The sequence below is a fragment of the Meriones unguiculatus genome, chromosome 2, assembly GCF_030254825.1.
Source record: "Meriones unguiculatus strain TT.TT164.6M chromosome 2, Bangor_MerUng_6.1, whole genome shotgun sequence".
In the NCBI taxonomy this organism is placed as follows: Eukaryota; Metazoa; Chordata; class Mammalia; order Rodentia; family Muridae; genus Meriones; species Meriones unguiculatus.
Genome location: NC_083350.1, coordinates 159,714,217 through 159,783,955, shown reverse-complemented (window position 1 = coordinate 159,783,955; position 69,739 = coordinate 159,714,217). Strand labels below are relative to the sequence as shown.

The 69,739-nt window shown below is 43.3% G+C and overlaps 2 long non-coding RNA genes across 2 annotated transcripts; both read left to right on the top strand.

The window, feature by feature from the left end:
* Nucleotides 1–9,063: 9,063 nt before the first annotated feature.
* Nucleotides 9,064–38,227, top strand: LOC132652471 (uncharacterized). Its single transcript, XR_009590105.1, has 8 exons — nt 9,064–9,161; nt 11,702–11,797; nt 12,055–12,332; nt 12,872–12,979; nt 25,839–26,021; nt 30,017–32,409; nt 33,247–35,443; nt 35,803–38,227. It is a non-coding gene; the product is annotated as an uncharacterized LOC132652471 (long non-coding RNA).
* A 10,911-nt stretch (nt 38,228–49,138) lies between these two features.
* On the top strand, nt 49,139–52,599 carry LOC132652215 (uncharacterized). Its single transcript, XR_009589695.1, has 3 exons — nt 49,139–49,263; nt 51,532–51,613; nt 51,904–52,599. It is a non-coding gene; the product is annotated as an uncharacterized LOC132652215 (long non-coding RNA).
* Nucleotides 52,600–69,739: the final 17,140 nt, after the last annotated feature.

The following is a 69,739-nucleotide window of genomic DNA, read 5'->3' as shown; positions in this document are numbered from 1 at the left end:
AGTGAACGCAGGATAGCAATTACACACGTGAAGAGCTCTCTCACCAGCTGAGCCCCCTACAAGTCATGTTAAGGTGTTCCAGGAGTGCAGCTCAAGAGGCCACCATACTGGGTTGGGCTTTCCCCTGCTGCAGCTGCCTCTGAGTCACTCCCCCTCCTGGAAGTAACCCTAACATGCTTCTTCTCGCTTCACCAAGCTAGACTTGAACGGATTAATTTCTTTGGGCTATCTTCAGTGCCTTATCTTGGGTGGACAGGCATTTGTTCATATTTTCCCGTGAAAAGTCACACAGCACAGAGATCAATCATCATACGGTATAAATATATTCTGGTTTGTTATGATAGGTGGCAGCAGGGTGATTTACTTAAGTGGCATCAACCACTGCCCCTGCTGTCTTCAGCATATTAGTTGGGTTTCCCTTGGGGCTGTCAGGTAGCATCATACCCTTCAGCTCCCACAAGGCAGCCCGTGTTACACTAAGGCTCTGTGATGGCACGGGGCTGTCCTGCTGGAGCGCCAAGAGCAGCACCCTTTTCTCTGGGCCTTTGGGAGGCAGCCACATGGAGCCTTTTCTTAGCTTTTTCACTGAGGTCCTTAAAGTTATGTGTTACTTCTACTCTTTTACACATAACGAGCGAGCGTGAAGAGGCCTTGTCTGAGGGGATAAGCCTGGGGAAGCAGGGTGTTTTATCACTGGGTCAGTGATTTCTCTGCCTTTTCTCACTGCTTTTCTCTGCTTTTACCTTCCTGCTCCTTAGCATTTGTTTATTCTTTTATTTAGCTTAACCCATCTTACCATATTAAAAAGGGAAGGAAATCCATCTGAGTCTCCAGTTGGCACAGTCATTAGTCAATCACTGAACAAAGTTCACTGTCAAATTTGCTTAAGAGGAAAGGCTCAAGATTTAACCCCGAGAAGCTCCTTTGTCAGGCATCACAATCAAGTTTTAATTACTGAAGTTTGGTAACAACTGGCTGTACTAGGCTCTTTATTGCTGAGGAGCAGTCCTATGTCATTAGTGCCCTGCATAGCAGTAGATTGGAGCCCTGAAAACAGCAGCTATGACACCACTGTGCACCACCCCACCACGGCCCGGTCCTCTCGAGGCTGACAGGACAGCTATCCCATGCCCAGCAACTCAGGACCAGCCTCCTGGGCAGCACTCAGCAGGTCACAGTTTCAGCCACCCTCTGCCCTGCCTCCCGCAGGGATTTAGCTCTACTCTGAGACTTCTGAGCCTTGCTTCGCACACAAGCTTCATATCGGAGCAGGGCTACCCGAGGTACTCAGGCAGAGTTAAAGTGTGGGCTGACCAGGACCGGAGCCCCTTGCCCTACCCTGGCCTGTCATATAGTGACCCCAGTGAGCTTGGTGAAGCCCCAGGACAGTCCTGGGAATGCCTGGATCCAGAGTACAGTCTTAGGAAGGTCATTCCTATGAGAGTCACCTTATGAAGTCACCTTATGAGAGCCACCCCACAGCAGCTCCTAACTTGGAAAAGTACGGGTAATCCTGCTGCTCCCTTACTTACATGTCTGAGGAGGACACTATAGCCGTCCTTCACTTCAAGTGGTTTTAGGCTTTGAAAATAATGGTCTGAAGCTGAGTTGTGGAAAGCAAGTGGAGCATGTGTTTTAGTTTTGGGGGGCTTTTGTTTGTTTTGGTTTGTTTTCGGTTATTAAAGATAGTCAAGGGTCCTTTTCTCCTGCTTGCAAAGCTGGCTTGCTCTCTTATTTATCCTAGTGGCACAGTTTCAATGCCCACCAGATCCTGCTACAGTGGTCAGTGTGGAGGAAGATGGAATCAGACAAGAACAGGGTGAAGGAGGCTACAGGCTAGAATATGGGAGATACTAAAATTTTTGCTTTCCTATGTTAATGCTGCCTCCAAAATGAAGTCCCACAGACCACCTTTCTCCCCAGGTGTTACTGGCGCAACCCTCCCCATATCATCCCTCATCACATACTGCTTCTCACAGCAAGCTTGGCGTGACCAGACCCTTTTGTGTAGGTCTGAAGACACTTGGTCTCTCCACCTGTACCAAGACGCCTCTCCGCTGTCTGGTGGGATATCTTGCCTTGCCCTAATTTGCTTAAAATCACAAGGCATTTTATTTGATTTCCCCTGTGAACCTGTTGGTTGGCCCTTCCACCTGTGAGACTTCAGAGTATATTTCATACCCACTTTACCTTACAATTAGGTAGGTATCTGGCATTGCACCAAGCATTCTATTCTAACCAAAACAGACATGGCTCATGTCATGAGGGAGCTTCAGACTGGGACTGGGGTTAGGGTTAGGTCTGGGGTCTACTTGGCTGTGTGTTCTGGGTAGGGAAAACAGTCCTGAACTGTCAGTGAGCTGCCATCATCACCAAAGGTCACTGGAGTTCTCAATAAATACCCGAAATGCATTTCCCCAAGGTTAGCCCCTGGCACCACACTGTCACCTCCTGGCTCAAGAGTTCTGCTCAAATTTCCGTGCCTGGTCTGAGAGCCCCAGTCTTCACTCTTAAGCATGGTTCAAGTGACGAGTGCTTTGTTCAGCATAGCTCTTCAGAAGACAGGCATCCCTCTTCCAACTTCAGCCCTTCGGCTCCAGTTGAGGAACCAAAGAATTTACAAAGGATTCTGTGTCACTTCTAATCTAAGAGCAATGCAATTGTCTAAGACCCTTTGCTGCATGGTCCCAGGAACTGTCTTTGCACACCTTCCATTTTGGATTGCCAGTTGAATCCAGGTCCTTTGTATTTTTGATGGCTGTTCTCACACTAACTCGATAAGGCAGATACATGTCTTGGCAGGAGCCAGAAGGATCCGAGGGGTGGAAGGACTTGTGAGCAGTGGTACAACAGGCATCAAAGCTATGTCAATACTCTTCTTTTCCTCTCTACCCTCCATCCATCCCAATGCTAGGGGAAAAAAAAAGGAACATATCTGTTTCTAAAACCATCAGAGAGCTGCCTTTAAAGGAACAAATTGCTTGCTTCTTCCAAGGAAGGAGTCTTGGACTAAGATGGAAGCAGTATTGTCTTTCCAAATTGACTTCCTGGCAGTTTGGGGAGAGGACCTCATATGATTTAAGCTTCCATCACAGTGAGTTCATCAAGCACAGGAAATTGTCTGTTTCTGGAGCTTCTGATAGACAAAGGAAAACAAAACTTATTCCCTGGACTGCAGTGACGTTTTGGGAGGCTTTGAAGGTGACACCTGCCTCTAGTTCTGGCCTCTCTGCCTCCGGGTTCATCATGACGAATATCAGCCTTCACATGGCAGTCCTGCACACGAGAGCTGCACACCATACCTGCCCACTGAGATCAATTGACTTAAAGTCTCTAAATTCATGTGCAAAAGTTGATTTCTCCCACCATCCCCCCTTCAGTTGTCTGTGCCAGATAATTTGCACGTGGTGATATTTACTATTTACTAATATACCAAGTGACAACAGAGAAGCCAGGCTACCAAGACAGTCGACTTCCAGGAGGTGATTACGTGTTTCTACCTCTGCTTCTATTAGAATACGAGGAAAACAAAGTAAAGACTGAGTTGAAGGTTGTGTGGGGCTAGATTGACGATGCCCAGTAAGTTAGAGATACGGGCCCCTTTCATCTACCGTTTGTCCACTCAAGGCTGCCTCCCATCACATTCCGTAGAGCCTGCTGCCCTGTGTGTGCGCATTAACAATTCTTTTCTATGACTTCAGTCCACCCACCTCGCAATTAGTTTCTCGCTGCTTAAAAGTTTAAAGAGTTAGAAATGCTGAGCTTGACCTGTTTAAACGCTGTCACCCTAAACTCTTACTAGTCCAGATGGAAATGGGAATTGTACATTTCTTGATTCCTTTTTTTTTGCATCCTCACCTTTTACCCCATAGGGTCTAGATATTAATGACTTAAACATTTATCACACAAGGAAACATGAACATTGTCACAAGTGTGTACAATCACACAAGTGTGTGGCCCCTGTGCCAGCTCAAAGCTACTCAGCGGCGCACGAGGCAGGGTGCTGAACTATAGGAACAGGTTGAAGCCACTTTTAATACTTTCAAGGTTAAGTGAGAGCAAGTGAGAGCGTGTGGTGATAGATTCCTCATTAGTAGCCTCAAGTTTATGTCTTCAGGAAGAAACCTTAGTCATGGCTTTCATTGTCTTCCACAGCAGCTCTTGTTTCCTAAACTGCATGTGATCTTCAGGCTTTATGAAGCCTTCTCTCTGCCACTGGAAAGATGCGGCTATAAATTGTCAGGCCAATTGTTTCTGTTGTTTAGAACAGAATATCAGATACCCATTACATTGTGTCTTGGGGGGAAAAAGAGAACTATATTTAGGTTTGATACAATTTATATAATGCCCCACAGGTATGGTCAGTGAGTTGGGATATTATAAAATTTCTTTTCACTCCCATGTATTTTTATACAGTGTGGCAGCTGGTCTTGTTTATAATTATCACTAGTTTGAGGCAAACTTTTAATAGTTTTTTAATATATCAAGATAGTCTGCAAAATAGTAAAATAGTGGCAATGTTCATATCTGTACATCATTATGAAAGTAATGTTATTGTATGGAGATAATTCCACGGGAGGGGGCTTGGAAATCCATTATTAATGAGATATCCTGATGATGCAAAGCTGTGACAATAATTTCAGAATATTAGCTCTCAGGCTTGGGGACTCTCATGACCCAGGAGAGAAGCCCGATTTATAGAGAGGCCATTTGTTATACTGCGTGGGTATCTGGGCTCTGGAGTCCCATGCCTGTCACCTGCCACTTCTTTTAGATTAGCTTGGCAGGGTAGCACAGCTCTCTGTTGGTGAGGCAGAGATAATGATGTTGTGACTCCAATTGATTAAGACATAAAAATTATTGAACAGCTCGGTTCACAAAACGAGGGCTCCCTGGATGTTCGTTGTTCACATTTTTTACTGTTACGTTGCTTGGATTGGATTAGAGGAAATAAAATACAAGAGCTCTATTGTCTCTACTGGACTCTAGGAACGGTGGGAAAGGTTCTCTGTGGAGAACGAGCACATCTGGAGTAGACTTCTGACTGACTCCACACCCGGGACTTGGTTTCCTCATCAATAACAGGAGTCTTTCCTCAGGACGCCTCTTTCCTTTGTCTTCTCCCATCCTGCATGCCTGCTCATGTGGTGTGCCAAACCCTAACCACTTACTCATTATTTTGCCATTACAGTATTTAGGACAACAGTAAGGCAATCTAAAGCACCCAGCAGGCAACTAAAGCGAGCAATACCAATATTCTAAAATCATCTTTCGAGAGGTATCTCTGAAGGATGTTTTCTAGGCAAAACTCAGAGCAACAGAATTGGAGGAAATGGCTGTATTTTTAAACCCTTTAAAAAAATCAACTACAGGAGAGCAGTAATATCAGCTCTTTTAGTGTTTGGCTTCAATTCTAGGAACTGTTAGTTGAACATAGGCAGAGGAGGGAGGAGGAAGAGGAGGCAGCAGGAGGCAAGGGGAACAAAGTACAGCTTGTATTTTGCGTGTGGCCGTTCTTTCAAGAAAATTTATCCCGACCAATTTTGTTCAAAGGACAAATCAACGCATAGCTGGAAGCATTCTGCCCCGTTTTCAAAATAGACCCAATAAAAACCATGAAGACATGTCAAAAAGATGAGTTTCCAATAAAATGGCCTCCTCGGTCCTCCCAGTGTTGTTGGATACAAACCGCTCTGCTTTTGCAAAGTCACTGGCTTAGTAATTTTAGAACTGTAAAACGGATGCCATACACTTTGCCCTTGGTGGGGAGGGGCCGAAGAGAGCAAAGGGGAAGAGATGTAAGGGGTGTTTCGTGGATCTGCTATAATACTTGACGAAGCAGTCTGAGAAACCGAAGACTCAAGCCCCCAACCCAGCCAGGTCTGCCGGCTGGCCTTGCATCTGTCTAGTGGCCTGTCTGGCCTGGTCTTTAGTGACGGATTCGAGGGACTTTGCCACTTTCTTAGCAAGGACTCCCTGGCTGCTGGGAAGGCTTGCCATATTTGCCTTGCTTTATTCAACTACAGACTAACAGCAGCAAAAGTGGTAGATAGAAGACGCTGAAACATGATTATATATATATATATATATATGTTTATATATATGTGTGTGTGTGTGTTTATTAGCTCCTTGAGAGTTTCACGATGCATATGGTGTGTTTTGACTATACTCACTGTTACTCCTCCCCTAGCTCCTCCCAGATCCTCCCCCACCTCCACACTACTTCCCAACTTCATGCCCCTCCTCTGTTAAATCGCCCACCGAGTCCATCCTGTACGGCTCGTACGGAGTATGGGTGTATGGCCATCCACGGAAACAACCCACACTGTCAGAGAGAACGCGGTCTCCCTCCCTCAGAAGCCATCAGCTAGCCGCAGCCCCTCACCTGAGAGTTGAGGTTCATGAGCCTCTCCTCGCCTGTGCCGGAATGTTGACTGGATTGTGCAGGCATTGTGCAGCCAACGTCAGTTGTGATGTTGTGAGTTCACTAGTGCAGCAGTCCTGGCCTGTCTAGAAGACACCATTTCATTGTCACTGTCCCCAGCCTCTGGCCCTTACAAGCTGTCCATCCATCCTCCACAGTGGTCCTGAGCCTTGGAGGGAGGGGTGTCACACAGGTGTCCCATTTGAGGCTGATCGTCCTTACACCTTTCCTCTCTACTCTGACCAGTTATGAGCGCCTGCATTGACTGCGGTCTATGGCACAGAGAAATGTGTCTGACGAGATCTATGGGTTTATGGCCTACAGGGTAAGGAAGCATTCAAATGAGGCTGCCGGACCAGCGTGGACAGAGCATGTGCTGTCTGTAGAACAATACGAGGGCATGCAGTGACAAGGTCCAAGAGCAGAGAGGTGAGGTTAGGTATGAGGGATACACCACATTGGGTGGCCGCTTAGCTGAATCCTTAAAGAGTAAGACTGAGCAATGTAGAAGGGTTTGTGAAGCTGGAAGGGGTGTTTGTCAGGTGTTATCACAGTGGACACCATGGAAGCTGTTGGGAGATGAGCGAGGCCAGGGTGAGGGGTGAAAAGCGCTGTGTTACTTAGGGGATGCTAACTCTGCTCAGGGTGGAGGAGGAGCCACGCGGCTGGGAGGGAGAGGTGACAAGCGAAGACTTGGCGTGATCTGCCCTTCAGAAGATGAAATACGTTGAAATGTTAGCACCAAGTTAACACTTCCTCACTCTCTTTTGCATATCGTTAAGGTCAGTGGCCCCAGTTTAAATATGGAATTTCCCTGCTGGCTTGCGTGCTAAAGTTTTGCTCTACAGTTGGTGGCACTGTCTGAGGATGTGCCACAAACAGGAGGCCAGACCTAGCTGAGACTGTGCCCCTGAGGCTGTCCTTGCCTTGGCCTGAGCCTGGCCCTCTGTTCCCCGGCCACCCTGGAGTGAGGAGCTTCACTTCTCAACACATTTCAGCCACGTTGTTCTTTTTCCTTTACCACCCAGAAACAACACAACCATCCAAACGTGGCCGATGCCCACTGAAAACAAGACTCACGTCGATCCCTCCTGCTTTAAAATGTTCGTCTTGGGTATTTGCCCCTGTGATGAAAATCTCAACATGCTCCCATTCTCCTTTGGCTCTAAGTACCGAGGAAGTATTTTACCATGGACTTTCTGAATCCCTGAATAGAATATGTATTAGGTATCCTGGAACCCAAGAAGTAGGTAATGAGGAAAACATAGTTTCTATCGTCTTTGGGATTGGGTCAAATAACGGTTACTTGTTGAAAAATTGTTTAACACTTTCTAAGGAAGACTAAACACACTCTAAACTGCATGTGTAGGGGAGTGTCAAGTGCTAGCATTGATTCAGCCCAGTGTTGGCATAAAATTTAATCATATTAATAAGATGGCGGCAATAAATAAATAAATAAATAACATGGCCACAGAGTCAACATTCTGAAAGCTGAGTCCCGCCAATTCTCCAGGGGAATAGCCACTTGCCAGAGAAGTTCAGCCAAGGAGGTGAATTGTTTATATCTTACTCCTAGCTCAAAAGTGAGCGATGATGTAAGGTAGTTAATATTTGCAGCCTGTAGGTTGACATTATATCCAATGTCTTTAAGGCATCTGTGGTGCATCCTCAGGTCAGAACTGGCCCAGAAGAGAAGCTGTAAGCTGATTAATGATATAACAGCCCTGCTTGGAGTAATGTGCTGGTAGATAATGGTAACCTTGTCTGGAGCCTTGAAAGGAAGGCTTCGGCTAAAGGTCTCAGCCAGCATTAATTCAACATCCGAGGAAAGGAGTGGTCCTGGCCAGCTGCTGTGGATGTTGCCGTCAGTGGACTGCTGGGGCTCCAGAGATAGATCATACTTTTCTGAAGCTTAGATGAAATATTTATCGAGTGTGCACTGACTGTCAGAGCTGCAGATCCTAAGAGGATCTCCTCTGCTACCGGGAAGGGCAGGATGGTAGAAGGTAACGGTCTGCCTTCAAACCGTGTGTACTGGTGACTTGGATGCAGCACCGAAAAAGCTGTGTGCATCCCTGAAAGGGAGAAATCCATGACAGAGCCAATTAACATGGGGGAAATGTCTTGAACTTCACCATCACTCAGGTCGTCCTCTACTCTTTAGGATTTGGTCTCTAGCACTAGCTCAAAGACAGTAGAATTATACTTCAAGTTTAGAAGGTGTTTCCAAGCATTGGCACACATATGAATCATCATGTTATTTGACCATTGTGATTCATTTTAATCTCGGAGCCATAGTTTTTCCACTTGTAAGACAGAAATGGCACTAACACCTGCCTTATAAAGAACAAAAAGAATTTACTGTCAGGACCTTAACATGATACAGGGCATATGTCTAAGTGATTAATAAATATTATCAGTTTTGCTGGTTATTAATTCTGTTCTAGACCTCTTATGTTGCCCTCTTTGACATGGAGGCATAGACTGCTCACCCCTATTACACAAGCAAGCTAATCTCCATGTGGTCCTTTTGGAGTTCCATGAACCAGAGCACTGTTCTTGCCTGGTCTGGGGAGTCGGGCCAGATAGCACACATTCTTCTTTGTAAATCTTGTTATTTTTCTTGCCCACTAGAGGAAGTAGACTGGCAAGGTGCCTCCAGGCTGTGACTTCTCAGATTCGACAGCGCGGAGGTGAGGGGCACGGATGGTGCCCAGGGGTCCTGCAGAAATCAGAGGTATGAATGTTAGCTGATGCCTCCAGGAGACTCCAGGAGCCCTGAATGGACTCTTTCAGATGCTTCCTGTGATTTCATCGGAACAGAGCCTCTCTGGAAGTCTGACCAGAAGTCACCTTATAAGTGTGTCTCTGATGTCATTAAAAAAGGGAGGGGGAGGCATTTTGGTTTAACTTCTAATAACTGAACTATCATGAATAAATATAGTAAGAATGTTCAAGAATCTAGTATGCAAATTATCTATATAGATCTCATCCTCCATTGAGTCAAATTAACAACCATTTACTCAGCAGGAACCACGAAAAGTCTCATTATTTCCTGATTTGGAGTAAACCTTCAGGTGGCCGAGGAACATATAAGTTTATAACTGTGTCAGATCTTGGAGACACTGACCAGTTCATCTCCTGTCGTAAAAATGCATGCAATATTCCAGGAATATCTCAGTAAGCTGAATGATGAGAGCTTCTAACTTTGGACTTACAAAGGCAGCAAGTTCACACCAGAAATCCAAATGAGGACTTGTTTCTACCAGATATAACCCTCGCATCAGCAAGTGGTCCCGCAAACACAAGACATTCAGGGATTTCGGATACCCCACTCCACGTATCTAATCAAAATAAATGTAAAAGAACATTGATTCGAGAGGCATAACAAGGAAGGAAAGCCAGGACCACGAGGGACCGTAAATGTCACCCGCTAGCACAGTGGTGCCGTCATGTCACCACTGACGGCAACATCCACAGCAGCTGGCCAGGACCACTCCTGGACATACCACATGTGTCCCGGAAGGTATGTTTCTTCCTGAAGGAAACATACCTTTTGTCTGAAATGAAGTAATTTACAGAAAGTAACATGGCACGTGGAAATTACTATTACTCATCAGGCATCTGTATTCACACAGGAGAAACAAAAGAGACTTTGCAGTTTCTTAGGGCATTAGACTTTCAGCCAGCTTTGAGATAAATGTTTGGGTGTTTCATGTTGTGTTCTGTTATTTGGGGAAACCTAAGAACATTTGCACATGAAAGATTATACCAAGTTATGGCACACATATTATTTATTTTCCAGGCAAACTTTACCTTTTCCAAATGGGTGGCAAAGCATCCAACTTTTCCCCATTTGCTCGTACAAAAGAATGCCATGCAAGGAAGCAGGTTGGGAGACAAAGAGAGGAGTTTGTACATGCCCAGCACAAAGGTCTAGCAGAAAAGGCAGAGGCCGTCTGCACTGTGTGAGATGATGCTGAGAACCACATGGCTTTCTTTTCTTCTTGGAAAATGGTCTCAAATGAGTGGAGGACAGGAGGTGAACTGCTGCCGGCTAAGTAAAAAGTTCATTGCTGTCTGCAACAGTGAATGCCATTGAGTTAGATCACTCGTTGAATTCCTTTTCCTCCAAGGGCTCCGTTTGGCCTCTAACTCTTCCTCAGCCCTCCCCCTTTTCTTGAAAATGTTGCCTATTCATTGTGAGGCTCTTATCCAAGCAAAGTAGACAGAGGTGAAGGGGAGGGTGGGGTGGGGACAGGAACCCAAAGGGGACCTGTTTTAGAGAAGGGAAGGAAGGGGGGACTCTCTCATAGAATAAATGAACACTTAAGAGCAGGCTGGCTGGAGAACTTTTTTTTATTATTATTAATCAAATTAGGTCTGAGAATTCATCTCTGTTCATTGGACTGTGCAAAATCAGTTGACAAGTTAGAGAAAGTTTTTAAAAAAATTATGTTTCCCTGAGAATATGAAATGACTGTGGGCCATAGGACAATGAACCACAGTAGTTAACGAAAAGGGCTTTTTTGGTCGTCTAAGAAACTGGCTGGCTAGAGGAGGGCAGTTTTGTACTTTTGGTGCAGTTCGTGATGCTGAATAGCATTTACTGCTTCACACAATGTGGGCTTTCAACCCACGAAGAGCCGTAGCGAAGAGTCTGGGGCCATTTTGTCTTTTTTATTCATTCTCTGAGCCCCATCCCTCCCCTCCCCACTCCTCGATTTCCTCCATCTGGTTTTGAATAGCTAAAGCGTGCCCACAATATGTGAGCACTAGAGGAGCTATTATGTCCCTGATACCAAGAGCACCTGGCAGCCTCCCCGTGGAGATGGGCTGAACCCTGGCTGAAAAGCATCCACTTGTATTTTTTTTTCTGATAACTTTAACAAGAACCGTCTGATATTAGGGATGTCTAACGAGTGATTTTAGTCAGACATTTTCAAGTGTGTGTGTGTGGGGGCAACAACCCTGTAGTGATTTGCCGAGTTTTGCATTGTCTTTCTCCTCCTACTCGCTTGTGTCCCTTTTCCTGAGTTTGCAGCATCAACAGGTGAAGTTGTTTTTTCTCCGAATGGACCAGGGGGTGGAGATGGAATCTTCAACTGATTCTAGATAGTCCTGGAAAGAGACTTTGTGATTAGAAAACCAACAACCACAGATGTCAGTTAAGGGGGGTTATTGGCTATTCTCTACAGAAAAGTGTAAGCGCTGACACTCTGTCGGTCTTGAGTCGTGGTTAAAGAAGAGCTCTGTCGATTTCTCTTTCCAAACCAGGAAAGGGTCCGACTGCAGTCCTTTGTCTGAAACAAAAGAAACCTGAGAAGCTCCCTGAAACAATAGTCACAAGCTGCTTTGCCTCAGAGGCTTCAGGTAACCTAACAACAGCTGCAGAACTATTTTGGTTCGCAGTTACATTTGGGGCCGTATACAGAGCATTCCGACCGCTTGTTTGATGTGGGTGCAAAATGTTAGCTTCTGCCCAGAAGATGGAGGGAACCTGTGGGTACCTCACTCTCGTCTCAGTCAGACAAGACTCCTCCCTAAATACTGTGAGCTGTGGTTCCTCGAGAAATCCTTAGGTTATGCATCCAGGGAGGAAAAGCTCAGGTGCTGTTCGGTTTTTGTAGGGACGAGTCCTACGGAACACCTCATGTAATCGAAGATGAAGTTAGACCCAGACTGGAACAAAAGCCCAAGCTGAGAGCCTGAAGCCGCAGCAGGGAGCCATAGAAGGCTGACACTAACCCAAACCTGAAGCAGGTTTTTCAGGGGCAGCTCCTGGACCATGGTGCTGAGGGGACAAAAATCACGTCCTACAGCCTCTCACCTACCTCTCACTGTCCTTTCTCCTGAGATATGACTGATGGTTTGCTAAAGAATTAACGGTTTGGGTCTTCATTCAAAGGTAAGCGCAGACCAAGAGTTTCCCGAATGGTTTCATAGTCTAGCTGTGGGTGACAGTTACACAGCTGTGGCCATTTGTGGTCATTCATCAAGCTGTGCATTGATAGCTGGACATTTCTGTATGTACAATAGACTTCAATTAAAGAGTTAAAAATAAGGAGCTGGAGAAATGGCTGGGTACTTACTACTTTTGCAGAGGACTAGGGTTCAGGTCCCAGCTTTCACAAAGCTGCTAACAACTATCTACAAATCCGTTCCAGAAGATCCAGCGCCCTCTTCTGGGCTCCACTGGTACTACATGCACTTGTGCACAGCCATGCAGGAAAATTCCCACACACAATTTTTTTTAAGTTATAAATGAAGCGCAATGGTTGACACCAATTAGATATTGCTTTTGACTAACCCTCCATTGATCCAATAATTACTTTATTATAGGAAAATGAATGAGTAAATTATGAGTTACTGATTATACTTCATTTATAACGAGTCTTTGAGGCTTTATGTATTACAACTAAGAAATAATTCTTTTCCTTCCTGCAGGTGGAGACAAAGCTGTATCATTCAGTAGCAGGCCCTTTGTTAAGAAATGCCTACTTCTTAAATGGAAGTACATATCCAATCTTTGACAAAAATCCTGGTTACCACAAGGTCAGTATAATGGCATTACCTAGAAATGTAATAAGTGAAAACGGTATTCTTAAATTCTTTCACTTTCTTCTTTGCTTCACGTTAAGTTCTTGGAGTGAGAACCTGTGACTATTTTTGAAAGGTGCTGCAGTTGGCAGTTTTCACGTGTGTGACTCTGAACAGGACAAAACCCCGACTACATGCCAGTTCAAACTAAGCTTCCTTGGCCAGACATTCCTCCTTGTACGAAACAGTCTTCAGCGGAGACAGGTGACTCCGTACCAGCTGAGAGCCTAGACTCTGTTGCATTTTAATCGCAGGACACCTGAATACCGCTTGTCTGTTGGCCTGCTTCGTTTGTAAGCTGGGAGTCACCATATCCAATTGTAAAACAAATGTCACAGACAAACCTGACTTCCGGCTTTACTGGGGGGATTTTCCGTTGCTTTGGGTGAAGCCGTTTTGAAAACACTGTACTTACAAAGGTGGCGTTACAGTCAGACTTACAGGAAGCAGAAAGCTGGGCTGGACGTGGCCCCAAACTGTATGGGCTCAAGAATGCGTGGGCAGGGCGGCAAGCTTGGGGTAGCTGGCTGGACCTGGGGTCAGCTCAATCTAGACGTGGTGTGGCTCGCTCGGGGTGGGGGAGGACAAGAGTGATGAAGAGTCCTCACTGCTGGCGGAGCTGTCACCGCCTGCGCGGTCAGCTGAGTGCCTCCCTCTGTTCACGTGACTCGGGAGCGTCCTGGAAGCAGGGCCCTGGCAGAATCCGCCTGCACGGAGCCTCAGGTGCAGGAGTCACTTGTGTCACTCGCAGGGCTGGGTTTTGAGTGCTCCCTAAAGGCCTTCGTGGTGAGGGGGCGCTTACATGGTAGGCCTTGTAAATTGGGCCTAGCGGAAAGCCAGGCCCCCCCCCCCCCCGAGGATACTGGGGAGACACTGACCCCGGCCCCTTCCTGTTTCTTGTCGTCACTACCATGCAGTGGTGAGCTTTGCTGCCCTGTGTGTGTCTCCGCCATACTGCGTCACTTTATCCCGTGACTAAAAGCAAGCCACGATCAAACACCGACTGAAAACCTCTGAAGCCGTGAGCCGTATGAGAACCAGACTCCTTCTGGAGTTGACCCATTCCACTGTTGCCCGCGGACGGAAGCGTGACTAACAGCCCATTCCAGTTACCGCCGTGACTACGGCTCACAATGTGGGCCCGAAGCCTTTGGGAATCTTCTGCAGACCTAGGCAGGGCCAAGCCTGGGATGACTGGAAGGCATTGATTCGCGAGCATTCCAGGGGAGTCCAGGATACTGATGGTGAACTGCTAGGAGGTCCCTCTGCTCCCGGTCCGAGCCAGTCACCTGGAGTCCTCCGCTGCCACCGCCACGGGAGTGCTGATGGAGACCGTCAGCCCCAGCGATGGGCTCACCTGTCTGGGCTCACAGACCTGCGTGGTGCACAACACGGGCGTACCTGAAGATGGGAAGAACTCCGGTTCCTTCTGGGGATAGAAGCAGGCCCTTTTCGTTTATGTCAGGCCAGCAGGAGGCCATCTGAGGCTAGGAAGGATGGGTGGCCCCAGATGAAATATGGGTCAGAGATCCAAGCTGCTCATCTCTCTAGAGTATGCCTATCGAGCCCCGGCGCACCCAGGCCTCATCCTAACACGTCACTACTGTCTTCAGTGCAGAGGTCTAAACCTAGAATGCCCAAAGCGGCCTCTTCCCTTAGCTCTCTGCGCACAGCACTGCCATGGAAAGAGCTGGTGCCACCACACTCAGGGACACGAATCCATTTGGAGCTTTTTCCAAGGTCTCACTGTGTCCCATGTACACTATCTACCCTACTGAATACATACCTTCATTCCAGCCGCTTTGAACACCTCCGTCTTCTCTTCCCCTTTCTCGAGCGCTTGATCTGGACCAGATGTCATGAACTTCAAGGTACTCATTTTGTCTTGGAGTGAAATTTCAGCTCCAGCCTTTTGGATCTAGGTTTTCAAGTAAGTGTTTTCTCGAGTGTTAATGTACACATGAAGGTTTTGTTTTAGAATGTTGGATTTAGGGTTAGTTGTAAGAATTTTTACTTTTGGGTGAATTTTATCTCTTTTATACAGTTAAGACATTTTGGCTGTGGTGTTGCGGGACTGTAATAGGTCCTGCAGTGTTGAGGGCTGTGTTTGCTATTCTCCAGTAGGAGCTATGTCCTTCTTTTAAATTTAAAGCCCTACCCAGACTGAACTGGAAAAACTCCAAGAGAGCCTTTGTCGGCCAGCACCTCTCACAGTCTGAAACCCTCTGACCTCTAAAACAGGCCCCTTCACTCCTGTGTTATACAGTACAGGGGTCTGTCATGAGACCAGCAGGGTGCTCTGAAGCCATCTTTGTGACCTGGCTTAATTTTCCCTGTCCTATGCTTTCTCTGGTGGATTTTCAGGACTTCACAATCTTCTAGGCATGTTAGGATTAAGTTTGGAGGTACTGTTTGTTATGAGCCAGTAAAAGCCAGGCTGTCAAGACAACCCCTGTGTGCTCTCTGAGAGGTGATGACAGCAGCCATCTCGGGGGTTCTGATCTCGGCGGCTGATCTCAGCTTCCCGGCTTTTCCTCCTTCTAGCTCCTCCTCTCCCTTTGCTTTCCTGTGAAGAGATGTGGTGAGAGAAATCATGCTTTTGTTTCCCGTTCCCTGAACCACATATAAGTTTCCAGTTTTATTATCGCAGTAAAAGTGTTTTATGCTGGCTTTCCTAAAATAAATAGATAATACTGATAAAAATGTGAGCAGAAATGGTTAGACTCAGTCAGAACCATAAGAGGATGGGAATAAGAACTGTTGGAAACTGCATGAGTGCCCTTCCTTGGTACTCAGTGGCAAAGAACTTGACTATATTGTGTCTCTGCTGTGTAAGGCTGAATGCCATGGTGGAAGAAATATCAAGGCAGCAGGAAATCCAGGCTGCACACACACATTGATGCTAGCTGCTTTTAGTTAAGTAGATAGTAAAAGTGAAGAGGAAAAAGGCAAGTGGAGAGATCTGAAAACACTGCAGCTTAAATTAAACTTACTTAAAATATTTTAGTTTTGAGAGTCTCGGGTGCTTGGCATGCACCTGTAGAACCGTTTCCTGGAGATTCATTTCTCTTGTGGTTAGCAGTTGAGGAATGTAGACCCTAACGTAGCCGTGGTGCAGTGGCTCTGGTATGACTCTTAGCACTGGCAGGCCTTAGGGTGTCCAGGTAACGCTGATTTTACTAGCACAAGCCACAGAGGCTTCTTCTGCAGTCCCAAGACTCACCTCTGGCAGTCGTCAGGATGTTACACTGGTCCAACAGAACAAAAGATCAGAGTGTCTGCTCTTAGGTGTTTCTACCATCATTTATTCATTTATTTATTTTACTTATGCTCTGTTTTTAATAGGGTACTGGAGGAGATTTTAGTGGGATTAAACTTCATGCAACACTTTCTTTCTGAATTATTTATTTTAAAGAAATCCTTCCAATTAAAGTTGGAAACATGCAAACATGAAAAGCTTATGAAATAAAAACAGGATTAAGGGTAGGTAGATGGCGGAGGACCTTGCAGTTTGTTCAGCCTAGGAGAACAAAGGAAATAATATATCAAAGTGAAGACAGAGGGACAGAGCTCATCACCCCGGGACATAAACATGATGTATTGCACAGCGAGGAGAAGGACACCCGTGAGGTGAGGTCAGGATAGAGCCCAGCCGCCAGCCGTGCCTCCACCATATACATCTCCAGGCAGGAAATCCTGCATTGTGACAGCAGGAAATTCAAGAGCATGGGGAGGTCCCGGGCTCTGAAAAACTTCTCAGTGGTGCAAGGGAGCGACCACACCGAGCAAAGGAAGCTCTGTGCACTCCAGTGAGAAGAGGGAGGAAATTAGCTACCCAAAACAAGCAGGCTCGGAGGCCATGCTAGAGGGAGAAAAGCCCCCATATCCCACGAGATTTCAGGAAGCCGGTCCAGCCCTGGGCAGCAGCATGAATAGGCAGAGGAAGGAATGCGAAGGCAGATAAAGAGGGCTGCTGCAAGCCCAGCCCAGCCTGTTTAAATATATCTGGTGTAGAGTGGAAGAATAGGGAGGGCTGGAAAAGGCTTTGCACAATAGTGGGATCCTGCAGCTTTTCGGCCGAGTGGGTGGGGAGTAAGGAGTAGGTACGGGGGTTACACCATCCCACCCCACCGGGAAAATGATAGTGGAAGGTCCATTCACAATGGAGCTGGGAACGTTCAGCTTTGTGACAGTGACATACATTTTAAACAGTGAAAGTGAGAGTGGTTTCTTAACGCGCTCTCAGGAAGATCTACTCTGAGAGGTCACTGTCAAAAGTGTTACTGTCGAAGCCTGCTGACTTCAGGCTCCGCGTTCTGGAGGTGACGCTGTTATTTACCCACAGCAACGCTGTCCGTTTGCTGTTGTTGGCTAATTTCTACCATGCCTCTGAGATTCTACTATACGTACAAACAGAAGATTGGTGAAAACCACCTCCCATTCATAATTTGCCAACTGTATGGTTCTCAAGAAGCCATTTTATTTGGAAGGCACACAGCGACTGAGACATTTCACATCATCCATCACGATAGGAATCCTAAGAGATCGTTTACTGGAAAGTATTTTGAGAAATTTACAGATGGGAAGTGGCAGGCACCACGAGTCTGCTGGGTCTCTGCCCACTCTTTTCAAAGGTAGGAAATGTTCCTTTTCTTTGTGATATTGGCTCGCCACACTGTGAACCAAAGTGAGTAGACCGGGTCAAAGGTGAAGGGAGTGGAGCAAGCCAAAGTGTGTGGGTAATTACTGCACACAGGCCTAGTTCCAGGCAAGGTGGTTTGGTTGACCTAAGCAAAGTCCTCCCTTTGTCTGCCAAGAGGATGAGGTTAATTGGGCTGGAGGATGTGGGAGGGAACTGATGTTAGCAGACCATCTAACCAAATGCTTGACTGTTCAGCTGGCTTCTCTATCAAGTAGTGTGTGTCTATGCGTGCATGTGATTCTCACAACAAGCTTGTAAGGATTAGCCCATTTTACAAAAGAGAAGCCTCCAAGTAATTTTGCTTTAGGGCACGGGGTTATTAAGAACCATAGGAAGATTGATAGCAAATGGCTGATTTACCGCCCCACTCTCGGTTTTAAAATATATTTATTTAAGGTTAATCACACATGTGCATGCATTCATTTGAAAGATGGGATTGGCAGTCAGTAGCTAAGCTTCCTGTGTAAGTTCTGGTATGTAGGAGAGAGCTGTGGAGAGAAGGCACGTTGCTGTGGACTCTTCTTAAAGTGCTCCATCCAGCATTTTCTCCTGTCACAACCACTATTCTAAAAACAACAAGCACTGGAAACTTTTTTGCCCCTTTAGCCCCTATTTTTTCCCTTAAGATGTTCTTGAGTAAATCTGTGTGTCATCTCTCACTGCGAATTCTCAGGAATGTGAACCCTTCAGAGCGGGAATCTCACCATCAGGAACATTAGCTTTGAATGTTAATGTTTGGGCCACCTCATGGCTGCTGCCTCCTCTGCCATTGTTGTCATCATCCTTGTCATCGTCATCATCTTGTGACCTGTGCAGATCTTGTGCTTCTGGAGACATTCTAGAGATGGAGGGTGATGATGATGATGATGATGATGATGATGATGATGTCTTTGAAAACTCTGGTCAGAAGCCTGGCTTATATAGAGTGTGGCCAGATGGCTCTGTCATTTGCCTTATCCACAAGTCTTCATTTGATGGAAATGCTGTGAAGTATAAGCCAAAGGAGAATTCAGATTAGCCCTTCAGATAAACACACACACACACACACACACACACACACACACACAGAGACAGAGAGACAGAGACAGAGACAAGAGAGACACAGAGAGAGAGAGAGAGAGACAGAGAGAGTAGGGATGCTGTGAAGGTTAAGTAGATAAATATACACACACCACTGAAATGGTGTCTGGCAGAATTGCATGCTAGCTCCTGTTATCACTGATGTTTTTGTGTGTTGCTTTCTGAAGATTTGTCTGTAAATAATTAAAGGATAGGAGGTGATCTAAAATTTTTTTCTAAAGTTCCATTTACTGAACAATTTTTTTTCTGTCATTCTTTTCTTTTCTGTTACACTTCCCTATTCCCTCTGTCCTTACAAATTTAGTTATTTCAGTCAGTGAAGGTACTCTCATACAGAGAACAATTAAAGTGTCCATATTTGTGGTCACTGATTTTAAAATGTGTAATTATGAACAGGTAATGACATGTACACTATCAAATATTCAAAGATACCAGCAAATAAATAGCAAAAGCAAGCCATTTGAAAGCGGTGTAGTCTAGAGGGACAAAGATGAAATACTTTAAAGAAGTAAACAGAATGAAAGAGACCTGGGAAATATCATAGTGCCGTTGCATCATATGAACTGAAATGATGAGAGGACACTGGGGTGTTTTTGAGAATGATGGAGCCTTTCTTGGCTCCTGGTGAGCTTAACTTGGGGTGTGGTGGGACTAAGGTCCCAGAAATCAGACTAAACCAAAACCACCCTGAGCAAGCATCTTTGGGGTTCTTGTCTCACAAATTTGAAGAATGGAATTCACAGGCCACTGTGGGTGAGTTTCAGAAAGGAGTATCTTATCATAAGGATCTTAAAAGAGAGAAGAAAGGCAGAGCTCCAGTATATAAGAGGGGTCTCTGGGAGTGGGTACCACGAAAGGGCCACTGTCTTGCTGTTAGCAAGGCATTACCTGATGGAATGGAGACTCTGATGAGCTGGTCTGTCCAGTTTCCACTCCAGGTGTTCAGGTCTTCAGGATGGCTTCCAGGAATGAGATGCCCAGTTAAGAAAGAAAGACAAGGAAAAGCCGAACCCTCCTCCTGGCATCTCCGGCCTCCAGCAAGTACGAAGCTACCAACACAGGTCCAAGAACTTCTCTTGATTTCAGTTAACAGAAAAAAAACTATTGACTTTGGGGTCTTTCCCCTACAGCTACCTGGCCAATTTTCATCTCTTCTTCTCAGTAAGAAGAGGGGTCAAAGAAACAGTGGAAAGTCCTCTCAAATTGAAGTTGCTACACGTTTTCTCTCCTATTGCTCTACCACAACTTCTTTTAGCCCTTTTGTTTCTACTTAGTGCTCCTGATGCAGAGAAGTGTTTGACTTGAAGATTTAAAATTAAGCTAAAATGTTCATTTGTTTGCCTATCTCTTCAAATTTACATTACAATTCTCTACCTCCTTGGTGGTATCCTTAAAGGAGTTGATCCTGTGTGGGGGTGTGGAGGGAACAGCACCTTGTAAGAGAGTTGTGTGAAAGAGAGATCAATGCCATGTTTCAGACTAGAAACTTTTCAATATTCAGGTTTGTGTGTATTGAGGAAGACTGTGTGATATTTATTTTAGATTTATAACCACCCTCTCTTGGAATCTTTAGTTTTGCCACAGATGGGGCTTATACAATTGTCCCTTCCCTCTGGTATCTGCCATTTTTCCTATAATACAATATTAGCAACATTCTACATAGTTGTTTTAAAAATCTTTTCTTAAATATATTTGCAACTAAAAATGGAGGTTTTGTTTGTTTGTTTGTTGCTGTAGTTTTTAATCATAAAGAGAGGTCAAAGTTTTAAATTAAAGATTTGGAAGAGTCCATTTTAAGGAGAGTGGTTAAAAAAAACAGAGAGCTAGGAGATAAGAGGAGCAGAGGGGATGGGAGGGGAGGAAAGAAGAGGAAAAGAAAAGACAAAAGGGGAGGGGAGGGGAGGGGAGGGGAGGGGAGGGGAGGGGAGGGGAGAGGAGAGGAGAGGAGAGGAGAGGAGAGGAGAGGAGAGGAGAGGAGAGAAGAGAAGAGAAGAGAAGAGAAGAGAAGAGAAGAGAAGAGAAGAGAAGAGAAGAGAAGAGAAGAGAAGAGAAGAGAAGAGAGGGAGTTTGGTCATCAGTGAGTCTAAGAACAGTTGGACCACGTGTGACAGCTGACACTGGGTCTGATTGGTAGTTTCTGTATTGTACTAGTTTTACTAGATTCTGCTATTTTGAAACATATTTTGGACATTACTCATCTACCCATCATTTGCATAACTTGGTAATTGTGGCTAACCAAGATGGAAGACCTCTTGAATTTTCCACACAGCCAGCTGGCCAACTTATTTTCAGATATCCAAATTACTCTTGATGCCGATGTTGCCCTTTAAATGCATGCCTTTTTTTTTTTTCTAATTTGACTTTGTAGACAAACTGGCTTTGCAGTGGCATTTCTTCTTACCCAAATAGTTTACTTATGAGTGAAGCCCTCTTGCTCTTACGTTCTCTATTATTGCTAAGCCAGTGCTTATATACTAAGAGTAAATGGAGCTGTTGTACAGCCTAGCCAGACTGGTTTGCCATGATTTCAAGAGAGCTGAGATCTTTTCTTAAGACATGAACCCCTCTAGTGTAAGGACTCAACAAACCATTTCAGAACTCAACAACGGCATACGAGAACCTCATCCACCCTCCCACCCACTTCCCTGGCCAAATCTACTGGTTTAGGTATTTTTTCCCCATCAAGTATCAAGGAAATAAATACAAAATCAAAAGACACCCTTTTAATCTACCCTGAAGACTGTTGAGGCAATTTGTGCTAGGGCTGACACTTAGAGTTGCAATTGCCTTCACATTCATTTTATCTTCCTTCAAGGCCCATACTCAATACATCCACCCTACATCCCACCCCACAAGGCTTGCTTAATTCACATTTTTCCTACAGTGTTTAAGGTCAATATTAATGGAGTAGCTGATGAAGACTTAACATGTATGTTCCAAAACTGACCTCGCATAGTCCTTGTGTAACTCCATTAATATGTACCATTATTACCCCAACTTAGAGCTACAGAAACTGAAGGGAAGTGAAGCTAGGTATACTGTACCTAGCTTTCAGACCACACAGCAAGTTAGTGTTATATCCAGGTTGCTAACGTGAGTCATGAGACCCAGGATGCACATCTGTACTTCCTTCTGCATGGCTTCTGTGGCCTTTATCTGGCTTCTTTCACCCAGCGATTTCCAATCACCTGCATAAACAAGCTTTAGACACAATATTAACTTCCAGAGACACTGACACTCTAGGTTTTGCTGCTGTTTATTTTCTGTTATTAATCATTAATTAATTGATTAATTTCCTTTCACTTAGTTTTTTGGTTTTTGAGACAATGCCTTTTATCAGGATGGCTATGTATTTCTTGGTCTGCTATCATCTGAAAAGGGCTGGTTTTCCATGTTTTGGTCTATTGGAGCACTGATCAGTTTGTACTGAAATGTTTGGTTATGCATCAGTTGTCCAAGCTAGACTGTGATTCCCCAAAACAAACACTATACCTTTTTTTTTTCTTGCACCCTCAGCATCTACACCAGTGGCGGGCACATAGAAACTGCTCAGTAAATTCTGCCTCAGCCAACTCCAGCTGCTCTGGCATTCCATACGATGCCTGTGGTGACTTTAACACCAGAACCTTATCTTCTCACAGAGTTGGAGGTTTGAAGGCTCAGTTAAACATGTTAGCAAATCTTGTGTCTAACAGGGGTCACTCCCTGGAGGTAGGGAACTTATCCTGCAGAGTACATGAGGGCCAGTCAGGAGGAAATGAAAACAGAACGAGAGCTCTGTAGTTTTTTGTTTTTGTTTTTTTCTTGTAAGGACATTAATTCAGACTTTGGCACCCTACCCTCATGACTCCAACTAACCTACAGATAGAACATAACTTGGTGATGGATAGAAGATTGATGGTAGATAGATAGATAGATAGATAGATAGATGATAGATAGATGATAGACCATAAACAAATTTAAAATTATTTATTGTATGTGTAAGAATGGAGGCTCACAATCATCCATAACTCCTGTTCCAGGGGATCCCACGCCTTTGTTTGGCCTCCACAGGCACAAGGTGTACTTACGGGCAAAACACACACATAAAATTAATCTAACAACAACAACACACACAAACACACACACACACACACACACACACACACACACACACTCCAGGAAAATGTGTAGAAGAGTGACAGAAAAGGACAAGAATATAACATTTACGTCTCAAAATTATTTGTATTTTCGGGTGGCCCACCAGTGCCCCTTTTCCTGGTGCCCTCCCACCCATGCCCCCCCTTCCTTTGATCTGGATTGGTTAATCTCCAGGGATTTCCCCTCTCAGAGCTATTGTTGGAGCTCCTGCTTCCTTAATCTAGCCCTTGATTTATTCCCTTGTTTTTGCGGATAGCGTTCTCTAAGAAAAGGATGCCTGGGCCTTAAATCTTGAGAACTTTGAATGTTTAGACTGTCTATCCGGCCTTTCTTGCTATGGCACGGTTCTCCTGTGACCACGCGAAGCTCTCCTTTTCCTTCTGGCTTCCAAGTTAGCACCTCAGCTCTCTCCTCATGCTTGCTTGCATACACTGGCATCACAGGCGGCTTTTATCTTTTAGTTTTTACTGACGACGATTTCTAACTTGAAGACCGTTTTCTCCGTATGTTCCCATCACGGTAGCAGGGTAGCTGAGGGCTACTGTGCACTGATACTTTCTGCTTACCTCCCGTCTTTTCCTTCTTGTGTTCAGGGAACAATAAGTTGTCAATGGTCTAATGCCGTCTCTTGTGTTAGATTTGCTATTTACTCTCCTTTAAAACAGAAATAAATGCTAGCCCACATCTGTGATTCCAGTTACTTTAGGAGAATGAAGAGTATAGAGCCAGTTCTGGACATCACAGACAGAGCTATGCTCTGCAACCCTATCTTGAAAACAAAACAAAACAAAATAAAATAAAACAAAACAAACAAGATCAGTACATCTTCAGAAAAGCAAACCAACTAAACTGATGGTTCTTAACCTGTGGGTCACAACTCCTTTGGCAAGCCTCTGTCTCCAAACATATTTACATTATGATTTATACCAGTAGCAAAATTACAGTTGAGAAGTAGCAATGAAATAATTTTAAGGTTGGGGCTCACCACAACATGAGGCACTGTAATAAAGGGTCTCAGCCTCAGGAAGGTTGGGAACCAGTGAGCCATGATCTTGAAATTGAAATGGCAATTGTTAGCTACTATATATCGACTTTCTATTTTCATTCTAGACTCTTCTAACTAACCCCAAACGGCCGTGGGTCAGGTCATGGATCTCACAGAAGGAACACTGGGAATTAAGAAGACACCGTTCATATTTCATTTGGCTTCTTTCTTTCCTTTCATTTTCTCTTGTTGACTTTGCACGGCTTCATGTTCCCATGTCAGCGATTTCCGTTTTAAAATGAGTATTTAAGACCCAGATCTATATTTGGCTGTGTGCATGATCAACGTCACCTGCAGTTAAATCTTCTGCATTTTCAAACTAATGGCAGAAATTGACCTTGATGTTTCCCAGGGGGACAGATTCATAAATATAAAAACAGGGGGAAAAATTCCTCACCAAGGTAGCAAATGACTCAGTGCAGCTTCTGCAGCAAATGGGAGACAATTCACAAGGCTGGCTCATCACAAACGGTACAACAAATTACCCAGGAGCAGGAAGGAGCACGGTGCTCAGATTGCTGCTGCTGCTGCTCATGTCTATAATATCCTTCTGGAGAAACTAAAGACAAGTCTACCACTTAAAATCACGCTTTGTGATCAAAACAACACAGATATATAGCTTTCATGTAAAGATGGTGTCCAGAACATTAATAAAGGAAATCTACAGATAACTTCTCAAAACTGGGCAATCGCTGCCCTGACTCTGTAAAACTTTTCAGTGATGAGCTATTAGACCAATGGGTCAGTTTGAAATTCAAAGCACCTTACTTACACTTTGACACGGACAGAAAGGCCACCTTGATAAGGCAGAGGGAGGAGCAGGGAAGCAACCTGCTCTTCCTCGAGTGCTAACAGACAGGCGCAGTGCAGCACTTCTCTTGGGAGCTTGAACTGTGCCCTGGCTGTCAGCTTCAGCCTCTTCTGCCTTCTGTCCTTGAAGATGCTTCAGCATACTGGGCTCATAGTCACCTCTTTGTAGCTGCTCCCATCTGCATCCCAGGATAATTGTTTCTGTTGCTGGAGATTTTTAGGTAAAAGTCTGGGCTCCAGGCAAGGCTTAAACACTCATCTGCTTGTGCCCACTAAAAAGACAAATAATCAGAGAATGAGGATCTAACATGCACGTGGCTATGTTAGGAAGAGAAACAAAGGGAGCCAGTGATCTTCAAGCCTGTGTTTGAGTTACTGACAGGAAGCTCAGAATTATGCCTGCCATAACGAAGCCTTCCTGATCCAGGTGTAATCCATCCCACCCATCTTCACTTAGATCCAGTCTGTCCTGCAAGGTGGTATAGCAGGTGGTCGAGCTTCCTGGGAAGCAGGCTCCCCTCTGGATAACAGCAGGCCCTTTGCCTTCTCCTCTCCCTGCACGGGATCCCTGCAGAGATTTTAGTTATTTAGGCCCATTGTTTCAACCATATGTTACACAAAGGGAGGTGCACATGTGTCTTTTGGGGAAGCTGATGTTCAGGCAGGGCAGGTGCACTGCCTGCAACCCTCCTCAAGCTTCAACCTGCCCTATCTACCAGCTGTGCTAATGGTATTTGGAGTATAGGTGCTTTTGAAACAGGCTTGGAGCAAACAGGAAGGAGACTGTGTAGGACAGGGGAGCTTTTGTATGGAAGAGGACTGGGCTCTAGGTTCACTCTCCATCTGCATTCATTATACTGGAGTCACAATAGTCCCAACACTTTATAGTTTTTATAGATTGGCTGTGAGCCTTAAGTAATATCAATATGAAGAGCTCGGGCTTGTGGCTGACATTAGAGACAAATTCAGTGAAAGCCACCTACTGTTTGTGTACTGAAGCGATTCCTAATTGCTGGCCTCATCATTTTATTTGACAGACATGATAATGACACACAGCCGTTCTTCTCAGTTCATAGCCGTGGGTACCACCCTGCAATAATCAAGGGCTCATCCGGTGGTTGCTTTCTTCATCTCCAGATGGTGATTGGTTGGCTTGGAGTCTAGGGAGAGGACACACATTCTAGGGAGAAGAGCACACATTCTCAGGAGCTCACCACAAGGTAAGTGATGAGGCTGGGTAGCCATCTTCTGGATCCGTGATGCCATCCTTGCAACATGCCATTTCCAGACCCGGAAGACTTCCTTCAAGCAGCTGTGACATCAAGTGTTACCTCTGGTTGTTTGTCCTGTTTTCCCTGTGAGGGATTAAGTTCAGGAAATAACTTACTCTACTTCCTCCCTAGGTAAAAAGAAAGCAGAAGCAGAAAACAAGCAATTCAAGCGCTATGGTAGAAATTAACGTCGTTTTATGTTGTCTTTTTCTTTAATATCACATACTAATGGGCAGCATTGCTTTCTCACAGCTCTTTCTTTTCATCTGATCTTTTTCTTCTGAGCAAAATCTACTCACTTATTATTGATACCAACTGTGGAAGATTTTTTAGTAATTTCGGATGTGGTTGCTTACATTACCTTACTTTTGTTTTTGAGTGACAGAAAATGTATTCTTTTTGTTTTTTGTTTTTGTTTTGTTTTGTTTCTCGAAACAGGGTTTCTCTGTGTAGCCCTGGCTATCCTGGTACTCACTTTGTAGACTAGGCTAGCCTCAAATTCAGAGATCCTCCTGCCTCTGCCTCTGGAGTGCTGGGAATTAAAGGAGGGCACTACCACAGCCCAGTGAAAAATATCTTCTTTAAAGAATACTTCAGTGTGGAAATACACCACATACCCTGGAAAAGGACTTGTCCTGCTTTGATAGGAGGTGAGAGCAAGCCTGGAGTAGAAGATTACCAACTTCTACAGTCCCTGACCATACTTACACGATAACTCATTTTTACAAGGCCAACTAATTCACATTTTTAACTGATGACAACAAGTATGTAAACATTGACCAATAACTAGAAAATTGTATTATAAAGAACATACATATGTGTGTATGTGTATGGAATCTTCTCCATATAAGTGCATTTATGGACAAGCATAGATTCTCAAACTATAATAATACAAACAGCTCCAATACACTGATGCAATTATGAAATAGCTCTTTATGTTTAAGGCAAATGTTCATGTTTTTTTGCTCCTTTTTTTTGAGACAGGGTTTCTCTGTGTAGCCTTGGTTGTCCTGCATTCACTTTGTAGAACAGGCTGGCCTCAAACTCACAGAGATCCACCTGCCTCTGCCTTTCCATGTGCTGGGATTACAGGTGTGCGCTACTGCGCCCAGCATTTTGTGATTGATTTCTTTCCTGTATTAGAGCACAGCGCTGTGCTTTCATGCATAGCATAGAAATTTTTATCTGTACATAGTCATTTTGATTGCTCTCTGCACCGCTCATAATTTTAAATGGTTTAAACTCATGGTACCATTCAGATATTGTTCAAAAATGCAAATATCCACCAAAGGAAGGTCCGCCAAAATGATTTTTCTATATCAGATTGAAGAACAAAACCTGAAGCACAAGTAGGATAAAATAAATTAGCATAAGAACCAGAACACCTGTGGGTGATGGCCAAAAGTGAAAATGGGGCAGGAGAGACAGGAAAGATGGGGTTCTTATTGAAGGGCCCTACAAATTAATAGTCTAACCTCGAATGCTTCAAGCTGATTCTCATGTAAGCACAAACTGAGAGAAGACATTCAGTTAGATTCCCGGGTTCTGCTTGAACACTTTTAGAATATCCCCTGATGCTTCTGATTAGGGAGTCTTCCTCTTGACATACTTTGAGGCGGGCTATTTTTAAGCATCTGTACAGCATTTTGCTTCCCAGAGTTTCAAGACTCCTGATTTCTGCTCGTCAAAGTCAAGATTCTAGCTGATTAAACCATAGGCAGGGGGCAGAGATGGTCCAATTACTGGAGGCAACTGAGCCTGCAGGAGTTACAGGAGTAAAACTGCAGAGAAAGTGAAGAAAACAGCAGAGGGCAGGCAGCACGCTTCATGTCTGTCTACACGAGGTGAGGCGCCATGCAGGGGACTTTCCCAAAGTTGACATGACCCATTTTAGAGATTGTGAGAGTGATTCCTAAAGAGATTAGTCAGTCGCCCCCATCTCTCATTCTCTCTTTCTTTCTGTCTCTATCTTCTCTGTCTTTGTCTCTCTCTCTCTCTCTCCTTCTATGAATAAAAGAGAACAGGATTTCTCAGCTTCAGTACTATTGACACTTGGGAACAGATACTTTTTTTCCTGCATATTTTAGGATGTTTAGCATTTCTGGCTCCTATGTAGTTGATGTTAGTAGTTCCCTCTCAGTGTGGCAAACAAGTGTCTGTAGTCAGTGTCTGTTGCCTACTGGTAGAAAAACTGCTGCTGGGAAAACATTGAAATATAATGCTGTTTGATGTGCATACTCCATAGGACACAGTTTTTCCCCTCACTTGTTCAGTTCTGTTGTCTGCTCCTTTGTTGTTGTTTGGTTGGTTGATTGGTTGGTTGGTAGGTTTGGCTTGGTTTTTTGAGACAGGGTTTCTCTGTGTAGCCCTGGCTGTCCTGGAACTCCCTGTGTAGACCAGTCTAGCCTGGAACTCTGAGATCCATGTGCCTCTGCCTCTCCGCCTCCTGAGTGTTGGGATTAGACATGCACCACCACACCCAGCTTGTCCGCTGCTTTAAAAGGTAAAGTGAGAGAGGATAGGAGATGGCAGATTACAGGCTGCCTCCTCCACTTCTCCAAGTGAGGAAGTCAGGCTAACAAAGATAGATTATTCCAAAGAGAAGATGAAGGTCAGCAATTCACAAGGGGAGGGAAGAAATTACAGAAACAAAACAAAACAAAACAAAAAACAACTAGGAAAATGAGCAATATGCTTTAGGTTTTTTTTTTTTCATATTTCGTGTGTGTGTGTGTGTGTGTGTGTGTGTGTGTGTGTGCTTGAGTGCATGCGCACAACAGTGTGTGTGAGGAGGTAATAGGACAACCTTGTGTGTCCTCTTTGAAAACATGAAGACATCCTTGCCTTCTATTTTATTTTGACAGAGTCTCGCAAAGGAAGTCTGGGACTATTGTACCAGCTGCCTTATTCCACCAGACCTTTAAGGAAGCACTATCACCAGTGCTGTTCCATGCAATATAAAGGAAGGAACACTACCAAACTCACTTTATGGAGCTGGCATCAGTTACCATGATACCAAAACCACAACAGGAACAGCCAGCGAAGAAAGCTACAGACCAGTTTCCCTGAGGAACATTGACATAAAAATGCCCAGTAAAACAAACTGAATTCAAACGCGCATTAAGAAGATTAGATATAACCAGGTTGAATTTCATCTCAGGGACGCAAAAATGGTTCAACACACACAAATCAGTGAATGGAACACAGCACATAAGTAGAATTAAGAACAGAAATTATATGATCATCTTAGTAGATGAAGAAGAAACATCTAGGAAGTTTAACATCTCTTTATTGTAAAAGCTCAGAAGAAACTAAAATATAAATAACATTTCAACACAATAACAGTATATATTATATATTATTATATATTACATAGTGTATACTTTATATAGCCAACATTATACTTTATGGGACAGGGGTCCCATAAACATTGCCTTTAAAACCTGAAATGAGTCAGGAGGTGCCCCTCTCTCTGCTCTTATTCAGTGTAGGGCTTGAAGTCTTAGCTAGAGCAAAAGAGTAAGAGAAAAATAAACAGATTCAGCTCGGAAAGGAAGAAATCAGACTGTTCCTATTTGCCTATTGCATGATCCTTCACCTAAAAGATGCCAAAATCTACACCAGAAACTATAATTAAAATAAATAATAAACCAAATTAAATTCTAACTAAAAGAATAAACAACTTAGATACAATAAACACCTTCATCAAAGTAGCAGTTTGAAAAGTCGATACACAAAAATCAGTAGTTTTCCAATATGCCAGCAATAAACTTGCCTGGGAAAAAAAATTAAGACAATAATCTCATTTCAAATGACCTGAAAAAACAAACAAACAAGCAACCAAACAAAAAAAAATTCTAGGAATAAGCCTAACCAAGGAGATTAAAACTCAGAGATATTTATACATCAATGTTTTTTTGTTTTGTTTTGTTTTGTTTTTGCAGCAGAAATTTCATTTGCTGTTGTGGAAGCAACCTCAGTGTCCAAAAGCAGGAAGATGAAAACACGAAACATAGTACATGTCTCTACAACAGAAAAAAATCTAGGCATCAAGAAGAAAACTTCATTTGTGGGAAAATGTCTGTAACCAAAGAGACACCTATTAAATTAAGCCAGTCTCAGAGAGACAAATACTGTAGGTTTTCTTTCATTTATGGTTCCTAGATTTCACGTAGAAACAAAAATATACATATACATGACATAAAAGTAGACATGAAATTGTCTGGGGGAAAACAAAAGATTAATCAGAGGGGAAAGGAGGTGAAAACATCAAAACACTGAAGGAGAAACTGAAGAAGACACGAGAAGGCAGAAGGGTCCACTTATGGATCAGAATAATTAATATGGTTTTAAAATGGCTGTACTGCTGAAAGCAATCTATAGAGTCAATGCACTCTCCATCAAAATTACAATTACATTTTCTATAGAACTAGGAAAACATCCTAGAATCTATAGGGCTATAGGGAAGACAAACAATCAAAGCAATACTAAACAGAAATAGGAATGCTGGAAGTATCATGCTAAATGAAATAAGCTACACAGAGGGAGACAAACATGGTATGTTTTCTCTCATGTGGAGATAATGTATCTGATAAAAAATGGAGGAAAGGAACCAGCCAGTGTTGGGAAGAGGGATGGAGGAGAGTATAGAGTAATAGGGTTAGAAGCAGAACACCAGCCCAGTCTCTGACCCCCACAAAGACAGTGTCACCCGACCTGTTGGAATCAGTGGCGTCTGATGATGCTACAGAGCCACACTAATACAAAAGCACAATTTAGGTCCCCCAACAGAAACAGAAACCAGTGGAATAGAAGAGTGGACCAAGAAATAAATACACACAGTTCTATCAGTTCTCTCCACCAACTCTTTGGCAAAGACATCAAAACCATACATTGGGGAAGAGCCTCTTCAAGGAGTGGTGATGGGAAGCTAGGTACCCACACTTAAAAGGGTGAAACCAGAGTCTGTTTCTTCCCTCATTCCACACAAAGATCAATTCAAAATGGATAGAAGACCTTAATGTAAGACCTGAAACTTTGAAATTGCTAGAAGAAAACATAAGGAAACCACTTTATGGTACAAGCATTGGCACGGGCTTTCTGCAAAGAACTCCAGCGGCCTGAGAAATAGTAGGAGGAATAAGCAAATTGAATGGAAAGGCTCTGCAGCAAGGGAAATGGCATGGACACAGCCTGCTGAAAGGAGAAGGTCCTTGCCAACTTTACGATCTGATAAGGAACTAACGCCTGAAGTCAGTAAAGGACACAAAAGGCAAGCACTCCAAGAAGTGATCCAATCGGCAAGGAGGCAGCTCTCAAAAGCAGAAATACAAATGGTCAAGAAATACCTGGAGATAGGTTTACAGTCCTTAGCGTACGCTACTCCTATTCCTGTGACCACATACTCTAAGACAGTCAGCTTAGTGGAGGGAACTGTTTGAAGTGGGATGCTCCCAGTTCTTTATTTTGAAGACAAGGTCTTGATCAGTAGCCCGTGCTGTCTTCGAGTCCACACTGCAACCATGCTCTGTCATCCTCCTCGCTGCTTGGATCGGAGCCTGCGCTACCATGCACGCTCACAAAGTTATTTTATGTGTGAACATTCTTTTGGTAAGACATCCAAATTCTTGTACATCCAAAATTAGTGGAGGAAAACATTCTTTTCACACCAGTTGGTTGTTATCTTTCAAAAATACAGTATCAAAAATTAAAGCATTTCCTTTCATGCTCCACCCACGGGGAGGTATTTTGAGGAGGCACAGCGTGATGTTGAGGGCATGGTGGCCGGAGCAGGTCCCACTTGCGGCAGCACGAAGCCTGCTTGCACCTTGGTGTTCGCTCAGGCCTTTCTCCGTTCTGTCTCTCCTGCCAGTCTTGACTTTATGAGATATGCTGCCATCCACGTTCATTTTGAGTCTTTCCCCATCTGATAACCTTCTCCGTAAGTACCTTGGGCACGTGCTCAGAAGTGTGTCTCCTATGGGATTATGAATCCTGTCAACCATCATGGCAATACAAATGAAAAAACAAACAAACAAAACAAAACAAAACAAACAACAACAACAACAACAAAAAACAGACCGAGTGTACAGTCAAAGGACTCTAAGTCAGCACAAGAGAAAACTGAGTATCCCTGTTCGGTGTTGCGCTACTGACAATAGCCAAGATGTGGCACCATGCTATGTGCCCAGCAACAAATGAACAGATGAAGGAAATTACACACACACACACACGAGATTTCTTCATCTGTAACAGAACAAAATGTCATTTACAGGAAAATGGATGGACCTGGAAATCATGCTAAATGAAATAAGCTACACAGAGGGAGACAAACAAGGTATGTTTTCTCTCATGTGGGGATAATGTATCTGATAAAAAATGGAGGAAAGGAACCAGCCAGCGTTGGGAAGAGGGATGGAGGAGAGTATAGAGTAACAGGGTTGGTTAGAAGCAGAACACCAGCCCAGTCTCTGACCTCCACAAACACAATGTCACCCGACCTGTTGGAATCAGTGGCGCCTCCAAAGGCTGCTGTGTGAGCCCTCTCTGAGAAGACACTGACTCTGCAAACAGTGCTGGGTGCTTGAAAATTCTCGTTCAAGAATTTCCAAAGTTCAAGATTCTTTATTAGAGGCTCAGGGCCTTTCCTGCCTGTGGTCAGGAGGTGAAGCAGAACCAGTATACTGTAATTTTTATTCAAGTAAGTTTTCACCAAGATGTTCAGTGAACACACAGGGCCCTCATGCAAAAGCAAGAGCTGGTCATGGGGAGGGGTCTTTTAAGCAAAGGAATGGCATTCTTTCCCACTTCTCTAGTCCCTCCTTCAAGTTCTCCAGGACTTGGTGAATTTCTTTACTTATTCAGAGCGAGTCATTCCATGTTCCATCCTGTACTGATAAAAAAAAAAAAAGACTCTGAAATGACATCACATACAAGATAAACATTTTCAATCCCAACTATGTTTTACTAAGTCTAGAGATCAACTGTAAGGAGTGCCACTGTCTAACTCACTATTAAGAAAAGCAATGTGATGCCAGGACAACACTGTCATCTGTCATAGGACAATGCAGATTCCGAGACATTGAAACGTGGAGACGTTTTAGAACCGACAGGGTTATAAATCTTGATTGGGTTAATGACACAGAGAGGCAGTTACATTATCTTTTGAATACAGTTTCCAATAGGCTCCTTTCTTCGTGGGATCAAAGCACACGAAGTTGAAGAGATGAGGACATTGATGTACTGGAATAAGGCGGGAGGACTTGAACTCAGGAGCTCCGGGCATTTCTTCCACAGTGAGGCTGCCTCCATCTCCAGCTGTCATTGGGAAAATGACCACCAATTGCAGAGAAAGGACAAAATAACAGAAAACTCTGTGAGAAAGGAAAATGCATCCATACAATAGGGATACATGTGTGCACACGTATGCTAATATATAATCACATTTAAAGAGTAATGTTTTCATGCAAGTTTAATCAACTTATGCCTCATTTTTAATTACTTTCAGACTGTTGATCAATCAATATATGTGTATGCATATATCGCATTTCAAGCTGCTGATTTATGCATGCGTACACACAGGCATTTCATATTTTCTGAGTGGCATTGTAATCTCCATGCAATAAAAATGGCCATTGAAAGCAGACCCTCATATACTGTTGCTCATTATGATGAAAGGCGTCTCAGGAAACAAGCCACAGGGTCCACTGAGATTCACCGAGTGTTGTCACGCATGCCATAAAGTGTTCGAGTGTCAGCCGTCCGGATTTGCAAACATACTGTTTGAGATACACTCCAGAAATGATTTCTTCTGAATTCACACCCATGTCACCAACCCGGGCCATCACAAACCCATGTACATACACAATGTGTCCACAGTCCATATTGCAAAGCCTCGTTTTCATCTTGTAAAATCTCACAGCTGAAGCTCACTGGATGGCTGAAAAGGAAAAGGCACTAAGATTTGCATGGACACCGCTCTCGTGAGAGATGAGCTGTGGAGTCAAAGAATGAAGTGCCCGGGTGGCCTTTCTCTGTTCACACAGCTTCACCCTGTTGGAGAACAGAGGGCAGGAGCTGTGCCAGCCTGCTGAGCTGTGGGGGATGTTAGCCAAGTCCAGTTTGGTTTTTTTCCTCTTCCTTTTCCTTCTCTTTCTCTTAATGGAGAGACAAAAAAAAAATTATTTAAAAGATATCTGTTCCATTATTTCTTAATTTTCATATAGCAGCTCATTATCTCAATCAGCACACCGCAGCTGAATGCACTGATTTCTGAGGAAAATTCCAGCAGGTTCCTGAAGCTGTTGATGAGCTGTGGCTAATCGCCACAGTTAGAATTTTCTGTCATTACCCGAAATGGATTATATGAGTTTGATTGGCAGGAGGGTTAAAGAAAGAAATGGCATACAGACGAGGTGTGATGAGGGAGGGAGGGAGGAGGCAGATATCAGCACACACTAATCACCCAGGAACAATTAAAGAACAATTTTATTTAAACCGAGTGGAATTCTAAAATATTAGTACATATTGAAGAAAGTGTGGGAGTGTGGGGCTTTGGAAAACCAGTATCTTCTAGTTGAAGAGGAGGACATGTCTGGCCTACAAAGGAAGGTCCGCTTTAGAAACACACATTTAAGTGTTGTTAGCAGTGTGGTGTGTGTCTATCCACAGATGCCCAGTGGAGATCTTAGAAAGGATGAAAATGGGGAGAAAGAGCCACAAGTGAGGACAAGACGTTGAATCACTACTCACCCCTAGCTCACTGCTCTACAACGATCTCTCTCTCTATGCCTTCAGCTTCTCCATCTGAGAAACGAAAGAAGCAGAAACCAATTTGACTCCTAGGGTGTGTCCATTGCACAACAGATTTAAAAGAGGAGTTTAGAAGTGTAAAAAAAATTGTTGTGTTTCATTTTCAGTTTGAGGGCACTTGTTGTTCCTCAGAGCTGTAGCTAAGCAGGAGGCACAAGTTCTGCCCTCCCCTGCCTGGTGGCCAGTACCTCCCATCTGTGAACACTGAGTCGAAAACGTAGACACAATCAGCTGCGTGACTGGGCCTGCATCAGAACAGGGGACAGTCTCTAGCCCTGGGATATCTGTGAGATGAGGCTTTGCATCCTAAACCAATAGGATGGGGAACTGTGAAAGTTGTGGCCTATGGGAGAAAGAGTGCAGGCAGTTCTCATGGTCAGGGATTTGAGAAACCACAGTCACATTCCTAATCAGTATGCCAGCCATTTTTAACTTTTTTTGTATGCTTGCATCCCTTTCTATACAACTGTGCTGACTAGTTTTATGTCAACTTAACACAAGCTGAAGTTATCTGAAGGGAAGAACGCTCAGATAAGAAAATACCTCCATAATATCTGCAGGTAAGGCATTTTCTTAATTAGTGATTTATGGGGAGGGCCCAGCCCACTGTGCGTGGTGTCATCTCCTGGGCTGGTGGTGCTGAGTTCTATAAGAAGGAAGGCTGAGCAAGCCAAGGGAAGCAAGCCAGTAAGCAGCAGCCCTCTATGGCCTCTGCATCGGCTGCTGCCTCTAGGGTCCTGCCCTGTCCTGACTTCCTTCAATGATGAACAGCAATATGGAAGTATAATCCAAATAAACGCTTTTCTCCTGGCTTGCTTTTTGGTCTTGGCATTTCACCACAGCAGCAGTAGGAACCCAAACTAAGACACCATAAACATATGGCTTCAGTTTCACTAGTCTCTTGAATTTGTTCTTACAGAGTGAGAATCGTACTTGCCAGGGAAGCGGCATGAAGCGGTCTGAGGACATTCTGGGGCGGAGTGAAGATCAGACTGCGTGATTTGAGCATTTGACGCTTCGAAGTGAGAAAATGCAAACTCCAAAACTGTAGTGACCCATACCAAAAAAAGGAAAGAAAATGAGAAAAAGGGTAGGGAGGGAGGAAGAAGAAAGGAGGGGGGGGAGAGAGAGAATCTGAGAACATCTCTAGACCTACAAATCAGGGTAAAGGATGTGGGGTATATAGACTAGATGCCAATTTGGTTTCTTGAAAAATGCTAAAACAACCTAAACCAAAACACACGAAGAACCCTGTCGGTCAGAACAGCAGTGAGGCGGCTTGTCGCAGACGTCATCTCAATTAGCTTTGGAGTACATAGGATGAGCCTCTAGGGAAGACCTGGTACAGCTCAGGGAGTCATGGCTGAAGAGCATCCAACTTGGCTGAAGTGGGTTCCGGAGCCATGGGCCTGAGAGACGGTACTGGTCTCTGGGAAACAACCAGAGAGCTGGGGAGGAGCCAGCTCTGGTCTTCCTTTCCCCAGCTCCTTGGCAGTAAGTGTGTGTGTGTGTGTGTGTCTGTGTGTGTGTATCATGTATATGTGTGTGTGTGTCGTGTGTGTGTGTGTGTGTGTGTGTGTGTAGTGTGTGGTTTTGTTGTCTCTAAACAAAGCAATAGGACTGAGAGTGCCTCCTTCCACCTGTGACAGCCCCCCACCTCCACCCCAGAGCGGAGAGAGGGCTCATAGGAGCAAATCACAATCGCTTGCTGATTTGGAAACTGACCAACCCAAAACCTTCTTTTCAAGGTACCATGAATGAAAAGTAAGCATTCAGCGTGGAGGCTGACGTTGTGATGGATTGATGATTCTTGTTGCAGCACAAGATTACGTAGTGAAGGCAAAGGGAAGCGATAACCGAGTCAAGCTCCTGACCTGGTCAGACTTCCTTCGGGCTAGCACCTTGCCTGGCTTTCAGCCACACAAGAATGATTTCTTTATTCCCTAGGAAGGGAACAAGGTTGTTGAAAACACGCATGCACTAATTATTGAGTATTTTATTTGAAATGAGAAAGAGAGAGAGAACAGAAAGGAAAGTAACCCCCTACCCTTCCTTCCTGTCACCTATCATTTTCTACCTGGATAATTCCATATCCTGAAGCCAGCAGAGGTCTGCACTGTGCAGACAGGCAGATAGACCCAGTTCACCACTGCCCAGCTTGACCCTCTGCCGTCCCTTATGTCAGAAAGAAGAAAGCTTTGTTAGCAGTCAGCCTTGGATTGAGAGAATCAGAAATGGGAAACTGTCCTGATTTACCGTTCTATCTCAGCAGAGAGGAAGCAGAAGTGGGAGGAGTGGGCGCGAAGGCAGAGCCTGTCTAAGGGGCCAGTGCTCACAGCTCTGTCTCCCAGGATGCATCACCCTTCCGTCAACAAGCCAAATCTTGAGCTCTGGAAAGTGGTTTCAGGACACAGGCTCATCTCTTCCATGACCTACGGATATTAAGTTCTGTCGATAAATCTGCTAGGCAATGAAAGGGCTGTCTGTAAATCCAGGGACAAGTGGAAAGTTGTGGGGACTTTCAGAGTCCTCGCACTGAGAGAGACCGGGATGTGTCTCCATTCTCTTGTGATTTAGGAGACCCAGTACAGCACCGACTCCCAGGAAAACAGCACTGACTGCCCGGTGAGCTACAGCCCATGTCCCAGAGGTCTATACCCGGCTTTTTCTCTTATCCTGCACGCAAGCTCTAAGACTTTGGTGCTGCATAAGATGACTTAGAAAAATAATAATTTTTATGAACTTTGAATCCTTGACTTGTTAAAAATCTGCTTACAAACAGACACACAGATGGTGGCATATATGACTCAAAGAACAAGCCTTTCTTCAGCATAGTCCCTGAAACAACATTTGTAAATGACGAAATCCTGTATAAGGGAACAATTTCCTGTAAATCAATGTACCTTACTTTAGATTTCACCTTAATGCCAGCCCCAACCCCTGTCCTTGAAAATCAAATAGCAGACAAATTGCTTATGGTCTTCACTGGAAAGGGGCAATGTGCTGTTTTGGGGTGAGTTATTTAGACTCTCGTCCGCTGTTTATTGGAAACCTGTATTTCTCAATAATGTGCCAATTAAACTAATAGAGCAGAATACATCTGGCTCCCTGTGTGATAATAGACGAACATGGGCTTATCCCTCAGGCATTTTCTTTGTAGGACGCCTCCTGGTCAACGGATAATAGCAGATGGTTTTAATGGAGTCATTGCTGTGCTGTGGCTTGGTTCCCCAGTTTCAGACAGAGCTGTTTCAGCTCCCGGGGAGGAGAAGAATAAACAGGGATGCCCATCCCTGCTGAGGACAACATGGTAGAGCCAGCTGACATGAAGCCGTTTTCAACCTCAGCCGTAATACCAGAAGCACAGAACCGATGCTACTCTTTTTTCAAATGTATTAAAACAACGCATTTTAAAAATTCGTTCAGTGAGCATTTATGAAATTGCTGTGTGCATACACTCGACTTTTCAAACAGATACGGGAACACCCACTCCCCCCTTTCCTCTTTTGCTTGTGTGTATGAGGCATGTGTGTATGTGGGTACACTTGTGTGCTTGTGGAAGCCAGAAGTTGACAGTGGTTGTCTCCTTCAATTGTTCTCCACATTGTATGTTGAGTCATGGTCTCTCACTCAAGCCCAGAGCTTGTCCATTCAGCCAGCCTAGTCACAACGGTGGATCCATTGTCTCCTCTTGCTAACCACCTGTGTGTGGTGGAACGTCTTTAATCCCAGCACTCAGGAAGCAGAGGCAGGTATCTCTGTGAGTGTGAGGCCAGCCTGGTGTACAAAATGAGTTCTGCCATAGCCAGGGCTACATAGCAACACTCTGTCTTGACAAATGAACAACAAAAAACGAAATAAATGGATATACATACTATGTTCAGAGATTGGAAACTTTGGTATAGTTAGGATGTCTGTTACTCCCTAAATTGATCAATAGGTCAATGTAATTTCTTCTAAAATACCAGCAAAGCTCTTTAGACAAATGTGTTATAAAGGCTGAATGTTAAGATGCAAACAGTAGAGAAGAACACTGCACCTCTGCAGTAAGCAAGACTGGCATTAACGGGAAGAGAGAAGTGTAACCAGTGTGATGGGGCACGGTCCCATCAAGAAGCTCTTGAAGTGTGTGAGAAAGGTAGGGTGATGAAGGACTGCCTACTTCCCTTTGTTTGTGGCCTCATCCTGTTGTCTCTCTTAAATGCTTCATCATCATTCCATTGATCACTGTAGCTCTCACGTTCTTGCCTTCTTCGCATTAGGACATTTGTGATCATATTAGACCTGACGAGACAATCTAGAATATTCTCTTCTCCCTCAGATCCTTAATTACACCTGAAGAGCACCCTTTGCTCTTCAACAAATGATTCCAGAGTAACTTGGACACCTACAGGTTAGGTAAAAAGCAGATCTTAAACTAAAGCACATATCTACCTCAAAAAAGTCCCTTCAAGTGGATCACTGACTTAAAATCAATGATTAGGAAAAAGAAAACTAAAACAGAATAGAATGTGATATCTAAAACTAAAGTGGGGACAGCACCCAAGCACAGACGTGGAAGGGGATTGTTCAGATATTTCTAGTGGGAATGTACAGTCACTCTGGAAAATTATGGAAGTTTCTTATAAAGCGAGACATTTGGTTATCATAGGACCTAACAATTGCAATCTCTCTCATTCACCCCAGAGGAACAGAAACCTCTGTTCACATCCAAACCTGGATGGATATGAGTGCTTGTATCATCATTACACAGAAGAGTATAGAAGTGGAAACAAGCCTAACATCCCTCAATAGGTGAAAGGTTAAATGTATCGTCTTATATTCACACGAGAGATTGCTGTTTAGCCAATGAAAGAAAGTATATTGATTCATATGGTGTCGATGACTAGACTATCAGTGGGATTATCTAAGATTGCCTACTTCCCTTCATTTGTGGCCTCATCCTGTTGTCTCTCCTAAATGCTTTATTACCATTCTATTTTTCACTGAAGCTCTTGCCTTCTTCACATTAGAACGTTTGTGATCATATTAGACTTGACGAGACAATCGAGAATATTCTCTTCCCCTTCAGATCCTTCTGGGTGAGGAATTAGCATTAGTACATGGGTATTCTTCCTTGCATCTTTGTTCAGCTTATCACAATGCTGCTTTTTCCATTTACAAGCATGTTATAGATACAAATTATGGAAATGGAGAACAGACTAGCGGTAATAAGGAGCAAGATAGATGTGTGTTCTAGATGGAATTCTGAATAAGAGTGGGAGAAACCTGAGGCACTACAGGCAGAAACAGAAATGATTTCCACCAGCAACCTTTCTCAGGCAATTAAGTATCACCAGGTTTTATTTTTTGCAAGGCAGTAAGGAACTCAGGAAACTTAATTTACTTTAATGTCTCATTAATATCTAATACTTTAACATTGATTATATTGAAAAAGGTTACTTTGGCACATTGCTACTGATGTTCTCTGAATGGGAGCCACTTGCAGAAAGTGTCTGGGTCGGGGGTCAATAGACGTACATGATTCTTGCCTAATGAAGAACAGTTTGATGGACGGGAGTGAGAAAAATGTTTGCATAGAACCTACGCCAGTTAATAGTTATATACAGTTAAGAAGTGTTCTTCTGTTTCTTGGCTCTCTGAGAGTGAAATGTATTAGCTTTCTACCACAACAGTAAAGCATCCAAAACCATGAATTTTCCAAGAGAAAAGGAATATTATGGCTGGCAGTTTTGGCTCATGATCTCTTGATCTCACTGTGTTTAGGCCTGTGGCAACTCAGTGCTTCATAATGAAGGTGTGAGGAGGAACAAACCACTCACCACTGATGGTGAAGAGAAAGAAGGGATCAGGGTCCCAAAATCCTCTTCAAGTGCCTCTCAGCAGGCTTAACTTTCTAAAGGTCCCACTCCCTCCCAAAATGCCATTCTGGAGACCACACTTGAGCCTTTGCAAGACTTCAGAGCTGAACCATTGCTGGGAAGAATGGTCTCCCTCAGTGTGAAGTGGGCTTCCTAGTAGCTCTCAGGTGTGGGCACTTGGTATTTTAGACAGCAACTGTCTCTAGGAGACAGTTCTGGTCTTTTCAGATATGTGGTGAGTTGATTCTGAAATACCTAATTTTCTGTCCTGATGACAATCCACTCCATTCCCTTTGCTTTCTCACACCTTTTTGAAGCCTAATTTCCAGTCTGATCCTGAAAGACTAAAGGGCACAGCCTCTCAAACCTTAGTGACCAGCACCATTTGATTGTCTATCTAACTCTCTTAGATCTGACTTCCCCATCTTCAGACACAGACCATATTGAACCCTGCACACATTACACCCAATCACAACATACTAGGCTCTACAGTGAACCATTAATTACATAGTTAGAGAGGGCAAAGAATTTGGTGCTTTCTGAGTGGGCTTCCAGTTTCCTACAGGTGAGCAATTTACACAATGCAGGACTTAAGATTCTAACACTATTCTCCCCGGGGAATTAAGAAGCACTTGGGGAACTATGCCAACATGACTCTCCCATGCCTAGCCTCTCATACCAAAGGATAAAGGCCAAGGTTATTCCTGTCCTGCTTATTGTTCATGTTCCTTTGGCTAGATCACAGCTTTCCTTTGGCCTAAGCGACTTAATGCAATATCACCCAGGCTCACTTCTTGACCACCTGGGCCTGAGACAGCGTAGATTCAAACCAGTGAAAAAATGGCTGTGGTCTGAATTGCTGGTGAATACAAGGATTGTGCCCCACCCGCCTGGCCTTTTACTGTGGGATTAATGTGTTGAACTGAGGAAGGAGCTCCTATGACAATGATCAAAGGTACCAGAAACACCATAATTCCTTTCTCCCTGGAGACCTCTGGTTGGCAGGCACTCCTGTTCTGGTGATTAATTACCTCAGTTAGAGAGGTGGAGAATGAATGGGCTTTAAGTGACATCTCAAACCATCAGCTAGACCTCACCTAGCTTCTTGTGGGTAATAAATGGCTTGGTTTGGTATCACAGTGCCAGGAGCCTCCCTCCCCCACCAGTTCCTTCCCTTACACCTGGAAGTGCTTTTCCAATGGTTCTGCCAGACTTTCTTTACAAATGTCTTGTTGGAGTTGGAATCGCCATGTGCCAGTGTGCCAGGTGTGGGGAATGCCAACTAAATGTATCCAGAGTCACCCTTTGGGCAGAAAGGCCTCAAGTGTGCCACGTGTACTATGTGCTTAGTGGCACATTCTTTGAAAACTGTTAATGACGCTTCTCTGGGACTCTCACTGACATTAGGCACAGGTTGCTGTCTGTCCTGGAAGACATACAGCACCAGCCTAGAGCATTGACTTTTGGGCAGAAACAAGCTGTTTGCAGTGGTCTGCTTAATAGGGACTTCCACACACACACACACACACACACACACACACACACACCACAACTTCCCGCTTTACATTTTCTCTTATAATATTTCATCTCCACCTTTACCCACTTACCAACTCAAATTATAAAACCTCTGATAGCAAGTGCCTTCTACTGTAAACACCCAGTTGAGGTTGCCTGGCACTCACAGGAAGCAAACAAATGAGTGAGAGAGAATGAATGAAGTGGGAGAGTAACAGATAGAAGGAAGAGACATTTATACTAAAATCTGAAAAATGAAGGGAGTGGGTATCCTTGGAAATGAGAAGGCACCTGGCAGAAGGAACAGCCTGGGATGATGGGCTCTGGCACATCCCTGGAAAGAGTTTTCTGTGGTTATGTATGGAGAAACCACTCAAGAGAGATGGGGAATTGGGCGTGTGACACTCAGAAGATAGCCATGGGAATGAGAGGAAAAATGTGGACGGCCCTGGTAGGAGGGAAAATGGAGAGAAGCGAGGATATGAGATGGGGTATACAGTAGGAGGGACCAAAGCAGAAAACCGAGGAGGGCTCAGTTCCGGGATTCTTGAAAGTCGGGAAGAAAGGATTTCCAGTGAATTCAGGGGTCCTGCTTGCCTCACAACTGTTACAGTTTGTTTCTGATATATGCCCTCCAGATGGATGTTTTGACAAGGCTTCATTTGCTGTGCTGTTTTGCAGGTAGTGGAGGCCTGAGGAGACAGGATCTGGTTGACAGAGGTAGATTACAAGGGGCGGGCTTTGAGGTCATACCTGCCCTTGTTCCAGTCTGCCTTACTCTGCTTCCGGGCTGTGACCATGCACAGGCCGCTGCCTGGCGGTCTAGGCAGGAGGCTGCTCCACTGGGCTTTTCCCTACCAACAAGGCCTGGAATGCCTTGACAACAGGAGCCAATCGAGTCTCTCTCCCCTTAAGGTGTTTTGTCAAATGTTTTCGTCACGGTCATGTGGAAAATAAGTCACACATTAACCTAGCGCCACTCATCCAGAGAAAGCTCAGAAAGTATTTTTAGTGACACAGTTCTCTTTATTCTTATTTACTTATTTTTTGAGACAGGGTCTCACTATGTAGCCCCATCTGATCTGGAACTCACTATGTGCATCAGGCTGATCTTGAATTCAGAAATCCCACTGCCTCTGCCTCCCAGTTACAGAGAGTAAAGCCGTGCCTAGACACGGTTTACTTTATATCCTCCTGTTTGGCAGAAAGTTACATACAGCCCTTTGACATTTCTTTTTTTAGATCAAGGATGCTAGATGTATGGATAGATCAAAAGTAAAAGTGTCCAGTAAATCTCTTATTCCTGTAATATTCTTCTTCTGATTAGATATACACATATTACCTAGGGTAACATTAACTTGGCATTCATTTAGCCCTTTGACATTTCTTTTTTTAGATCAAGGATGCTAGATGTATGGATAGATCAAAAGTAAAAGTGTCCAGTAAATCTCTCATTCCTGTAATATTCTTCTTCTGATTAGATATACACATATTACCTAGGGTAACATTAACTTGGCATTCATTTAGCCCTTTGACATTTCTTTTTTTAGATCAAGGATGCTAGATGTATGGATAGATCAAAAGTAAAAGTGTCCAGTAAATCTCTTATTCCTGTAATATTCTTCTTCTGATTAGATATACACATATTACCTAGGGTAACATTAACTTGGCATTCATTTAGCCCTTTGACATTTCTTTTTTTAGATCAAGGATGCTAGATGTATGGATAGATCAAAAGTAAAAGTGTCCAGTAAATCTCTCATTCCTGTAATATTCTTCTTCTGATTAGATATACACATATTACCTAGGGTAACATTAACTTGGCATTCATTTCTAAGGAATCAGTGCCGCCGCGGTTATGTTCCATACTTACAGTGTAAACCAGAGGGAAAGCGGCAGAACCACCTACAGAGAAACGCCAAGGCTACACTGGAGCCATGCGCCTCAAATGATGGGGCAAGCCGACAAGGAGCATTCTGGGTAGACCACGTGTTGCACATCTAATGAGAGGCAGGGATCTGAAGCTGCCTACCAGAGGTTGAGATGAGAAGAGGTGAAAGGAAGAAGCACAGTGACCCCATTTCCTGTTATCTGCGGTTTAGAGTTATGGCCGTAGCTCTCAGGTCCTAATGCACAATTGTGTGGAAGTCTAATCCGTGGGCTCTGAGAGGCTCCGGGTGACAGGTGAGCTTGAATGTGACTCGGCTGGAGTGTTCCAAAGCCCTCCCTTCAGAGATCAGTCCTGGGCCTTCGGATGCTTAAGCAGGAATGTTCAGAGGATCCCACCTGATATCCTGGGATAGATGAAAGTAACCTAACCTAACCTTACCGGGAGAGAGGTGAGAAAGCCCAACTGCCCATCTTCCTTGTTTAGCAGAGTAATCCTTTATTTTTTAATTTAAATGTATTTATTCACTTTACATCCTCCTAGCTCCCTCCCTCCTCTCCTCCTGGTCCCTCTCCCACCCTTTTCCCCTACCCCTCTGAAAAAGAGAGCCCCAACAACAACAACCCACTCCAGCACATCAAGTCACATCAGGACTGAATGCATCCTCCTCCACAGTGGCCTGGTAAGGCAGCTCTGCCACAGAGAAGTGACTAAAGAGCAGGCAACAGAGTTCATGCCAAAGACAGCCCCCGATCCCCTTATTAAAGGACCCACATGAAGACCAAGCTGCCCCATTGGGTACATAAGTGTAGGGAGCCTCAGTCCAGTCCATGCATGGTCCTTGGTTGGTGCTTCAGTCTCCTCAAGCCTCCCCCTCCCACCTCCCCCAGAGCCCAGGTTAGTTGGATCTGTTGCTGTTCTTTTGGAGCTTGCAGAGAGGAGAGAAAATGTGAGCAGCGGCATCTCTGAGACAAGCTGGAGACCCACGACAGGGTAGGCTCCTGGGAGGATATGGGGGGACTCTAGCTAAGACCTCTTGTAGTGGGGATCATAGGGACTGAAGAGGCCACCCTCTAACCAGCCAGGACTCCTAGTAGAGAGAAGGGAACACCAACCCACCCACAAGAATTTTGACCCAAAATTTACCCTGCCTACAAGATATGAAGAGATTGAGGGAATGTCCATCCAATGCCTGGCCCAACCTGAGACCCACCCCAAGGGAGAGAGCCAACCCCTGACACGATCAATGACACTCTGTTATATTTGCAGACAGGAGCCTAGTGTAGCTGTCCTCTGAGAGGCTCCACCGAGCAGTGGATCAAAACAGATGTTGAGACTCACAACCAAACATTGGGGGAAGCATGGGGAGCCTTGTGGAAGAATGAGGGGAAGGATAGAAGGACTCAGAGGGGAAAGGGTAATCCCTTATTAAAGAAAAGGATCTAGGCTGGGAGTTTAATTCAGTGATAGTGTCTTGTATGTAAGAGACTCTGGGTTTCATCCCTGGCAGTAATGGTAATGATAATAAATAAACACACAAACAATCTAGTCTTGGTATAAATGCTTCTATTGTACAATCATGTCCAAAAGGTTATGAAATCAGCTTAGTGGTTTAACTTTCTGCTATGACTAACACAGCAAAGCAACAAACACAGGTTATTCAGTTTTTCCACTCTGGGAAAAAAAGAAAATCTACCCAAGCCATAAATTTAACCCACGATCCCTAGCTTGTTTCTACACCAGAGCAGTGATCTGGTGTGTTGGCCATCAGAGAGTGCTGCAGTCTGGTCCCTGCTGTGGGGATGACTGTCTTAATTACTGTAGCTGAGTCAACTCACAAAAAAATAAAAAATAAAAAAAATCCAGTGACTTTAATTAGTTGCGGCATGCTCTTTAAGGAAGTCACAAATCTGGGACACCAGCGCTGGTTGGCTCTACCACTTGCGTAGCACCGACAGATGTTTCACTGATTCCAGCCGCTGCCCTTTGCTGTCTGTCTGGAGTGGAGTGGAAGACATGTTCTCCTTGACTTTTCAAGGTAAACATTACAGAGCAAAAAGTGCCCGCTGGGAGTGGGCAATCAGGAGAATCTAGGCACCACTGCCTAGTGTTGTCTGTGTGGAAAAGTGCGCTTCTGGTGGGAGGTACCTCCTCCTTTCAGGAGCAGTTGGCTGACTTTGCATTCACACACACACACACACACACTCTCTCTCTCTCTCTTTCACACACACTCATACACAGATAGTCATGCATACTCACACACACATAGTCACACACATTCACATACACACATTCACACACTCACGCACACACACTGGCACAGTGCCTTCTTCTGAGACTTTGCTCCCCGTCAGTGACACCCGGACTGGTTACTATTTCCGGGGTTAGGGGTTTCCTAACAAAGGCACTCAGTTGTAATAGTAAATTCTGTTGCTGATATATTTGTACAGTTCCTATTAGGCCAAGCATCTAAAGCTGTGACTGCCCAAAAAAAAAAAAAAAAAAAAAAAAAAAAAAAAAAAAATGACTTTGTCGGTGCACTTTGGTTTCGTGTTCTGTTTGAAGGGATTTTTGAATTCGTGGTTTTTCCATGCAGATAACCAAATGCTGACCACCTAGTTTGTTTCCAAAGGAGGTACTTCTGCCTTCTCCTTGGTTTAGACTGGACTTCCAAGTTTGTCTGCAGATGAATCTCCTGATTGATTTTTTTTCCTCCATTTCTCACAGGAACCGTGCAATCACCTACGCCAGATACTTATTTATCCATTTATATCACTCCAAGGTTGTGGCTATCACTTCACAAAAGCAAGTTGAAATCAATAGTTACTATGAAGCCAGATGATAGAACTTTTATCTACGCGCATATTTTTTTTTTTTTTTTCAGTTCAGGAATAGACTTCAGGACATGATCTGTAAGGCTCACTAAGGAACACTTTTATCCAAATAATCTATGGCAACTAAACTTTGGTGCAGCATTGGCCAATAGCAATAGGAAATCCATAGGGCTTGCTGATGAAAAGTCCATTAACCTATAATTTTCCCCTAAGAACCAGGATGTTTAATTTAACTCCTTGTAACAAGACTTTTGACTAGGCATGGACTAGTCAGTTATTGTGAGGTGCATTTCTCTTAGAAATTTATTAAATCTGTTACAGACTTAAGGCTGGGAATATTGTTCATTTGACAGAGTGCTTGCCTAGTGTGTGTGAAGGCCTGGGTCTGACCCCGGAACCACACAGAGATGGGCACGGTGGCAGACAACTGTCAGTAACCCCAGCACTCACAGGTGAAGAGGGGCAGGGCGTCACTCTCCCTTCCTGAGTGAGTGTGAGGTCAGCCTGGGGTTCATGAGTTCCTGTCTCAAAACCAACCAACCAAAAAGTGTATTCAAACTTCAAGAAGTAAAGGAAACGGCAAGAGGCTGAATCCTTTGTGGGGGTTACACGTGTCAGAAATCATAACATGCCAGATGAAGGTCCTCAGACAGGTGTTGCTTTCTCCATCCCCCATAGCCTCACAACAAGACCTTCAGATGGCATTGTCCTTTGGAAAGGAAATCCACACGTTTGCTTCCCTCCCTGCATTGGTGGGTTGAGAGAAAAAGTGAGACCTGACAGAGCTGAGCTCCATCAAGGCCATGGTTTACTTTGGAGACAGGTTAGGCTGAGTAACTTTTCTTGTGTTTACTTGGTTAAAAAATACAGCATGATAGTGCCCCCCCCATCAAAGGGTTGACGAGGGAAAGGGTATGTGCCTGCCTAGTGTAAATTAGGGCTCTTAAGAAATCGGAATGTCTATATCTAAGTTTTAGAGTGCTGCTTGGTTTCTAGAAAGCTTGCTCCCTGCACCTGCTCTTAGGAGACAAATATGTTAATGATGGGAGGAGAAGAGATGAAGGGTGCTCTTTGTTCTTCTTGCAGTCCCCTAACTTCCCAACGTGTAGACATTTCCAGGATTTAGAGATTATTAGCGTGGTGCCAGGTGGAATAAAGGGAAGGTCACAGATTTTGAGCAGCCCCTGCCTCTTTTTTGTGTTTGTATCATTAGTTGGGGGATTTAGGAACTCTGTTTTGTAAATAAAGCCTAGGTCCAGTAAGAAAGGAAAAACTATGTATTATCCACGGTTCTTGCTGAAAGCTGTGAAGAAAGTGTACAATATTTCAGAACATGTCCCCTCACTAGGGACGAGCTGCAGGTAGCACTGAGAGAACCGACAAGAGCTGAGTTCCCCCTCTCCCCATACCACCTGTATCACCCCACGCTTCTGTAAGCACTGTTAAAGAACGCAGACTTAGGCATCTATCACTCTTATTTAGTTTTCTCTCCTCCTAAATAACCTATTTCTTTCTGGGCATCTTCTCTACCCATAGCTTCGAGAATATAAGATGATGAAAGAGAAGGCACTCGCCGAAGATTAAAAAGACCATTTATTATGAAATCTGATTTTCCACGATTAAGGACAGCTCAGGCTAGAGGCAGCACCACGAGTTGTTTTGCTGATGTTTTCGGAGGCCGGAGCTGGAGGAAGCTGAGAGGGGCTCAGCATGAGCTGCAAGAGGATGTGGGTTAAGGGACTCCGTGTTTGGACAGATGGCTCCACACGGCATGTCCAGCCAGAGAAAGCAAGACTTTGCCTGGAGCTCTGGGTCAGGGGGGATAAAGCAGAGACTTTTGCACCAACCGTGTGAGGTCATCGGGAGAGCCAAGTCAGAAGACAGGCCTGTCAGTCATTTTCGACCACAGAGGGTCAGGAGGAAAGGAGAGTGGTTCCAGTCATTCGTTGGATAAATGGCTTCTTTCTCTTAAAGACAAGTATTTATGAGAATGAAGTCATGTTTAAAAGGTGTCAAAATACGAAGCAGCCGTGACAGATGAGTGGGAGGAAGTGGTGAGGGCTGTTTAGCCACGTCTTTCCTCTCTATCTCCTGACCGTTGGGTGTTCTCAGTCTAGACCTGGTTTACTGACGGGGCTGTGCTCAGTGTGCCAAACGTGGTGATGGCTCAGTGACGCCTGGCACGGGATCAGAAAGAGAAACAGCAGCCTTAGTGCTCTCTGGTATAGAGTTAACTGCCCCGGGCCCCACTTTCTTCATCTTGAGAACAATGCCAACCAGAGGTATGTGAGTTATTGTAGGTCTCGGGTGGAACGGATGAGAGTATTGTTTCAGCGTTAGTGTGGGTATAAGTTCACTTGCACGTTCTTGGAATTCAATGAAATGAAAGCGGTCAGCTTTCTCCATTATTCGGCACAGCATCCATTGTGCGTTGGTATCTGGGATTATATTATTGTGTTTCATTTACACAATGCATGCTATCTGATGCTGTCTTATGGAAGAGAGGCTTCATTACCAGAAGTTTCATAATTGAGTCTCAAACACAAAAACTGCATAACCTATAGAAAAGGAAAAAAAAATACACTTGAAGATGTCTTGAAGACATGTGTCTCTAGGTCTATATCTAGTTTTTAATATGGAAAACGAGATGTAGGATAGCCAATGCCCACATTTTAAGCAGATGCATCATACCACAAAGAGAGAGAGAGAGAGAGAGAGAGAGAGAGAGAGAGAGAGAACAAAAACCTGAAAAGGTCTTCACAGTAAGAGGCTGGCAGACTGGCAGACTCTTTGAGGGTCATCTAACTTCTCAACTGCCCCTCTAGTCCTCAGATCCTCCTGTGGATAACTTGCAGCCTTGTTTTGCCCAGTTTGTTCTTAAATTCTCCAACACAGCTTCAGTCCCACACATGATCTCTCAAGGGCAGGGAAGTTTTATGGGAACTGACACTTAGAAATTAGAGGCTTCCTTTTACAGAAAATAGACTTTCAAAGCCTCCTTATTTTTCAAATTTTACATAAGCCTAGATATATAACACAATATGAAAGCCTTCACTGAAGTTCTGGAAGGAATTTGTAAAAAGGAGGAATCCAGAAATGTCAATTTTGCTATTTTCTTATTTTTAGCAGTCAGGTGCTTTAACTCCCTTTTAAATCCTGATAGGGAAGCAGCTGCTGTCTGTTTGTGACCTCAGGTCAGAAAGAAAGGTAGCAAAGCTTGGCTTCAGGGTAAGAATCCAAATACCAAAATCATATGTGTGCTTAAATGTTTAAAGTTGCATTCAAAACAGTACACATTCACCTGTGGAACAAACCCTTATAAACGAATGTGTTGACAAGAATAATAGAAAGCGATCAGTGATCAGAAGTCCCCAAGTCTAGAAATGCTAAACTGTGTCATTTTTCTTTTCTCTTGTCCACTCCTCTTTCCCCTCCTCCTTCCTCCTTCCTCTTCGCTCTCCTAGTCAATCTTCTCTTTCCTCTTCTTTTTCAGGCTTTTCCTGCCCCCCGTGCAGATTACTTCCCATTTCTTCTGCTTTCTACCATTTTCTAGTCTTTCTCCTTCTGGCCATTTATTAAAATTTCCAATATATCAAATTACTTAGGTCCATTACTTCTGCAAATCCCATTCTTACAATAGTCATACTTTCTATTATTTGTTTGTATTTTATGTGTATGAGTGTTTGCCTAAATGTCTGTGTACCACATGTGTGCAGTGCCCACTAAAGACCAAAAGAGGACATTAGATCCCTGGGACTAGAGTTTACAGATGCTTCTAAGCTGCCATGTAGATGCTGGAAACCAAAGCTGGTTCCTCTATAAGAGAAGCAAATGCTCTTAACGGCTGAGCCATCTCTCCAACTCCTGATATTTAACAATTTTTAAAGACTACTGGGCAAATTTGTATCTACTGTGACATCATAAAAGGCCATGAGGGCCAAGGAATTACTCTAGAAGAAACAGACAAACTAAAAATAAGGTAGTAGCTAAATTCCCAAACACACATACTGAGTGTGGACATGCTTGACAATATCCAAAACTCCAGGCCCGGCGGGGGTCACTGAAGCACACAGAGGAGTTACAAACTCTGTTTTTAATTTTCTTCTGGAAAGATAGTCTGTTTCAGTTTTTTCTCAGTATACAAACAGGTTTTCAAGCTTTGGGATTTTTTCCCCTTCCCATTAAAAGTCATCTTCCCATCATGGAAATTTAGAAACATTGTTTTGCTAAAATTTTTAAACCTGAAATACTTCAGGTCTCAGGAAACTGTCTACCAGGCACCCAGAGAGTTCTGTCAATCAAACCTCACAGATTTGCTGGGTTGTTTCTAGTCTCTAATCGTGTTAAAGGAATAGAATGGCTTCTATAAATAGGCAAAGCCCTGCTGAAGACTCCCTTCCTATTTTTCCTCTGTACTGTAGAATTCAAGTTCTTGTTGAATTCATTTTGTGGCTTCATGGTTGTTTTCTGTGGTTGCATTTATTCATTAAGTTTTACCCTTCTTTTACCAGAAGCAAATGGATTAAATGCCTACTCCTTGCCTGTTTCAGATGCAAATGTGAAGAGGATTCCAGGTTACAGAGGAAACTCACAAAAAAGAGATCCATGATGAATGTGATTAATCAATTAACTGTATGTACATCCCCAAAAGGTTTACTACATACAAAGTTTTTATTTCTTCAACAATATGTGGTGGAAGATGGGTGATGGGTTTCGCAGTCCTGATTCATCTGACAGTCTTTTAAAAAAATATTACATTTATTATTGGGGGGGGTGTTGCTGTGTGCTCTATGATGCTCATGGAGACTACAACTTTTAGGAGTTCTGCAATGTAGCTCCTGAGGATCGAAGCTGAATTGTCAGGCTCAGAACCAGGTAACTTTACCAGCTGAACACAGTCTTGCTCTTTTGTTAAATCACAGAATAAATGGGAACTGGGATCGAAAGCCCCTGCCTCCCACTATTCGGCTGCTTGGAGAAGCCAGCCACCCTGAGTCCCCTGCAAGCATTGGAAACTGTGAAATGAAATATTGTCTTCATGCAGAGATGGAACAGAGACCAAGGCGGACTAAGGAGCAGCAGAGAAAGCGGGAGTGTGAATATTGGAGATAGGAGATAATAAGTACTTATTGCTTTAATATAGTTGTATATAGCATATATCACCTAAACATGAAGAGAAAAAGCCATATACACACATTCATGCAATTTTAGACCTTTGAGTACTAGTGATATTTCAGTTTTTACAAAAATATTTTAATGGAATACTGGAGAGACAGCTCAGTGCTTAAGAGCACCGGCAGTTTCTCCAAAGGACCCAGGTTCAAACCCCAGCACCCATGCGGCAGTTCACATCTGTCTGTAATTCCAGTTCCAGGGGATCTGACATGCTCACGTAGACATACTTGGAGGCAGAACACCAACGTAAATAAAATACAAAAATGATTAAAAAATGTTTAAAAAAAAAAAGCAGAGTGCGGTGGCATATGCCTGTAGTCTCAGCACTAGGGTAGGCAAAGGCAGGCAGATCTCTGTGAATTTGAGGCCAGCCTGGTCTACAAAGTGAGTCCAGGACAGCCAAGGCTACACAGAGAAACCCTGTCTTGAAAACAAAACAATACCAAAAATACTAATGTCCATGGGCTTTTGAAGGATGAATAAAATAAAAGTGTGGTCATAAAAATTGACATGACACCACCCATGAATAAATGTGCTATTTCACTTTCACTGACCTTTAAGATACTCTAAGGTGCCATTGTCCCCTCCCACCCCTTACCCCCTGCACTCCACTCAGCATCTGACACAGTCAGCTTCACCTGTAAACTTTACAGCACCTGGGAGGAGGGAACCTCAGCTTGGAAATTGCCTTGCTTCCGCCAGACTGGCCTGTGGGGGTATGTTTGTGATTGCTCGCTGATGTAGGAGGGCCTGGGACACTGTGGTTGGTCCTGTGTAGTATAAAAATGTAGCTGAGGAAACACTGGAAGCCAGGCAGCAGGCAGTGCTCCTCCTTGCTGCCTCAGTTCCTCCCCCTCATTCCTTCCTTGAGCGCCAGCCTGGGTTTCCATCGATAATGGGCTGAAACCCGTGAGCCAAATAAACCACTTGCCACCCCCCCCCCCGCGCCCCAAGCTGCTTTTGGTGAGTATTTCATCACAGCAACAGGAAACCTAACTAGGACAGCATCTATAGGCACCACAAATGCATTCGTATAAAAGACAGTTAACCAAAACGTGGGATGAGAATGGCCTTCACCGCTATTTCCTGATGACGCGCCTGATTTTTAGAAAACATCCTTTACGATGCGACTTAGAATACAGAACGAATTTCTCTTTCTTGTTTATTTATTCTGCTAAGACTCTGCCAGGAAGAGTTTGTTTCATGCCTGATAATTAAGATCTGACTGAAGAATTTTAACCTCCCCACAAGGATACTGAGTTGCTGCTAATGATTTGCCTTTTAAGATTACAATCTTTAGCTCATTGTTTATCAGGAGTGGGTCAGAAAGGTTGTGGACATCTCTTCAGCTGTGTAGGCCTGCTAGACTAAGTTAAAGTACAGAACTGTTGAAAGAGACACGTTCTCACAGGTAATCTTCAGAAACCCCCATCCTCAGATACTCCTTTTAACAAGCTGTTCTACATAATAACAAGGGTTAGTGGGCGACTTTGTTATGCAAATTTATATATTGGTTGCCCAAAGGACAGAGGTATAAAGTGAATTACTACAGTAACAACGTTAATTAGTAAGCATTTCATGTGCAGACTTTGCTTAAGCCTCGGTCTATCTAATCCGTCAATTCCATTTCTTGGATATTGCCATTCATGTTTTACTGATGAGAATTGGAGAGAGGAAGCCATTTTCCCAGGAACAAACATCAAGTGAAAAGTCTGAACTGGAATTGACTCCTGTTTACCGATTTCACAGTTTATACACCAAATCATTCCAGGTCATGAGACTATTGACTGACTCTACCTTGAGGGCTTCATTTCTGTGAGATAAAATATCCTGACAGAGTAACTTGGGGGAATAGGGTTTGCTTTAGCTAACAGTTCCAGGTATACTTATAGAACAAAATATTCAGAAATGTAAATGTCTTTTGTTGAGGTTGTCGGAATGAGAAACATTTTATTTGACTGATCATTCAAGTTGAAACATCGCGAGGCTCAGCGTTATATCACAGAGGCCTCTGGTCCACTCCCCCCCCGCATCAGTTACACGATGGAAATGTAATACAAACGTGTCAAAATTCAATCATTAGTATATTGTAGTTTATGATTGGGAATCTCTGTTTAGAATATTCCAATGGAGGAGTAGCATGGAAAGTATTACTCTAGGCAAGTGATTTTATCTTCTGTTCTTCATGTCTCCACTGTTAAACCAATGTTTACATTGTAGATTTGTTTGGGCATTTAGTCAGTTGATACATGTAAAGCTCTTGATCGGGACTCTGTATACCTAGCATTGGGGATTACCTCTGATTATGAATGTAAGCAGCGATGACAGACCGCTCAGGTTCTTTTCTCCAGTTTTAAAGCTCTCAAGTCTTAACTTAGAATACATCTTTACCTCCAGCTAGGAAATTAGGTATAAAACTCTTAACCTCACTTTGCTGTTAGAAGGGTGTGATTATGTCAGTGGGGAGAATAAAAATGTAAGTACAGTTTCAGTGAAAAAGTTGATCGACTGTCTTTTGGCAAGTGGAACCTCTCTCTAGTTCTTACACTTTAAAAATGTGTTAACTACACTATTACAGCACCCACAGACACTAGCTTCATTACCTAGGAAAGGAGCTGACGGAGATCAAGATGGGAAGACAATGAAGATAATGCTTAGACGAGAATCCCTGGAAGAAAAGGAGGAAGTTGACTCTCACTGTGGGTAATTTGAGAAGAGATGAAGGGGGTGCAGATGGTCCTAACTTCAGATAGTCCAACCTGCAATATTTTCACATTACTGTGTTGTGGAAGAAATATAAATGCAACAGAAATCATACTCCGGGGCTGGAGTGATGGCTCAGCTGTTAAAGACTAGGCTCACAACCAAAAATGTAAGAAATCGTACTCTGGATTTTTATCATTTTCCAGGTCAGGAAATTGCTGTCCCATTTGTCTGTGGCTTGTAGGAAGCCCTATCGTCTGGAAGGGAAACAATGACCGTTATCTGCACTGTCTTTGCTGCTAAGGCCTGATGCTGGTCTGGGCAGATCGCTGGGACTTCCCCCTAGCCTAGCCTGCTTGGCAAGCTCCAGGCCAGAGACACTGTAGCAATAAACAAAGTGGGAGGGCTCAGCAGATAAGAATTCCAGCTGCTCTTGCGGAGGACTGAGGTTGAGTTCCCGCCACCTACATGGAGGGTCACAACTGCCTCCAACTCCAGTTCTAGCAGATCAACGCCCTCTGTTGGTGATGCAGGCACACACATATGCATCTATATGTTAGTGAGCGAATCTTAAGGATGCAAAGAAGCAGACAGTGCTGGTGGGATGACAGGTATGTTGTATTATGCCTCACATACTTACACAGACATACACACACACACACACAGGCACAGAGAAAAAGAAGCTGGCTGCAGCTCTTGCATTTTAATTATATTAATGATGTCATGTCCAAGTTTTCTCCTGTATCTTTTACTTAGCTTTCAATCATAAAAATAAATAGCAGACAATTGGCCCATTCCAGACACCAACTTTAGCAAGCTGGAGTATGTGGGTTTTTTTTTTTTCTTAAGAATGCCAGGATTTTGAGTCATTTTATCATAAAATTATTATAGCTTCACATATTTCTGAAAAAATAGTTTGCTCAAGAATATAAACAATGTGGTGGAAATGTTTAGTTACTTATTAACCAATACTTATCATTTTAAGTACATTGTACAAACATATGGTGCCTACTCTTTTTTTTCCAAAGGCATGGTATAATTGATTCTGACTTTATTTTGTCTCTGTGGTAAATTGTTGGTAAACTGGTAAGATATGAGTATATTTTTCTGCTCTTACATGCCTTGTAGAATAATTCTGAGCAAGCACAACAAATAGGTTTCAACAAATAATTAAAACCCCTGTTTTCACTAAGGTTCATAACACATAAATATTGTATTATTATGTTTATTTAATCTTTGGGAAAATCACAGCTGAAGTTGGTAAGGCTTTAAAACAAGTGATGACAATCCCCTCATTCACTGAGAATGTTATTTTGTGGTTGAGTATAAATGTACTCCCTTAATAGCTATAAAACAAAAGATGTTCAGTGAAAACATTGTCATCCGTTAACTCATCTTTACTGGGACTTTTGTCCTGAGCCCAGCAGGCTTGGAAATGAGATCAACAGAGCATTAAGAAAAGGTCCTTCTCTTGACTGGATACCTTGACTGGATGTTCAATTGCTGGTGTATAATATCCAATATATATATATATATATATCAAGGCAACAGAAAAGGCCCTATTTATTCATAGACCGCTTTATGAAGCTACAAGAAAGATCAAAATCTGATGATTTGAGTAAAGAAAGGGGACTGAGTTGGATCATTTTTAAGGATGCTGGCATTTAGTCACTCATTTCTTCTAGAGAATGTGCCTGCCATCTGGCTGGGAACCTTTGAAACCTGGAACTACTCATTGATATGGAAATATCAACTGGTGATTTCTCATTTCTCTACACACTTCTTAGACCAATCTCTCTCTCTCTCTCTCTCTCTCTCTCTCTCTCTCTCTCTCTCTCTCTTTCTGGTTTAAAAATACTGTTTACTGTAGGGGCTGTTTTTTGGCCAGCCTGGTCTACCCAGTACAACCAGGTCTGTTACTGGAAAAAAAAACCCTGTCTCAAAACCAAAACGAAACAAAACACAAAAACTCTACTTTATTTGGGGTTTCTAAAACCTCTACCTTCTTTTCACCCCCCCTCAGCCCTAGGTAGGAGAGAAAATAGGCTAGAATGGACAGGGCCAGGGGCCTCTTTAGTTACTTCTAGCTGTTTAGCATCAATCAGATTCCTTGGGAAAACACCAGTCTCAGGATCTCTAGCAGTCCAGCATCAGCAAATGGCAAATAGCAGCAGCGGAATGAACAAGCAGCCTTCTTCCCCCTCTGTTTGTTTTCTGGAATCCCTCCTTCTCTCTCTCTCTGGGCCCTCGTATTTATATTCTCCCAGAAACACCAGAATTCCACTAACTCCAGCTAGCAAAGAGCACACCCCTCATGAGGCAAATTATCAGCTGTGGATAAACTAAGGCAGTCCCATATTCCACACTTAGGATTAAAACCAAACCACATCTACATAACATAACTAAGTTTTTAAAGAGCCCAAAACTTCCACTACATTTTACCTCAAGTAGGTCATTCTTACCTTAGAAATAAAGTAAATTTTGGTTCAGACATAGAATTGAAATCATTATGAGTATATAACAAAATGTTAAAAAAAAATCCTGAGTCACAGCCTGCTAGGGCATTGAAGAAGCACACTGTCCCAGAGGCATCTACACTCCCCTAACCCCAGTAAGAGTAAGCCTTTGTTGTCCAGTTTGGGGGTGACCATGCTTGACTAACAGTTTCTTGGCCCCTTAACTTGGTTTTGGGGGCTGCCTGTGTCCTTGATATCATTTGTGCATAAGGACCTTTTCATCTCAGCCCTCAGGATGCAACACCTTTAGTCTGCTTTGTCCAGCCAATGTGAGTCTCACCCAGACAAGGATCTCTTCTTAATGTTCAGGTTGATCTCCTTTCTAAGCCCCCGGGCCTCAGGACAGAGGCCCTGTAGTGATGAGGTGAGTGAAGGCGTCGTGGTGACCTTGAGGTATGCCATGGGGTGACCTTGAGGCCTTCCCTGTTCTGTTCAAACCAGAGTGGAGAGTCTGACAGAATTATGCATGGGTAGTTACAAACCTACCCGTGAGTCACATCACTGGTCCCTTCAGTACCAAATGTGACATCTGCATCTCCTCTCCTCTTCCCAAGTCTCGGGGATCGTTGAGGAAGATGAACAAGAAACACTCTAAGAGCCGGAGGTGGTGGTTGACTGCAGCAAAACAGTGTTTTCTGGAGAAGGCAGGGCAGTTGCAGAAGTGAATTAGCAGTGGATGCAGAAGATGTGCACCGGATCAGGGCGATTGCGCATGTGACCTCATAGTGGATGTTCTGCATTTAGAAGACAGCACAAGACAGAACCAGGAGAAAGCCTAGCAATGTGGGGAGGGGCTCATTATCCCCAGAGCTGAGGATACTGGCAGCTGTGGGAGGGAGTCAGTTTCCTTCAGTGACATGGCCCCTGAGAGGCAGCCACGGTCCAGCAGAGGAACCTACACCCCCATACATACTGGTAGCACTACCTAGACCAGGAAAAGTAACTCGTGGGAGATAGGGGCTTGTTGGTTCACAGTTACAGGTCATAGCTCATCATTGCAGGGAAGTCAAGGAGGAAGGGACTTGAAGCAGGTGCTTGCATCACATCTACAGCCAAGAGCGGGAAGCAATGCACACACACTAGTTGATCAGCTCCCTGTCTCTCTGCTAGACAATCCAGGACGCACTGCCTAGAGAATGGTGCCTCCCGAAGGGAGCAGGCCTTCCCCCTGATCCAAACAATCCTCAGTAGGCATGCCTACAGGCCAGCCTAATCTAGATAATTCCTCACTGAGACTCCTGCCCAGGTGATTCTAGAATGGGTCAAGTTGACAATTAAAATGAGTAATCGCACCAGCTGAGTATGGGTGCGTCAACTTCCTGCCTCCACATGATAGAGTAGCCTCGCAAGTTGTAGTCGGGTGTCTGGACACAGCAATAAGAAAAGTAGCTAAGACGTTTACTAATTTGAATATTTCCTAAAAGAAGTGCATGGTAATTTATAACAAAATGTACAGACAGAGTAAAAGATAAACCAAGTGATGTAAGTGTGAATTGTTAATTAGAGAAAAATCACATGTGCCCCACCATCAATATCAGCAAAGTCTTGTTGTTGAGAAAGCTTTTGTGAGATGCACAAAATCGGATAGCACTTGGCAGTTTCCCATCTTCCATGTTCACTAGGTTATAATTTTGCTTCAGTGATGTGGAGAGTCGTCGAGTGGGCAGTCCTTGTATTGCATAATTGCTTTTCCTCTGGGCTTCATATAATGACATGTTGGGTGGTTCCTGACAGCCATGGAACCTAGAGCAGAACAGTACCATGACAGCTGGGTCTATGGTCATGGTGGCAGAACTATTGCCTCTTTAGAGGGCAGAGGAAGGAAGGGTTAAAACCCTCACTTTGAAAGCTCGTCTCCAGACACAAGTGATCTTGAGAGATGCTAGTGTATGTGGGAATTGAAAGGGTGGTTGAAATCTGGACTCAGTGAGGCCACCAGCCATGGCGGAGAGGGTGCTGGTGAGATTGCAACTCTTTGGGAGTCACTCATGCTCCTGTAATTAACCCCTCACCCACACTCTGTAAGCAAGCCCAATAAAGCCCATCACTGTCACCTTTGATCTGTTGTGGATGTAGCTGTGGGTTCTGTTGTCGATGCCTGTCTAGGGTGATTACACGTTTGGTTTCCTCAGGGATGGTTAACATAACACCGTGCTATATCATATAGCACGGAAGTCATTGGACCTGCCCAGTGGTCTTCCAATCTTTGATGTTTAAGGAGGGTTGCAGATACATTCCTATGGCGGCTTGTTCTTTCACTCCAGACACCGCCATGCAGAAACCCACTGCTGTTGTTAAAGCCAGAGCTCCTGGTTTGCATACAGCCAGGCCTTACCTGAGACCCTATACTCTTTAGGATCTAGATACTTACAGCTCTTACCAGCAACCTCCTGCTCCATGCTAGCTTGTCTCTCAGTCCCAGTCTTGGAACTGCAACAGTTCCGAGAGGCTTGGTCAGACATCCTGTCTTCATGCTTAATGTCCGATCATAGATGCCAGCCACTTGCTATTCTATGCGCTGTCTTCTCTCAAAGTTTGGAGCCTTTCACCCAGAGGCCTGTGGGGAAGGATGATTCTCATCTCCAGTGCTTAAACTACACAGTAACTACCAACTCATCCAAAGGTAGCGACTTCAAAACTCAAACTGTAAATGACTTTGTGCTTTCTATAAAGAAATGAAAAGGGGGAGTTGTGTGATTTTTCAAGTCTATTCTTAAGAACCATATCTGCAATCATGACATGGAGTAGCAGTTTTTACATATGTAACACTGGAACAAAATAAGATCCAAGCAGTGAAAAAAAAAAAAAGATCCAAGCAGTGAAGGAAGGGGGTTGTCAAGCTCCAGTGCCAAGTGGCCTCAAGGCCCCACCACTGACGTTGGAGAAGTTCTAACACACGTAGACTAAATCAGCTCTCAGAAAATGGCCCTGTGCCTTGCAGGCTGCCTTCAGGGCTGGTTTCTGTAGCTGTTGGTTGTGGTTGGTTGGTTGGTTTTTGTTCGTGGCAGTGGTTGGTTGGTTGGGTTTTGTTCTGTTTTTTTTTTTTTGTTGTTGTTGTTGGTTTTAATTATTCACTTTCTAAATGAAGTTCTAAAATTCTGTTTGTTTGTTTTTGTTTTTGTTTTTTGGTTTTTTGTTTTTTTGTTTTTTTTTTTTGGCTTGACTTGTTGCTCCAAACCTTTTCTTTTCTCTTCCATTAGTGTCAAACCCAAGGGTATATGCTCAGTTGGCAAACTTGTCAAGAAGCTATTCTTGACTGCTGGTGTAGAGACTTACAGGGTTCATGGGAAAAGCTCTGGAAGAGGCCTTGGAGGGGATGGGTGTTTGCAAAATTGGAAAGAAGGGAGTCCAGAATGGCCAGAGTGTAGAAGAAAGCACCTAAGAGCTGAAGGAAGATTGGAATCCAAGAACCCAGAGGTAAAAACCAATGATATGGCTCAGTGGGTGAAACCTATTGACTTGAATTCAATCCCCAGAACCTATGTGTGGAAGAAGAAAACTAAGGACCTAGAGAAAAGCTGAGCCTGGAAGTGGAATTTTAGATAGAGCAGTTAAGCAGAGGCAACTGAAACCCAAATGTGCCAAGACCCACAAGGCAAAGCTGGCTCAGTACTCTGAGGCCGAGAAGACCTCAACATAGGCACTGAGCATCACTGACTGACATCTACAGTGTTGGCCTGTTTCTGCCAATCTTCACCTGGGATGGTGTTATCATGTTGTGTCAGAATATACAGTATGTATGTTGGCTATTCCATCACAATAGCTATAGCACGAGATAGCATGTAGGCTTGTCCTAACAGAGAGTATGAAGAAATCCAATAATATTCAAAGTCTATCTATGAACAAAACTATACATATACAGATGAAAAAATATGTTTGTGGTTTATCTTTTCATTACTGTAATGATTCGTTCTTTGTGATTGTAATGTTCTATGCTGACTACAATACTACAGAAAGACGGCAAGAGGAAATATAAAATCGAAGAATTTTCATCATAAAATCTGAAATTATATACTTTGAAAATTAAAGGATGGTAACTAAAAATTATTCATGAAAATTAAAATCTCCAACACGAAATCATAGAAAACATTAGTGTAACATCTGGTTTTGTTCTTTTCCAATCGTTGGCTAGCATGATACATGTAAGGGCTGTAACACAAAGGAAAGCAAATGACAGGTGAAGTATCATGGACTCAAGAGGCAGCAGATGGGCTCCGTGTTTGAAGTGAACTGATGTGATCAGTCACTTCATTCATTCCTTCACTCACTCTCTCACCCACTCACTCATGAAGTCATACTTTTTGACTAAGCAATTATTCCTTAGCAAAAATGAAATGCTGTGTTAGGAGGAGCGAGAAAGAATGAGAGGTCCCTGCCTTGTGGTGTTCTAGTCACAAAAGGAGAGAGTTTTTAGGCGTGTTTTCATAAGTATTGGCATGGGCTGTAACGGGTAATGCACAAGAGCCTACACAGGCCCCAGGAAGGCTTCAGGGATGGCATTCTCTGCCACACTAGGAAGAAGGGCTTTGTCAGACTAGAGGTCTGTCTCATTTAAAGGAACAAAGCAAGCCAAACATACAAAAAAAAAAAATCTTTGATGTCTGTACCAGGTAGAGTGGCTAGGTATGTAACCCTTGGGTTTTATCCACCTGACTGGGCCTCAAGTGACATTTGGATTTTTTAAAAGGACAAAGGTTTGTCATCACTGAGAACATGCGAAGTATTTTTATATCCTGAAAGTGCTCCTTTAAGATGGGTGACAGCTCTCTGAGCGAAGCGGCACCATTAAGATAAATGTCAAACACCCCTAAGGGACCGAGATGAAGGGGGCGATACTCCCAGAGAGGAACCTGTGGGAGGTGAAATGCAGTCTCCTCTGAAGTAGCATCCCTTTTATGGAAGAGCCAGCGTGCAGAGCTGGTTAGCCAGGGTTTAGTACTTTCTGGTACGGACGCCTTTGTTGAAATGCCGAACTATAATGATTCTTCTATAATGGCCCTGTTAGGCATGGGAACTTGGATCAGATGAGCTGGATCTGGGTCTCAGCCCAGCCTTAGAGTGAAACATCAGGATAGTCATTTAATCACACACAGCCACCATTTTACTCCTAATCATTTTATTGTGAAGGTTGCCAAACAAAAGGAAAAGCTTTCACAATAAATACTCGTAAACCTGTCACAGAGGGTTGATGGATGTTTTCTTGTTTCCTTATCACATTCCTATTGTGTACCTGTGCAGGTCCCCACAGAGACATCCATTCTGAGTCCATCTTAGTTTCTGGAAGATATCAAAGTAAGATGCCACTAAGTACCAGCATACAAATTATTAACTATAGAGCTGAACATTTGCTTATACTTTTCTTCTTTTGATGCATATGTGTGTGTGTGTGAAAATGCCTTTAGCTATGCAATAGAAAGGATCTCAGGAGGTCAGCAAAGATATAAGGGCTCATTCATGGTTGGTTATTTTATGTATTGAGCATTATATAAGAAGTTTAAGATTTGTAGCAAGTTAGAAATAATGAACAAGCGGGAAAGAGATAATTACAAATGAAAAGCAATAAAGTACTGACGGGCGCTGTGACAGAAAGGGCAGGTTGCTCTGAGACAATGTAGACAAGGGAATTAAATTACAGACCACAGAAAGTGAATGTTAACATTATGAGAGGACCCTGATCCAAAGGAAAGTAAGTTTATCTAGTACAATTCCCTGAAGAAAATCAATAAGGAAGGAGAGCAGATTGTGGAAGGGTGATTTACAAGTATGAAGACGCGGTGATTTCATCTTCATGAGACAGAAGCAAAGACTTAGGAGGTCCTGTGGCTTCCAGAGACAGTACTGCAAGGGAGGGAAGTAAGCTCAACCAAGGAACATGTGTTTAGATGAGACTCAGCCTCTTGCATTGAGTGAGTGAACTTCTAAGATAGAAGTTAATACCAACATTCGTAGATAAAGCTGCAAAAAGATATTATATACATTTACAGACAATTAGTTGATTTAGCAGATCTTTGTTGAAAGCCTGGTGCAAAATAATTTTACTTTGACTAGAGAAGGAATAGCACACCCACAGCACTTCCATCCTTGTCCTCGGCTAGGCAGGGCCAGTCCTTGATTTATTCTTCTTAGCGACCAGTTCCAGGAACCTTTCAGTTTTCAACAATGACTAAGGATCATAAAAAGTGGTTAATATTTATGAGTATTTACCGTGCACCAGCACAGTTCTAAATTCTTTACCGAATTCTTTACTTGATTGCTTCATTCAGTAGGATGCATAACAACTTTACTTTCGTCCTGATTCACAGATGAGGGAGCAGGCACAATGAGTTAGAGGCTGGTTGGAGCCATACCACAGGACGGGTCGGGATTCCAGTGTAAATGAAACCTACACCTATTGTCCAGCCACTACACTGTGTCAGGTGACCAATTCCTACACAGCTGTGGCTCCTGGAGGAGTGACATGCTCCTGGCAGCGTTAAAGTCCATTTCACCCTAGAATAGATGATGCCACCACGACCTACCATGTTCCCATCAGGATATCCATTCATCTCTGATATGAGTGTCTTAGATGAAGGCACTCAACGACCAATAATGTCAAAAAAGCTGGGATTGTAGTTTGGAGGAAATGGCAGAGGTCACCCTCTGTTTTGTAGCGGGTTGCTCATTCGCTGAAAGGGAAGAGTGACTTGTTTTTTTGGTGCCTCACACACTAAGATTAATCATCATTGTATATTACAAATGAGATAAGTTCATTCTAGATTTTAGCCTAGAATTCTATATCCAACAGCATCCAAGTGAAGAAACTATTCTGTATGTTTTCAGTCCTTTCTATTTTTCATACTCACACTTTATTACTTTCCACAAACTTTTTCTCCCCCTGAACATTTTCCTCCCATATTCTTACTCTCAGCTAATAACTTTCTTACCATTTAGTCAAGAAATCAAAAGCAACCGACAGCAAATACTCATATGTGCCTTTATGGCATCTCACTGGCTTTGCACATGACACTGGTAGCATAGAACTCCTTCATTTAAACAGGGGGTAATGTCTTGGCTCCTTGGCAAGGCAAACCGCTGAACTTGCAGATGAAACTGAAATTCCACTTCCTGAGTTCTAGTTAAGGACATTGCTCAGCAGTTCTTTCCTTTCCTGAGAAGTGAGCTCTCTCTCATCTTTGGAATGGCATTTCTCAGGTGTTATCTGCCCTCTCCCTGTGACATTTCCTAACTCCCCACATCAGAACTCTAAGTTAAGTTGGCTATCCTGAGTGTCTTCATTTTCTTGTCTCCCATTCTTTCTCAAGCTTATTCCAATTATGCGTTGCTTTTCACCTCTCATCCTAAGGACCTCAGTGTTGCTGAGTCCAACAGTTCAAACATCACATCATTTGAACCATATACATGGTACAGCTTACCACTCCCTCCAAGCTGCCGCCACATCCCCCATTCCTCCTTGGTCTTCTTTGAGGTTCCAATGGATATTTCTGACCTCTCTGAACTGAAATATCCTAAGGTATGCTCTTTGGACCTTTCCCCTCTTTCTCACTCATAAGTCAGTGTCATCAGTATGTAAGTAGCTTCAGAATAATAACTCCAGCCTCTACTGCTATCTTGAACTTGGCCCAAAAAAGGCAAAGTAAGAACTGGCAAAGATTATAGGACGAATGTGTGTGGCAGTTCCTATTAGGTGGTAACAGGGATCCATATTTCTGGGAAATCAGCCTAAACTTGCTCTCAGGATAAATTGCACACAGTATTACACAATGAAATAGTACCTGTGTTAATCATTTGCTTAGATGTTATTTCTGGCTGATAAAGAAGTAAAATTAGATAAAGGATTTTGACAAAGGCTTCTTTATTTATTAAAATAAAGACACAGAGAATACTGGCCACTTATTCCAGTAGATTTTGGGAGGTCTGAGTGAGATGCCCAGAGCTGTGGCAGCCAGCCACTAGCACAGAGTTAGCTGGAAGACAAACCCATGCTGAGCCAGGCCAAATGGAATGAGAGTGTGAGAATGAGTCCCTGATACTATCAGGAGCCTTTGTTGTAGCCGACTCTGGAGCCAAACTGTTATGAGCATACGAGTTTACCTCATTGTTTAAGGCAGTGGAATCTGCACATTTTTGTCCCCAGTGGCTTATACATTAAGTTTCACACAGTGTAGAAAGTTTTAGAGAACATTTCAATGAATGTATCTACATTCAACTGGAATGGTCAAGACCACACCTTCTCTTATTTCTTCAGCTACCATCAGATAGCTAGCCATTAGGGTCCCTCTGTATTCCTACTTGAGTCTCTGCTGTGTGGGCCACAGTCCCTTTATTCCCACTCAGCTGAGAGGCTTGAATGAGATTTCAAGAGAAACTCTGTGGAACAGGAGTATGGGTCTCCTCTCCTTTCATTATCTTCTTCCTTCTCTCTGTCCCCGCGACCCTACTTCTCATCATCCCCGTGTTTGTTTAAGGGCGCCAAGTCCACTGTGGACACTGTACCCAGAGAGATAAAGACTAGGCTGGTCACATCACAGATTGCTAAGAGGATTCCGGAGCTCAAGGTAGAGGAGTAGCCAGTTACAGAGGGTTGGTCCAGATAACACACACAGGGGCTGTGAAGTTAAAGTGGATGAGGCTAGTCGGAAGAACATAGAGAAAGGCCGGGACATCATGCAGGGTGTGTGTGGAGGCAAAAAAGAAAACAAAAACAAAACCCTTCTAGAAGATCATGAGGGCTTCATGACCATGGGAAAGCATGATTTAACAGAAGGGCATGGAAAAGCCAGGGCAAGGTTTAAGCAGAGTGGGTTAATCTGATTTACCTTAAAACATTCTTTTTTTTCGACTGGCCTGTGGAAAACATATTGTAAGACGTAATATAGGAAAGGAGGGATCAAGTGTGGAGGTTGTTTACACACTTGGTTTAGCCTAAATGATTGTAGTAATGAGAGAGCAGAGGACACATTCAGGAAGTATGTTCAAGTCAAAGCTAAAATATATGGATGATTAGTTGAAACTGGGATTTAAATAGAAATGAGTAGGAAAGAAGGAAATAAAGAAAACTCAGAGTTCTTATTTTGTTTTTGTTTTGTGTTTTAACCTCAGTAGAAGAGAGTTGGGTCAGTTACACAGTATCCTGCAACTGAGACACGCCCACCATCTTTCCTTTAGTGAACATTAGAAAGACAGAAGGGCAGAGAGAAGGACAGGTGGAGAGAGTCTGGCACCCTAAAGTAACAATTTACTTTCCTCCTAGCTCAGAGATCTCTCTTTATGAATGGCCTATTACAACTGTAGACTTCTATTCAATATTCTCTGTGATTCTCAAAATTTTTGTCCCTGGTCTTTTGTTTCACCTTGTTTAGTTTTCATGAAGTAAACACTTTGCTCAATAAGATGGATTAAAGAATTCCACATGTCACCGAGTACTATTGCAATAGTACATTGCCAGTTATGACGATTGATCTGTGCTGCTAGATTCTGACTTCTAGGGGCTTTGCTTTATTTTATTTTATTTATTTATTTATTTTTGCTCAATGCCGCATTCTGATGTCTAAAATAATGCTTTGTCTTACTAAGTATATAATATTTGGTGGTTGGTTGACTGAATTAATAATTTAATGGTGAAAATGGGCATGAACTCAATTCTTGAGTTCCTCACAAAGTAGGGTTAATGAGGAGATATTAATCTGAAAGCCCAGGTTACCCCCAACACCTTACTTCTTGGGCTCTTTGGAAACCTGGTACATATAGGTCTTCTCATTGTGGGACAGAGTATGCCACTCAGCTGTGTGTGCCTTCACGGTGCTTGCAGGAATTTTCCTCCTCAAACCACACTCTACAAGTACAAGAATTGACAAAATAAATAAATAAATAAATAAATAAATAAATACATGAATAAATAAATAATGAGCAAATGAAGAGAATTACTGCTTGATCATGATTTCTTCATTTTTGGGTTACTCTTAAAAACAATTATTCTGTAACTAATCCAGAAAATTCTGAAACTGGGGAAGAGGGAAGACAAAGCCTAGATATTTTCCTTTGCAGTGTATCTGAAGGAAAAAAAAAACACTAAAATATATCTCAGTATTCTCAAAATTTGCCTTGGAGCAATCAATTTAGGCTACCCAAACATCCTGATTGTCTTTGAATTGATTTTAAAAGTAGGAACACATTGAGGTATTAGGACAGACATGTAAATGAATCTATCTGTATCAAAGGTGTATGAATTATTTATTTTTCAGATAAAATATGAGGGTGAGTTAAGAAAAGAGAATCACCTAGAAAGAAAGATATTATGCCATTATAGAAACTGAGTAGTGTTGATGCCAGAATCTTTTAAAAGCATAATATCTAAAAATAGAAAAGCAGAAAAAGAATCAGGCCAAGCGCGACCAAGTGAAAGCCTGGGTGTGAATGAAATAGGAAATTAAAAGGAAAACAGAAAAGGCATAGAAATAAGCAGTAAAATCTTGTTATCAGAGCAGAAATTCAAGAGACATCATCATCATCAAAAATCATTAGGAACTTTGTATGTTAATAAATTAATGTTTGCATAACCTTGGCAATGAGGAATCACTCTATAAACGTGGTATCAATATTGAACACAGGTTAAAAATAGAAAACAATTGTTTGTAGCATAAACTGTCTAAACCTACAAAAGTCAAAGGAATAGAAAAAGTATTCGTTACATACATATCAGAGATAATATTGCAATTGTATATAATAAGCCTTTAGAAATCACTGGTAGATGAGCATACTAGAAAGAAAATGAGAGTAACATGAATATGCATGCCCAAGACAGACATGACCATGATCGATACTATTTACTCTTACCATCATGCAAACGATTTTGAATTAAAAGCAAGGATAAGATATTACTCCCCCTCTATCAATTAGTAAAGATTAAAAATAATTAAAAAAATAAAACAGTGTTTACTAGGAAACAAGCAAAAATGGTGTCAGAAATATAAATTCATCTTGCCAAGGTAAAATTTGGCAATATTGATTTGAAATGCTTAATATTTATTTGAAATATTTCTTCTGGGGCTGAGGAGATGAGTTAGCCATTCAGAGCAAACACTGCTCTTCCCAAGGGTCCTAGTTTGGGCTCCAGCATTCGGTGATTCGTAGCTGCTTGTACGAATCACTACCTCCCTCTTCTGGCCCCTGAGAGCAATGAACGCACACATGTGGGTACACACACACACACACACACACACACACACACATAGTTAAAAATAAAAGAAAATCTTTCCTAAAATAATTTGCATACTAGAATCCCAGTGATAAAAGTTAGCATGAAGTCATAAAAATTGGTTGGAGAGTATGGCCCCTTAAAAGTCTTAGTTATGCGGTAAAATATATCATTGAGTTAACTTTCATTCATCATAAGTTATATTGCAGGAGAGGATCAGTGAGCAAGAGGAAATGTTCAGGTGTTATTGTTTAAAATCAAGAGAGTAGATTAGCATGCTTCATGTGGCTAATTATTCAAAACAAAGTTGCCTGTACATGGAGAAGCTGTGGTGTTAATAGGATTATCTTTTGATGTTATAGTTGTAGATTTTCTTAAATAGCTGAATGTTAAAGTTCTATATTTTTTTCCCAGTAAAATTGTTGTAATTTGAATTAGCAATAGAACTTTGAATCAAATTGTCTATCACAGTGACACGGAATTGAGTGAAGAATGAACACTTAGGCATTCTACCGTGACAGACGGCAAAAATCAGACGGCAAAATAATTTGACAGTGACCTAACACTCTCCGTGTAGTCCAGACTAGGCCCACAGAAACGGTCACCCCTCTGCCTCTGTCTCTTAGTGCTTAGGTTAAAGGATTGCTCGACTGAGCTTGGCAACGGGACAATTTTAAGTTCCTCCGTGTGGCTTAACGAAGACGTTCTGGAGCAGGAGAGGAATGCTTGATCGCTGTGGCTCGGCTGGCTGGTGACACCCACTCCTGGGCTTCCGGTGACCTCCTCTGCTGGCTGTTTCTGGAAACTGCAGAACGTCCTGAGCAGCCGTCTGGGAAAGATCACCTCGGGGCAAGCTTGGCCAAACAGCCAAGCATCTGCGGCGAGAGACAAGCGGCTCCGAGTTATCGCGCTGCTTGTCACTCACAGGTATCTCAGGACAATGCTCTCGAATTTCCTGATTCCTGGGAAGGGAAATGCTCATGTCAAAATTCAAACGCTAGACATATTAAAAAAAAAAAAAAAAACACCATCACTATTTTGGCAGACAGTAGAGACACAAGTATCCTTCTTTGTTTCTATTCTTGTAGAAAATAACTCCAAGGAGAGAAAGGCATTTCGACCCGTGGCTCACACCGAGGACTTTGCAAAAGCAAGGGCTGTGTTCTTGAA